A 72,089-nucleotide genomic window follows, 5' to 3' on the forward strand; every position below is an offset into this window, starting at 1 on the left:
AAGCGAAAAGATAAAAGTAACCAACAGGGACAACAATTATATGTTCGTGACAACGCCAAAATTCAAATTCCTTGATATTATGAATTTTTGTTGTTCCTGACATGAGCTACGACAGATGGTGCAAATCTCTCAAATGTAAGCTCGAAAAGCTCGTATTCCCATACGAATGGTTAACGAGTTACGACAAATTGAACCATGCTGGACCTGTCACTAACGATGATTTTTATAGCCGATTAAACGGTAAAAATATGCTATCACCCGAAGGTTACGAAGCTTTCTGTGCAGAGTTCTTTAATCAAAGTTGTGTGACGATGCTGGACTGGTTGCGCGAATACAACATGACAGACGTTGAACCCTTCATCAAAGCGCTTGATGAGACAAGATGGCAATATTATGGAGATGATATCGACATTTTTAAAGATGCAGTCAGTATTCCAGGCGTGTCGATGCGTTATGTGCTAAACAAAACTCTAAAACTAAACCGCAAGGTAGAGTTCTATGCACCAGGTGAACCTTGTAAGCATAAATGTGAAGAAGAGTGCTACAGCAAGACCTGCCAGGATTTTAAAAAGGTGCAGAAACATTGTACGAAATGTACAAAGAATGAGGCTTACGAGAGGTTACAAACAGGTATTGTAGAAGGTCCGGCGATCGTGTTCTCTCGGTATCGCGAGCGTGGTGTGACAGGGATCAGATCAAATGTATACAAAGACCCCAAAACGTGCATGACTATCTTGGGGCTAAATGCAAATATGACTTCCCTTCCGGTAAGGAAAAATTGATCAAAATTGCTGAGCCCAAATCGCCGGACAGCGTTGAGGAACTAACACAAGATGTGCAAGCAGGCTCAATATTTGGGTTTGCCCAAGTTGACATTGAAGTGCCTGTGAATTTGTATAAGAAATTCTCCGAGATGTCGCCTCTGTTTGTCGTAAAAGAGATACCAGATGAAGCAATACCTGAGCATATGCACGCATAACTGACATCGACTGGTCATAAACGTGTTCCTGGTACACGTAAGCTTGTTGGCTTGAGGAAAGCGGAAAAGATTCTGCTATATACGCCTGTTCTAAAATGGTACCTGGATCATTGATAGTGACAGTCATCCACCAACGCCTTGAGTATAAGCGAGGCAAACCCTTTGCTTGGTTTCCTAAAGAGATCGCGAAGGCTCGTAGGCAAGCTGATAAAGATAAAGATAAGCGTATTGTTGGCGATACATGCAAGCTGAAGGGTAACTTATTTTCTGGTAAGATGATAGAAGATGTCGCAGGGCATGTAAATACAATGTTCACGAGCAACGAAAGGAAGGTTGATTAAGTAATGAGATCTCCATATTTCGAAGACTTGGAGCCGATAGGCGATCCTTATGAAATAAGAGAATAAAAGCACAGGTGCGGCATTGACAGAGTCTACCAACACGGGATTGCAGTAGCCAAGTTACGTATGCTTGAAATTTACTACAATTTCCTGGATAAATGTGTAGATCGTCAAGACTTCGAGTATATCTATATAGACACAGATAGTGCTTTTGCCATTTCTGGAGAAGAATTGCGCAACGTCGTGCGTTGTGAGCTAGCTGAGGAGTACAAAAAAGATGTGGAAAACTGGCTGGTGACGAACGATTACTCCAAAAGGACAGGAGGTCTGAGTTTATCGGCACAACAATGGTTGCATTGACAGCAAAATGCTAATTCGTCGAAGGGAAAGAGAGGACAAAGTTCTCGTGCACAAGGGGATGTCTAAGAAACCAAATGAGATGACTTGGTCTAGGTATATGAATGCGTTGAAAGGAAGCTTAGACACTGCGAAAAACATAGGTTTCCGTGTACAAAATCAGGGGATGATAACCTATGAGCAAAATAAGCTAGGGCTCCCGGCGTTCTACGAGAAACCTCGCGCCTTAGAGGACGGTGTGCATATGGTGCCGTTGGAGTTGTAAGCGTCCAATTGATTTTGTGTCCACCGCTGAGGCATACACAAAATGTAAACCTTCGCAATATCTTTTCTTCAAAATAAAACATGAATGTATATCTATGTATTGCGATAATTATACCTTAAATGATTGTACTACTCTGTTTTTTACGTTTTTGAAATATAATAAGCAGAATGAGCGAGATTGCTAATATATTTGATGTTGTTAATACCCCAGCGGAAGCCCTATAACTAACAGCCGGAAAAAGTAGATAAACGTCAAGCTTTGAAAGATGCTATAAGTAAAGGCAAAGGGCATCTTTTATCAAAAAAATGTACTGAAGGCTTCGTAGAAAAGGCGCCAAAGGATGTGATCGAAAAAGTATATGCGAAATATGTTCAGCGAGAGACTCATGAGAAGGAAGAAAAGCTGCCAGGGCACTCTCTTCACATACCATTAGTATGTGAAGAGAGTGCATCAATGTTGTAGGAAATGTTGTTCAAATCGATAGAGCTAAGGGGTTTCAAGCGAGATATAGAGGAAGATCCAATTATCAAGGACAGTATGGCTGATTTGGGGATCCTTATCTACTCTGCCTTTAGTAAATTTCTAGTGCCCATTCTCGTCGATGCTCATACAATCAACCACACTCAGCTGTCCAAAAAATATAAACAGAGAAGATCAAAAAATAGAAGAAGAAAATGGGGGACAATATGTCAAAAGTAGTTGTAGGGTTACATGAAGTATATGATCGAGGCCATGCACACGTCAAGTCTAGGACTCGATGTGGGGTTATGCCAAGTTTTGACACATTGCTCAGTTATGGCTTAGCTGGTAAACGAAAAATTATAATCACGCCGCCTGAGCATAGGTTTCCAGCCCATTTCTGTTAGTTAGAGCTAGGTGAACAGTATTCGAAATGTCTATATAAGGAAAAGGGTTTGAATTTATCAAAATTTTTCAAAAGCTTTTGTTGTTGCTAAGAATAAATAAAGGACGAAACACAAGTTATTACGAAAAAAACGAGATGGGGTTGCTGCTGGTAAGAAACTTGCAGAATGAACCGCAAAAACAAGAACTTGAACAAAAGTTGTCAAGTACATGAGAGTAGTACTTTAGTAAGTACATCAAGTACATCAGCAAGTACCTCATCAAGTTCTAACGCTATGTTAGGAGCAGCAGAAGTAACGGTTATTGTGATAGTGGGCGTTGGTATTTGGTACAAATTTTTTTAAACTACAAAAACAACAGCAGTAGCCTGAAAAATCATCAAAGCAGCCACCTCCTGTTGAAAAAAAAGTTAAAACCCAAAAAATAGACATTTTTAGAATGCGTTGAATATATAATAAATGGGCTTTAAATAACACCGTACGAAGAAAGAAATAATTGATATGTTATACGAAATCTTGGTAGATCTTGGATTTACTTTCGGTTATGCCCTGGCAGGGAAAAAATTTTAGGGATCACATGACCTTCTGCAAAAATGGACATGAGCAATGTGTTAAAAATGACAGGGTATTTTGTAGCAGGGCGCGCAAGTCGGGAATTTCTCGTCAAAAAAGGATGGATTCCAGCGAGTATTGTGCCTAAAAAATGAATAAAATAAACAAACATGGCAACTATTGGAGTTCTTGTAGCTGGCGCAGCAATTAATGCATTAAGCTGAAGAGGCAAACCGGTGAGGATTTGAAAGAAATTGATGAAAGTATGCGAGAATATTATATTACTACGCTTAACAGGGCTTTCGGATTTCTGCGTACCTACTAAAGAACAAAAAATGGTGAAATCATGCTCATTGTGTCGTCCCTAACTCTTCTAGAATATGCACCGTAAAAATATTTCTAACAAAAAACACACACGTTTTTGACGCATAATAAAGCAGCATGTCAAAGCAACATATCGTCACAGAAAAAGATGATAAAAAACTAACCAGAATTTACTATCGGCCTGAACATCTTTGAAGTGGAAGGTAAGCCATAAAATTACTGGCCGAGGAGAGTGAACTATCCAAAAAGCAAGTCGGACATTGGTTGTCTCACCAGCACAGGCAGGAATACAAGATTGCCACGCTCGATATGGCTCCAAAGCTTTCGGATTTCTACGAGCCTTCCCAAGAGCAAAAGAATTATGAACTTGTCTTCATTGTCGTCGTCTTTTTTGTCGTTGTCTTTTTTGTCGTCGTCTTTTTCGTCGTTGTCTTTTTTGTCGTCTTCTTTTTTGTCGTCGTCTTTTTTGTCGTCGTCTTTATTGTTTCTATGGCTTGCTGCGTTTAAATATATATAGAAAAACACAAACATGTAATAAACATGCCAAAACATATCGTCACAGAAAAAGAGGCAGAAAAACTAACCAGCATTTACTACAACCTCGAGCATCTTTGGGTTGGACGAAAAGCCATCAAACTACTAGCTGATGAGAGTAAATTACCACGTAAAAGTGTCGTACATTGGTTATCTCGCCAGCTCCTATGGCTACGACATAAAATAAAAATAAAGGAGACGAATTTACATCTGAGGAAAATATTCCAGACCTTCCCCAGCCTGGCACTAGCTCTACGTTACCACTTGAAGAACACCGGATGAGTGAGAACACCAAACTAAGTCAGAGGGAACTGGTCAAACAATCGAAGATCGACGCTCATTATGACCATCTTAAGGGGATGCTGGGGGAGCCGGATGCAAGGCATTATGACAAATTCATATATACTAAAAAAGGTCGTCTTATCTTTAAGTATAGAGATGGAGATACAAATGATCTGGTGGATATAGATATAACAGACCTGATACATAAAAAGGGGGGATTCCTAGCAGTCAGTACAATAAGGACGAACCTAAAAGCAGACCTCAAAAAGCAGCTAGGTTTCCCGGATTATACTATTACGCCTAACAAAGGCAGCAAAGCAATGGCCAAGAAAGATCTTGATGGTCCTCGATGTTATCCTCGATGCGAATAATTCAGAGATATATCGATTACGTTTTGTCTGATTATCCTCAATTCACATATGGGCTGTATGTTGGTGTAGTGCAGTCTTGAAATTTGTTCTTCTTCGCTAGGATATACCCCGTTCTCTCTGCATTTTATCAGTATCTTGTGATCAAACTGCCACTGCCCTCGGTTTCCCCAGTTTATGCCGCCTCTAAACTGTGCTTGGATATGCTTCATAAATGTTACAATATCGCATCCAAAATATTCTGGAGAAGCTATCTCTGTATCATACTTTAGGCCATCGCGTATTCTGCACAGAATTAGCATATGTAGATAGGCAGAACGATCGCAGGTTGGACACTCTTGTCGTCGTTTTCCGTGTAGGCAGTTGGTACGCTCTCTTGACTCTTTTTTAAAATTCAAGCACCTGATGCACATTTTTGTCAGCTTTCTATTACGTGGGCTCACCCTGAAGTTGTCTAGTAGCAAAGAGAGTTTACATTTTGAGCATTGCTTTCCATGTCTTTTGTGTTGTGTTGTGATGTTGGTACTTTACAAAATTTGACCTCTTACCTGCAAGGAGGTATGGAAAACATGTGAAAAATGTACGAGGAATGAGGCCTACGACCTTTTGCGGACGGGGATGGTGGGTGGTCCCGCGATCGTATTCTGTAGATACCACGAACGAGACGTGACGGGTATCAGATCTCACGTGTACGGCGAACCCCGCAAGTGCAGGACCATTTTAGGGTACGACGCAAGTATGCTTTACCCAGGCACGTTGATGCAAGACTTTCCTTGTGGAAAGGAACAGCTGATCAAGGTAGCAAAAGCACATAACTTAGAGCTACTAACGCGGGGTGTGATGGATGGATCGTTGTTAGGGTCTGCCCAGGTTGATATCGAGGTGGCTGAAAATCTGTGTGACAAATTCAGCGAAATGGCTCCCCTGTTTATCGTCAAGGAAATACCTGACGATCAAATTCCGGGGCACATGCATGAATACTTAAGAACTACGCTGATGACACTGACACTATGCTGATGACACAGTGATTTATTTTTCACACAAATCGCTAACTGAGATCGAAAAATGTATAAACTCAGATGCTGAAAAAGTGTTCAGATGGATGCAAGATAACTGTCTTATCCTAAACCCAAAAAAAGGAAAAACAGAATTTGTAACATTTACATCTCGATCACGTAACAGCCAGATCAATATAACAATCAATAACAATGAAATCCACCAGCCTGCGTTCTACGAATATCTTGGTGTAATCATGGATAGCCATCTAAACATGAGCTCTCACCTTCAACGAATGTACAGGCGGGTTAGTTCAAGGCTCAAAATGCTCAAGAAAGTAAGACATAACATTTCACCAATTGTTGCTGAGAAGATATTCACGTCAATGATTCAACCTCTAATTTTCTACTGCTACCCTGTTTATGGTGGCATGAGCGATACATGGCGATTGAAATTCGAATCGTTATTTCTGAAAGCAAAATTCATTGTCAAAAATCGTAAAAAATGGCCAACTTTCACAATACGACTGAAAAGAAAAATTGTTATTGACGTCTTCAAATCGTTACATTTCGAAACTGATGGGAAATATGTTATGATCAACCACTCGATAAACACTCGAGGAAAGAACTGTTCACTTCGGCTCCCATCAATTAAATCTGAAGCTGGGAGGAAATTATCATATTATCAGGAAACAGTTATTTTTAACTCCCTACCTGTTAGTATTAGGAAAGAAACTAATTTTAATTTATTTAAAAAACTAGTAAACAATTATGTTTTTTAAACTTTTCTGGTTCATCCACGATGTGGGAGGGAACGGTTGACGCCAACGACACAAACAATACGTCCTCTCACTGCCAAATGTATGGATTGTGTGATGACGTCATCCGTCGTTTCTTACATCGTGTTTCTTGATATACTTGAAAATTTTTTGCACAAAGTCTTTCACAATATTTTTAATTTTCTCATATATGGTTCTCAATGTTCATTCTCTTAAATTTTTCAAAATCCGCGAATTTTTTATTTCTCTCCGTTTAAATCTTACTTCGAAAATTTTATATTTTTGTTATTTTTGTTTTACACAGGTCTCTCATTGATAACAGTAACATTTACATATATCTTGTATATATTATACTGACGTAGATAAACCTGTATAAAGATGAATAATAATAATAATAATAATAATAATAATAATAATAACGGGCCGCAACCGTTTTCTGGGTACACGCAAGCTTTTGGGTTTGATGAGAGTTGAATAAATCCCACTGTCTACTCCTGTGCTAAAATGGTACCTTAACCATGGGGTAAAGGTTGCTGCCTTTCACCAGTTCCTCAAGTACGCCCGAGGTAAGCCCTTTGTCTGGTTTCCGGAGGAGATTGCCGATGCACGACGACAGGCTGATAAAGACAACTCGTTCTACGGCAAGATGATTGAAAATCTGGCAAGGCATGCAAATACTACATTTACGAGGGATGAAAAGGACGTTGACGCTGATCTCCGTACCTTGAGGACCCTGAAGAGATTGGGAATGCGTATGAGGTAAGAAGGGGCAAGCACAAATGTACTATCGATAGAGCCTACCAGTGCAGTATCGTGGTATATCAACTCGCGAAGTTGCGCTTGCTCGAATTTTGCTACAATTTTCTAGACAAGTACTTGGATCTTCGAAACTTATATTTACATGGACACCGACAGTGCGTATTTTGCCATCTCCGGGGAAGAGTTACGAGATGTCATTCGCCCCAAACTACTTCACGAGTATCATGAGGATGTAAAAAACTGGCTTGTCACCGATAAGTACTTGAGTCGAACAGGAGGGTTATTTAAGGCAGAATTCATAGGGTTTCAGATGATTGCCTTGACAACCAAGTGTTACTTCATCGAGGGTAAAGAAGGTACTAAATTCTCATGTAAGGGCATTTCAAAAAGGCAAAATGCTGTGACCTGGGGTAGATACCTGAGTGCGCAGTAGGGTGGTTTAGACATGGCTTGGGTTACGTGCGAACAAAACAAGCTCGAGCTCTCGGCCTTTTACGACAAAAGAGTTGTACATGACGATGGGGTACATACTTCCCCGCTTGTGTTGTAAGCATTTTGCCATATTGGTAATAGGCGTCGGGGTTTGGTATATGTTTAGCAGGGGTAAAAATGAATCCAAAAAACCCTAAAACACCAATACGGAGCCTCATCATGGCAAAACTCAGCCCATCCCCAGCATGCAATGAATGTTTGCTAAAAATGACACTAATAAATGGGTCCAAAGAAAACCATGATTATTGTTGCTTCATGGGAGTCCGTCAGACTTGTCTCATACACGATACTAATCGCCATGGGCGGAAAAAAGGCCTTGGGGGTTTCCAGGCCCGGTTCCTAGATGGAAATGGAAGACGGTTTAAAACTAGCCGGTTACATGACTGCGGCGATTCTATTCGACGAATACGCGATTAAGCAAGGATAATACAAAAAATCGTTAATAGCTCTGATATAGACCACATGGTAAGATTTCTATCTCCTATAGAGGATAAAGAAAGATGAAAGAGGCCAAAAAATGTCTTATGTGTTCAAAATCCCTCCCCTTGATAAAAACATGCATCAAATGCCTTGATTTCGGGAGGATTACAAGGGGCCATGCCAAACGTCGTAATTATATGCAACCGTTATATGAGTTAATAATCCTTCTAGGATCATGTTCAGGCCCAGTTTAAAGGTGTACACGTGGGAAAACTTCGACAGGCATGTAAATAACAAAGTACGATTCAGATATAATGAAACGTTTAACACGCCGACGCTTGCCGACGTTGCTATTGCATTACAGCGGGTACAGGACGCCATAGTAAATGGATGTGTTATGTTGTAGAACGTGCAGAGAGATATTGCCATTTCATAGGTTGAAAATAAGGGGTAATGGCCGGACCAAGACCTGTATAGGTTGCCTGGCTAAGGCCAAGGAGAGGCGGGCTGTAGCAAATAGAGATATCGAAGATGTTGAACACGAGTTGGATCCCATTGCTATTGACAAAGAAATTCGAGGTGTTCAACAGGATGAAAACTATCTAATTCTGTATGACCTAGTCACATGCAACATCATACCTCAGTATACCGTAGTAGTTCGAATAAGAGTTTGAGACTACCCGGAAATATAACATCATTCTGAGGTATAGTGGGTATGTCAATGAATAGGTCCACGTTCGGGTTGATGGTTGAAGGGGTATGTGAGATTTGGACCCTATGTCTCCTACCTTTTATGCCCAGAAGCTGCTTGGTCTCCGTATACGGATCTAAAATGGTCCCGAATGCATTCATTTGTTTATTATATGGGGGAACAATGTTGTAAATAAAAGGCTGATAATCCAGGATATGATTTTAGGGACGAGAAAGACATAGGTAGGCACGATGAGGATGATAAGGAGGATAACACATCAACACAGCAACTCCCTGAAACATCGGGGACTTCAACGCCAGGTCAGCAGCAGGGAGGTGCGCGTAGGCGATTGAAGTTGGGCACGGAGTTGGCTGAGACGGTGGTAACTAATTCGAAAGTTGATACCCTATACACCAATCTTAGGGATGGGCTGGGAATGACGCCCAATGCGATGCATTACAATAGGTTCCGAATGGGTGTGAATGGTGAACTTATATTTAAAAAGGTTGAGACGGGAAAAAAATCCTTACCTGAAGTAGTACTAACGTTGCAAGATGGTAATTTTCCAACTATTGAACAGCTCGAAAAGAGGCTGGGTAGTGCGCATATGAAGGCCATAGGCTTTGATAAATATCAAACACCCAACAGGGGTAGCAAGGCAGAGGCCGAGAATTAAATCAAGAATGTTAATGTACTTGTAAATAAGGATGAAGAGAAGGCCCCTTTGATGGGGGTGAGGCTATGGAAATAGAAACAATTGATGGTATGGAAAATTTTGTGCGCGACGTAGATGGCTATATAGATACTTCATTTGTAGGCTTCGACCATGATGCCCCCAAGGTTGATATGAGGAAAATAAAGCTCGAAATTTAAAACTTGCGGAACAAAATCAAGGAGGTGAAGGATAAAATCATGAAATATGATAGCAAGATCAAGACGAAGGAGGGTAAATTGAAAGAACCGGGGTCCGATGGCTTCAGGATATTGCCGATCTTGAGAAGGATATTAATCTCTTGAAGAAGGATAAAAATGTTGCACTGGGTAGACATGGTCTACTTTCCTCCGAGGTTTTTAAGCATCTGGGTAATATTAAGTCCGAGTTGATGAAAATCGCTGGAGATGACATGCCTTTGCTTGAAAAGCTTAAAACACTCTTTAGGGAGCAGCATAGTCTCCGCTGTGGGTCTGCTGGTTTCCACCATTGTTCTTGCCGTTACAGGAGAGGGTGGTGCAGCAGCAGGTGCTGCAGGGGGAAGTGCCGCGGGAGGCGGTGAAAAAGGGTTCTTGCAGAAGCAACTCGACAGGCTCGGAAATTTCCTAAAATATCTGGCAGGCAAGGCAGGTGTTGCGTTACCCGGGATCATCGGTACAGTAGTCTCGTTCTTTCTGAGGGTAGCTGCCAAAGTTATCGAATATGTGGCCTAACATCTCTATCTCTATGTTGCCGGATTTTTCGTGCTTTATATCAGGTATTTTTTCAGCCATATATATGCAAGGATGAGGCTGACCCCTGTTATGATAATAACAGTCTTGGTATCCACGTGTTGATTTTGTGGGGGTTGTTCGTGTATTGGGGGCGTGACATGTTTGGGAGGTGTAGGACGTATAGATGGTATGGCCTGTATAGTATGATCAGGTGCGGCATGCCCCAGCAATAGGCCTGTTATTCAAGTCAAGCCTGATGCCAATCATCGCACTTGCAGGGGCAATTAAAATATTATTATTGTAGCCAACAATTTTGCCAATACGCAGATTCATATCGGAGGGTAACATGTACACGTGATGCATGACAGCGAAGTTCACCGGGGTCCTGGCATATTGCAGTACCTTCTGGAACTCGGTGATGTCATGGCTTACATTTTCTTGCCTTTGGACCATAGCCTCAAATTTCTGCAGTAAAGTTTGCCTTGCTGTATAATTGTCTGCATTAGATCCAATCAGGGATGCTTTGGCACCTGCTTGCAATCCCAGCAATACGATCACATAAACCCTGATACTCTCACTCAGCTTATTCAGGCCCTCTGACGTCAGACCTTGGCTTGTGGGCATAGTGAACTTGGCCCAATCACCGTCAACCTGCGGCCACCATCTGTCATCTGTCAAAGACGACATGACAACCTTGAATTTATACAGGGCATTAGCATCTGCACAATGGGTGGCGAAATTTACCTGAATATTCCAATAATTTGGTGCCTGTCATTTAGATGAAAATAGAGGAGATAGAACAATATCTCCGGGATAAAAAAAGGAGCGGAATAGACTTGGAAAAAAAATCAAACCCAACAGCCTTGTTGCATATGTCTTGCGTCATGATTTGATCCGGTACCTAGATTAGTGCATGGGGGTACATTTTAACGGCCCTGTTGCACATGTCCTGTGTCTTGAACTGGTTAGGCACATGCTTAAACATGTGGAGATATCTTTCAACGGTCCTGTTGCACATGTCCTGTGTCTTGAACCGATCCGGCACATGCTCGATCGTGTAGGGGTACATTTCAACGGCCCTGTTACACATGTCTTGTGTCTTGAACCGATCTAGTATGTTCAGGCACATACGAGGATAGTCCTCGACAGCCTCGATCCAATTTTCTTGGCTTGCGATATCGTCCTCCAATAGGGCAACCAATTCAGCCTTACGTAGTCTAAATTACCCTGTTAATTCACGGTTTTTTGCTCTGGCATTTGTCCAATTTTTTTGCCGAGCATGTTGGGAATTTCCCTACTCATTTTTTTATGGGACTTAACCTTGATATGCATGACTAAGCACTGCTTATTAGGGATTCTAATCCACTTGCGTATGGGTTCGCTATTGTGACCATGGACAATTAAGTGTAAATGTAATCACTACATGAATTGGAATTGGTGTATTAGCAACAGGCTTTGTAGCTCCTCTCGGCATTGCCATGGGAGGTATCGCGATAACTATGGGAATCGGGCAGGCTGGCCTGAGGCGTGCTTCGAAAAGATTAGGCGTGACATCACAGAAGCATGAAAGTATAAGACTACTTGCTGAATCAAAGTTAAATTCTGTCGTTGACTTTATATCAAAGACAATCAAAAATGCTGACTATGAGTTTAGCTTAATAATGCAGGAAAAACAGCGCTATATGGTGCTAAAGGAGCAAATACCCCACAGGTTAAGCGTATCGTAAATAACATCAATGAGCCGGAGCGTGCCTAGTTACTTGCAAAAGGAGGACAGGAAGGTAAATAGAAATTTTTTTAAAAAAGTTTAATCTGTACAGTATGTCACTGGTACTTACATTCCTCGCCTGCCTATTCGATATAGTCTATCGCCTAGCAGCTCCGCATAAGCAAAAGTTTTGTAGGAAAATATTCCTACAAAATTACATGCGTTGCTCATCGATGTCGCAGCCGATCACAACACCAGTATCACCATCAATCAGTAGGTCTGTATCATGTGCTATACATTGCGATTTTTTAGCGAGTTGTTGCAAACATTTGTCAAAATTTTTTCATATGCAATTTCAACACAGGGTTTGCAATAGGGACCATCTGTTTGCGTTGAAATGTCCATATACTTGACTTTGTGGATTACCTCAAGAAGATCTTCTTTATTCAGTGTAGAATAACGAGGAAAGTTCATTAATTTGGCTTCTTTTCGAAGTGCGTTCATTTTTTTCATGTATCTTATATCAACTATATAAAGGTGGTGCAAATAAAATTTACCTCAGTAAAACTCCCGCCGTTGAGATCATCATCAGATTCACTAAAATAGCAAGCGCCATACTTTTCAACCGTGTTGTATTTACATTCTTCCAAGTAAGCCTGTGCGTAATAGTTTGGACCTTGTCTATGGATGCTTCCTATTTTGATGATTGCTGTACATTCACAAGATTCCCGAGGTATCTTTTTCTTATGAAAGTTTGTTCTAATTTTACCTTCCCATTCCTAAGCTTGGAGTTGATATAACGATCTTTCTTCACACCTATGTTGGTGAAGTAAGCTCCACTTTCCCACTCCACTTTTCTCAATATCTCGTCATATTTACTCAACCACTCAGGATAGTCACCAAGATCAAACGACATGGTGAACGCTCAATTCTGACTATATTGAGAGACTCCCTGGGAGTAGATATTTTTAGGGTTTTTTATCAGGAACGGTGATAGGTTTTTGATTTAACAATTTTGTCTCCAAATTTCAACATGCTCCTTTTATTTATATGAAAAATTTTATAAACAAATTTTATTTTTTAGTGAAACATGTACGAAAACCACTGTTGTATAAAGTGTATTTCTGATAACAACGCCAACATAAAATTTTTTCTTTCACCACAAGTTTCCTTCCGCATTTACACCTATCATACTCCATTAAGTATACATTCACAATCATCGCATTGTTGTTTCATCGTTTTATCTTATATTTCTTTAAAAGAGAAGATATAAGAACTGAACCAAATTCATGATGAACAGAACCGACCTGGAATATATTGGATTATACAGGGATCACACATGGCATTATTACACATCTCTTTGGTTTTGAAGCAATTCGGAACATACTCGAGCAAAAAGCGCTTTTTTCAACTGCTTTGTTACACGTCCTAGGACATAAAGCAATATGGAACAAACCCGGTCATCTTGGGATCTCTATCAACCGATTTATTGTACATTTCCTGTGTTTTTAGATGATTAGGAACATATTTTATCACATAGGGCTCCCACTCAACTACCCTGTTGCACATTTCCTGAGTCTTAAAGTGATCTGGGACATGGCTGAACATCGCTGGATTTTCTTTAATTATTTTGTTATACATGTCCTGAGCATTGGGATGTTCTTGGGTATACTATTCTTTAACTGTGGACATTTCTGAGACAGTCATTTATTTACAGAAAAATATTTATCAATAAACTTTTTAGATGGACAGAAAATTATTTTACTCCACTTGCGCATGATGTCGTCGGCCTGCCGTTGGATTTGTTTTGCACATGCGCAGATGTTCTTGCTGATGTCAGTAGAATTCATCATTTATTATCATTTATGTTGATGACGTCATAGTTTTTTCGTGCGGATATTACATGAAGTCATATTTTTTGCGGGGTTTCGGGGGATCTATGGAGAAGCGGGAGGTTTTCAGTTCCTTGGTATAACTCAACGCGTAGCAAACGTGCTCCAAAATTTCGCTTCGCAACCAATATAGAAAGTGTTGCGGAGAGGTTGCCAAAGCAAAGGCATTAAGCACGGCAAGGAAAGGGCACGGCAAAGGCAGGCAAGGAAACAGGAAGAGGAATCAGCAAGGCAGGGGTAGGCAAAAATGGTGGTCCGCGCTACAAAAGTTAAATACGAAAAAACTTAAATTAATTCTTAACAACGTTATGCAAAACATCCTTTGGAAAATTTCGCAAAACATCTAAAATTTAATGCAAGCACTGTTGATTGCACCAACAAACGCAAGCTTAAAAAGGGAATTACAAACGTTTACGAAACAATTAAATGCTGTGAGGAAGTTGGCAACGATCCTTCAACTGAAAAAGAGAGAAGCAAGAACTGGCTGGCTTTCTGTAGTTTTTGGACCTATTTTCTGTTCGCAGTTTGGGAGGTAACCCTTTTTTATGCAAGGCCTGGGATATGCTGCAAAAACAAGCTTACCAAGAAATGGATTGGAAATAAGGGGTCAGATTGAGAGGCTGGGCAGTGGAAAAAAGGATAAAATCTCTTATGATTGTCTCGTGCACCAAATATCAGAAGCAAAATCTAGTGGGTACGATGAGGAGGATATTGTGAAAAGTGTAATTGAAGCTATGGTACCTGCTAGTCTTACATTAAAAAACGTCCTAGGAGTCTATGTGAAAACTTAACTATAGATTATAATAGGCTGTTACAGAATCTTTTAGCTTATTATGACAAATAAAATGCAACTGACTTATGTAGTCAGCTGACGTCTATGTTTCAGACCATCATTGAGACTGCTTATTCCTTTGCACTGTATGAGATGCCATAAAAAGCTCTTCTGGCATCTGAAAAGTATGACATAAAAGTATGACACAACCAAGATCTAGTACAGATATTTTATAATTGTGCCTTTGAAAGAGGTTTAGGAACCCAATACCTTATTCAGGAAATATGAAAGCTGATTAAATATATTCCTTCTAAAGTGCCAATTGCTGCCATCACTAAGGTTTCTGATGTGGAAAAAGAATGCACATAGCTGTACAAAGTACGGCCTGGAACAGGTCAACTAATGTTTTAAAAGTTAAATCTGCTAAAGCGACGATGTAAACAAACTAACTTCTACAGTTGAAACCATGTGTGTGCAATTAACTAGCTTGCAGAAAGAGTGAACTGAGGTGAAAGGCAAGAAGATATAGTGGCAGAAAGTTTGGAGGAAGCTTACAGTGTGATACCTAGGAACTGAATTTTAAATGCTATTATTCCCCTCGAATAAGTGCCCAGGTAATTTCCTCACAGTTCAATAAGTGCCCAGCACTTATTAAGCGCGCTCCTGGAATAAGCGCCCACCTGATAAAAGAAGGCGCTTAATCGAAAACTACCTTGAGAAACTGGGCGCTTTATATTGAGAGCCTTAGAAAGAATAAAGTTTATTTTGTTACATCTTTTCTTCAGTTTTATTTTTCAGGAAAAAAAACAAAATTGAAAATTACCGTTGCTTTTAATTTGTACAAAGTTAGAAAAAATTTTTTAAGCTCCCAGCATTTTTTAAGCACCCCCCTCGATTAAGCGCCCATGCAAAAAGTCCAAAAATTTAATAAGCGCCCAGGGCGGTTGTTCGGAGCATTACGGTGTATATATATATTGAAAAAAGATAATTAAGAATTTTAATGTCAATGCAAAGTTTTATGCCAATCAATATCAATATCAGAAGCAATGGAAAGACAAGAAATATAGCTATAATAACATTAGCATTAAAAAGAAAAAGCAAGTAGCTGATTTAGTTGAAAGTCAATATTTGATCAATTACGTGTTAAGTCATCAACCTACAACAGTCCTGGTAGATTCTGGTGCCCAAGTTTCTCTGGTTAGTAGATCATAATGCCAGGAGCAATCTAGAAATGCTAGCTACATGTACGCTGTTATCGTCCATATTGGATAAACACGATTCTTAACATGTCCAACAAGGAAACAGCACTGATATTCCCTTTCAATGCTGTATGTATTATTGGACCCGATTATACAATATAAAGATGAGCTGTGTTTGGTTGAAGTACTATTTGAAGTACTATTTGAATTCTTTACCTGAGGACACAGTGTCATGTAACACAGTGAATCAATTTAAAATGAAGCTAGACAAATTATGGTCTGATAAAGACCAATTATATTATTATGATCTGGATATTACTAATTTCATATATTAGATAGGGAGGAGTGTCTTTGTGAATGGGGTGTTTGTGAGATTAACCTCACTAATTTCATTATTATCATACTCTTTTCTTGTTTGTTTGTGTTTGTTTGATTGTTTTGCGATCATTATTTTTTTTTAATTGCCTCTTTTTCAAATTTTATTTATAATCTAAAGCAAAGTTAAATATTTTACCAATTACATTTTAAAAAGTATTAAAAATTCAAAATCATAGTATTTCATGCCTGGTACACAGATGTATTCGAAATCGCAGTGTAAATGTATTTACTCAATTGACTGAGAAGCCTCCTTGTTCAATTGCTTTTAGGTAGCTGCTATAAGGTTTATTCAAATCTTATTCATGTTCTTTACCGAGCTTCCATTCTTGTCCAGGGAGTTTATTATTTAATTATTTTTTTTTTATTTATTTTTTTTTTTTCTATTTATTATGAGCTGACCCTAGAGGTTGTTGTAACCTGAAATTATTGTCAGAATACACTATACTATACTATACTATTTGAGGACAAAGCAACACTGAAGCAGCAGAAGCCGTACAATGCAACAATGTATTTGTACTGCATTTTCATTATTAATAGTTATGTATTTCTTTTATTTTGCACAAAAACTGGTGAACTGACAGTAGAAGATGATGTTTATCACTTAAAATTTGGCAAAAGAGCAAACATCACCACGGTAAACCACAATTACAATGATATATACCCTTTTAAAGTGGGGGAGGATGTCCTATGCGACTGGGCTCTTTTTCTTTTTCGAGTGAAGAACACGAGACTTGACAGAAGGGTTCTGACGTTCAAACGTATTGATGTATATAAATAACTTTACGAACAATTTATATCAACATCTACAGTGATACCTCGCGGCACCAACGTAATATTTTTTAAATTTTATTACTTATTTCCCAAAAAAAATTAATGAATGCTTCATTTAGTTGCTACCGTGTTGAAAATACCAACTTGATCTCTGTATTGCTTTTGTCAGCCATCTATTTATTAACAAAGATATTAATATTTTGTTCTTCTTTGGTCGAATATTTTCAGTGCAGTAAAAAAGTATTCCAGCTATGTTATTGCGTCTTTGGGTTCTCTTCTCGTTCTTCATTTGCGTGACATGCAGAACTGCACCAAGGTAATGACCAATAATCTTGATGATATAATTGTGTGTGGGGAGTGGGCTGATTTAGTAATTTTTTTAAATTAATATATATTTGGAAAGGGTATTAATAAATTGAAGTGGGAGGGCACAGCAATTACAGGGAGTAAAGGGTAGTTTGGTATCAGACGTTCTTTAATCCTACTAAAATTAAAACAGGTGTTATATTTTTTTTAGGATTTTATGTCCCCCTACAATTAGGTTACAAGTATACCAAGAACAAAGAATAAATATTTTCAATATACTGCAATAAAATAATATTTGTTGGAATTAAACAAGATCATACTCTTTGTTAGTGCTATGCCACATGCATTACAATTAACAAAGATTTTGCAGATGTTAAAAAACTTTGCTTAATGGAAGAAAATTTCTCTTGAGTTAATCCTTTCATCTCTTACATTCTGTTTTAGGTGTTATATAATTGTAGTTTTAACTGTTATGTTATTTTGTTGTAGTAATTCGACAGATTGGGATTTTCAAATGCTTGTGCAAAGATGGCCACTTTCCACTTGTCAAATTGTGAATGTGAGAAAAACTTTTATTTTCTTGTAGCAGCTACCTCACACTAGGTCTTTAAATTCTTCTTTCCACCTGTAGGCTTCAGGGCATGCATGTTTTATACCTCATCAGGTAAAAGGGTGGACAATCCATGGATTGTGGCCTTCAGGGTATGGCTCCTACCCTCAATATTGTCATGACTGGATTTTTAACATGTTGGAAGTAGTGGTAAGGTATCTGTTATTCTCATTAATTGTGCTTTAATGTTCGTCCTTTAACCTTCAATACCTGTGTTAGTTAAACCTAGTTAGAATAAAATAAAGTGGGGCAAGAGTTTTTGTATATGATAATCATAGCTACTTGTTTTAAAAATATTGCATTTTCCCAAACTGTCCACTATTCTAGAAACGTATTAGATCTTTTTAAAATCTAAATGAAATATACGACTGAAAATTTAAAAAAGGGTAAAATATCCTGAAAAATATTTTTTTGTTTGTTTGTTTTGTTGTTGTTGTTGTTGTTTTCGTTGTGTTTCTTTTATTCGTTTTTTAGCTATCAGACTATGAAAACTGTCCTTTTTCTTATTTCTCTTAAAATTCCTGTTTTTTTTGAACTACCAAACTCCTAGAAATTCCCCAAAACTTTTTTGAATTTATTTTCTTGACAGCTTGTTCTTATCCTGTTTTATGTCATCACAACTGAAGTGTTGATTATGGTTGTTAGTGTAAGTACTGTATCATTATTTTTATTCAATATGTATATACATTACTTGAGAACTGTTTTAGGATTTAGCTGTCCAGCTGTTAACATTTTGGCCTAACCTCTACATCAACAAACCCTTCGACAGCCTCTGGTAAATTTTTAATTTCCGTATATGATGCCAATTAACTAAATACTTTTTTTCATGAATATTTCGCGTACGACTAATTTTCGTGCATTCATTTGCGCGAAACTTAAACGCACGCAAGATATGTCTTTTACAGAAGGTGCGTGCAAAGCTGTATCAGGAAAAACTGGAATAAATTGTATATTGAGATTCAAATTCATAAAATAATCCTCAAACTTAAGATCATTGATAATTGCAATATTCTCAGTGTTGAATGTTGTAACTCTAAGGTTAGAGCTTCTGAGCTTTTCAGCCAAGCAAAACGGTCTGGCTATGCAAATGCGGAAGTTTTAATATTACATTTTTTATAAAGCTGTTTTGTATACATTACCTATAAGTAGTGCGTGAAAATTAAATGTGCACTAAACATGCGGGCGGAAAAATTAAACACCCTAAAAGAAGATTCGCAAATTTGAATTCGACTAGAAAATGTCAAAATAATGAATAAATAGTAGCTTCAGTGATAGTTTTGTAGGTCATGTTTGATTAAAGTTTTGTCTTTCCTAGGAAACATGAATATGAGAAACATGGTACCTGTTCTGCAAGTTTACACGGGTTCGAGACCGAGCACGATTATTTTGAACAGGGATTGGCTTTATCTGACAAATATGATGTGCAAAGGTGGATATTCTACTTAATGCTCATAAGTATAGTTGTTTCTCACCTGCTGTTTAACTCACGATATTGAACATATTTTAGAGTGTTAGAACAGAATGATATTTTCCCAAGAGAAGCAGGATATAAGGTAAAATTCTGTTTCTGTGACTGTTATCGTAGTTGTTGTCATCGTCGTTACTGTCGCTGTCGTTGTTGCTTTTGTTGTTGTTGTTGTTGCTGTCGTGGTTGTCATTGTTGTTGGCATCGCCGTCGTCTTTAATCATCGTTTTGCCGTTTTTGTCGTTCTTGCTGTTATTGTTTTTATCATCGCCTTTGCTGCTTTTGTCTTTGTCGTTGTTGTTGTTGTGGCTGTTTTTGCCGTTGTTTTTAGCGTCACAGTCATTGTAGCTGTTGTTTTTGTCGTTCTTGCTGTTATTGTTTTTATCATCGTCGTTACTGCTTTTGTCTTTGTCGTTGTTGTTGTTGTGGCTGTTGTTGTCGTTGTTTTTCGCGTCGTAGTCGCAGTCGTTGTAGCTGTTGTCGTTGTTGTTGTTGTGGCTGTTTTTGCCGTTGTTTTTAGCGTCGCAGTCGTTGTAGCTGTTGTTTTTGTCGTTCTTGCTGTTATTGTTTTTACCATCGCCGTTACTGCTTTTGTTGTTGTCGTTGTTGTTGTTGTGGCTGTTGTTGTCGTTGTTTTTCGCGTCGCAGTCGTTGTAGCTGTTGTTTTTGTCGTTCTTGCTGTTATTGTTTTTACCATCGCCGTTACTTCTTTTGTTGTTGTCGTTGTTGTTGCCGTTGTTTTTAGCGTCGGAGTTGTTTTAGCTGTTGTTTTTGTCGTTCTTGTTATGGCCGATGTTGTCGTTATTTTTTACGTCGTAGTCGTCGTTCAAACTTTTGTTGTCTTTCTTTCCCTTTAGGCATCAGTGATACGAAACGCAATTCAGTCAGGCTATAACAAAACAGTATGTCCTGGATGTGGTTATGTGAAGGTGATATTTTTATTTTTTATTTTTGACACACGATTGTTTTCACAGATCTCAAGGGGATAATCTTCAAAGTGTTGTTTAGCGGGACATTAGACTTATTGATTTTTCTTTATCTGGCATGCGAAAACTTTAGAATTTTTTAACTCGTGAAAATATACAACTGGAAAAAATCCCCGTGACGTTGAAATTATCGTAATGCTTCGAGTAAACACCCCTTAGAATAAACGTCCCTTTTTGTTTTTTGTTTTAATAAACGCCTGTTCTAATAGAAGCCCTGGGCGTTTATTTGAAGCATCACGGTAGTCTAATACGCCCCTTCTAAATTCTTCTCCAAATGTGTTTTGGTTAGTTCTTAATTGGTTTCTTTTAGGGTATCGGACAAGTGTTATCGCAAAGTTATGTTTGTATTGATAAAAAGATGGAATTGATCGACTGTCCAGATTGTCAAAAAGTGTGTGTTGACGATTATCCCGTGTTATATCAACCGTTACATTTTTGAAATATGTTTATCAAATCAGAATATTTCACAAACTTTACAGTGTATGTATTTTCTTAAAATTTCGTAATTCAATTGATTTTTATATTTTGATGATGTTGATTTTTTCTATTTCGAATTGAAAGGGACTTAAAATTTTATTCCAAATGTAAAAAGGGTTTAAGGAGTGAAAAACCGGTAAGGGACAGAATATTTGTTTAGATAGGAGGAAGTTTAAGGTAGTGCTTGAGATAAACAGAAGCCACTACATCCTGCAAAGTCAACACCACCCTTTTTTCAGTGAAATTTTTCCATTTTAAATTATTTTTTAAGTCAGTTTCTATACCAAAAGACTACAGGTTATAAGACAAGTAACGAAACAACTGAAATATATCTTTTTTTGCAATTAAAACATTCTTATGACAAAATAACACGGAATAAAAATTTTACACTTTTGCATTTTTGGCGGTGTGGAAACTCGCATGTTTAAGAAAAGATTAATTTTTTTTATCTAATTTGGTTTTAGAACAACTAATATGTTTCCCAGTTTAAAAAAAGTTCATCTTATTCTGTTTTTACTACATATATTTTTATAAGCATCTGTAGGCTTAAATTTGATCATTTCTTAAGCATATCCTAAGCAAAGAGAATGTTGTGAAGTTTTCACGTTTTTTGTTTCGTGAGCAGTTTTTCTTTTTATTCTTTATGTCTGAATTAACCAGTATGTAGTTAGATTTAAGTTGTAATTACTGATTTTTAAATTTGAATGCAATATTATTTTTTTTAATAAGATAATAGTATTATAGCTATAAAATCGTGACAAATGTGTTATAACAGAAAAAATATGGATATATAGTCTGAAAATAACCTTTCGTAACTAATTATGTAAAAAAAAAAATTTCGATTTTTAAAAGGGTTACTGCCGCCTTAAAAGATATTTATCAAGTTGTTTTTCAGAGAAAAAAAGAAAATCGATAAATTTTCAGCCTTGCCATTGTTCTTATTTTGTTTTTATTGTTCATCAATTTTCAGGTTTATTGTTTTAAAAATTGTTCTTATGAAGTTTTTGTAAGTTAAATTAGCTATGATTTACAGTTACAATAATAATCAAGAATTGAATTTTATAATTTTAGAATATTAAATAATTTTGTTCCTCTATATTACTCAGTCCACTTCAAAGTTCAGTGCTTTGTCAGATTATTGCTATTGGCAGAAATCTTTAAACCGAAGGGCTTCTTGTCTTGTGTTTACAACATGCTTCCTCGTCGAAATGGTAATTTCATTTGTGATTTATTATTATAATAATAATAATAATAATAATATTAATAATAATAATAATAATAATAATAATAATAATAATAATAATAATAATAATAATAATAATAATAATAATAATAATAATAATAATAATAATAATAATAATAATAATAATAATAATAATAATAAAAACTGTTATACTTTAGCTCCGTAATTGTACAAAATGGCTCTTCTGCTGAAATAATATATGATATTCGTATGTGCATGAAGGTTAATATAAAAAAACAAAAACAAAAAACAGTTCATAATATAGTATTAGGAAGAGAATTATAGAAGAGGTCGAGTAGTGGTTTGATGGATAATTTTGTGAAACATGCTAGCTCTATGTTCTAAAACAAGTTTTTAAAAATTAAACTAAGATGATTAACTGCCAAAACATGTTTTAACTTTTTACCAGACGTTTTGATCAACGCTGTTAGCAGGTCCGTGGCAGTTCTTAACCTCAGGCCACCTGTTCTTTGCGTTTGAGCATAGACCCTGCGCAAATTATGGTATAGGTGCGCGCTCATCGTTTTTACATTGCGCTCTGCCTTCTATTATACCCTTTTTTATAATATGAAATATATAACCAGGGTGGTCCTTATTTTTATTATTTGTTTATTATTCTCTATTGTGCTAAACTATATATCTATTGTCTCACATTAAATCCCAGTCTGATATTCTATTATATTAAAAAGCATTTATTGGTACAATCCAGGAATTTGAGGCTATTTTATGCTGAACCTATAATCGTGTACCTTTATTGTATCAAAAAATCGAATTTTTTTTATTAGCCATTTTTACTAAAGAAGCGACGATCTTCCCAATGGTGAAACTATTTATTTATTTTTCGAAGGGGAATATTGACTTTATCCAAATAACTATTTTTTTTTCTGATCGGTCTTTCACACCTGAAATTGAATAAGAGTTAATAGTGAATGTTTTAACACTTATCATCCTCTTGAGTATAACTTTTAAAAATAAATTATATTTCCTTTCCGAAAAGAAATCTGAAAAAAACACTTTCGTTTCTAAAAATGTATGCCGTCCTGTTCTGTTTCTACAAGTCACAGAAAAATGTTAAACAACTTAGGAAGTTCTATTTCCATGGTATTCTCAGTCACGCCTTTGCGCATAATAAAATTAAAAAGGACAACCTTCTGAATATTCATCGCCTCAGAAGTGTGAAAGTATTACCATCATTATGAGTATGCTGGAAAGGTGTGATATTTTAAAAAATCTTCAAAACACTTTTTCGTAGTGTTTTTTTTCGTATACCATCTATTACATTTCAAATCTCTTTTACAAAACTAAAGAAGCTCTATAAGGGAGAGTGCTACTGTGCTGTAGCCAACGTGTTTATCTAAAAGCTTTTTTTGTTTTTAAAAATCAACGATTTTCTAGGTATAACATCTTAAAGACAAAAGTGTTAGTGTTCTGCATCAGAAGCTTTCGCTAATAAAACAGGTTTTACGTAACCAGCGCGTATGTAAGCGTTTTAAATTGCTTAGGCCTCAGGTATGACGGAAAAGGAATATTTTCGAAAACGCCGCTGCACCGCAAAAAATAAGACTGTGTCGCCCAATTGCAGGGCTCGTCAGCATGCCTAGGACAAATGGAAAATATATTGAAAATATAACCAGACATGGACAATCATACTGCCACTCCGGAAACCATGTACTATCGGCCGAATCATGCCGAGGCCGGTATATAGGAAAAGAAACATAGAGAAGTAAAGAGAGGGGCTCTGTCATCTTATCGCACAGGTATTTAATGACTCAAACGCTAAGAATTAGTGTATTTATCCCTGAAATAATATTATTATCATTACACAGCTACCTGTTTTGTTACATTACCATACAACAGTGTAAAAAGAAAAGAAAAGGAAGGTATGTGATTGATGGTGATTGCTATGATAGCAATCACCATCTTGTAATTTAAGAAAAGAAAAGAAAAAACTTAGTTACTTTACCCAGGTACTGTCACCGGAGCTACTGAGCTCGGGAAAATTTTGAAGTCAAGCAGGTTTGTCATCACCAAAGAAGGCGGGGGAGGGGAGGGGTATTACTTATTATATAATTACTTAAAGATGTCTTACGTTTAGAGGTTAAAAAATAACAACTATTTTAGAATACCTTACTATTGTGAAATTAATTTACTAAACAAATAGTTACGACAATTTCGACATGATTTAGACTTGACTTAGGTTGTTTAAAAATACTTATGTTTGCCTGAGGAAAATGTATATGTTAGTTCACTTAAATGGAGTTTTAACACTAAATTTTGATGCAGAGTACATCTTATTTAAAATCTAATCTCTTGCTCTTAACAGCAAACTTATCGCTGACAGCTGAGATAGATGGTATAAACTATTTGTTTATATGTAACAAAGCTAAACCATTCAATCTATCAGCCACTTGTACTGCGATTGTAGTTCTTTATCCTTCTCAAAGAAAAAGGGTGTTCACATTCGCAGGACGTCACAGGCAATGTTGCAAGGATTGTTAATGCTACAGTCAAATTGTCAAATTGAAGTGATCGAATTGCTTTAAAAGTGTCTGGAATTTATCAGCATATCCTGCATATCAAAGTATTAATGCCAAAGATCTAGCTCTCCATCAAGAGCTAAATAGTTTGACATATCATCAGAATAAAACTTACAAAAAGCAGTAAACTTCCTTTCAAAAAGTCCATGCTTACCAATTAAAGACATCGTCTTAGATGGAATAATCGACAAGCCCTGCTAAGAAGTTACTGCAGATATATCAAAACGTAACTTCAGTTCAGAATTTAAATGGTCTAACATTGGAATAGTTGTTGTCCGTTTGAAAAATTCTGAAATTTTCTCCGCAGGAATGTTAGACCTACTTCTTAGACGGCCACAAGTCCTTGGATTTGCAGGAGTAACACACACTTTTTGAGCTAGAAATACAGCTTTCTCATACCACATTTGATGGTGTAGGCATCAACAGCATTTCGTGTAACCATGGCTACACTTTTTCAACAGCATCAATCATATGAATTCCTTAAAAGATGTCATTGGACTTGTTGTCGTGTCACAGGAAGCGTAATATTAAGTACAGATCGAGGAATCACTTTTGTCATGATAAACTCGAAACTGGTAATTTTAATTTATGACAAGACAAGACTTTTGAGGATGTTTTAACATTGCATTGTCTTTGAACAAACATCTCCTCAAGAGTAAAAACAAGATGGACATAGGTTCTTGAAAAGTATCCACACGTTCAACCCATCTTGTGCGGCAAACACCCTTTAGCTTATTCGTTAATGAATCAAGAGCATACAATTCAACATTTTTTGCAAACATGTCTTGTCTTACTTTGAGAGAAATTGAAAAAATAAGAAATGTCTTTTATACTATTAAGTACATTCCTAATTGTTTGAATGGAACAAGAGGCTGATGTTGAGGCGATGACTGTGGCAGCGGGTATAAGTAGCCTTCCTATTGATTCTCAAAATATAAGGGGTAGCACCCCTCTAAGGCTTTACGTAATTATTAAATGGTCCCTCTATAAGAACAAAATAAGAACAGATCAGACAAAAAAATGTTGCAAATAAGAACTGACAACCTCAAGTTAGATTTTATTGGTTCTTACTGGCATGTACGTCTCATGGTATTACAATCAATGTCATTACTTCTATAAGATCAAAAAACGTTAGTAACAATTGCCGTGACGTCACACCAGCAATAACAAGTTTCCGGCCTGGTGCAATACATGTCTACTTTTTATTTGGTTTTTGCCATCTTGCCTTGTTACAAACATCAGGTAATTTTAGAGTTTAATAATGAGTACTAATACTTTTAATTTCGCAACGTAAGACATGGCGCTGTGGCTTAGCGGTTAAAGCGCCTGTCTAGTAAACAGGAGATCCCCGGTTCAAATCCGGGCAGTGCCTTTTTATAAAAATTCTTTGTTTCATAAATTGTAATTTTTACTTCAGATAGCTGAAGCCTTTAAGTAGTCTGCAGTTTTATTATTTAATTTTAAGAGGTAAACAATGATTCTGCTTTTTGTCACAAATATATAAATTTCGGACTTCGGATTCGGATAAATTTCGGATTCCACATTTCCATTTCCCACGAGCAAATCAGAATTGCAAAATGGCACCCAAAGCTGTGCACATTTGTAAACACGAGTGCACGGACAGTTGTTGTTGTCCTAAAAATAAGTTAATAACACTATCTACAGAACAGTGCCAATGCTTTTAAATATAATAATTTTAAAAAACCTGTTAACTCTTCTTATACTTGTTGTAGCAGAAGCTCTGCTAAGCTAATTAGGCTATAAATATGCGTGTACTGCTAATACACCTTTACGATAATTTGGAAAACTAACACATATTTTGCGATCGGAGGAGGTATGCCAGCTATAGCCCAGCTAGCTAAAAGCATTCTGAGTATTAAAAACAGCATACAGCAGAAAGATTGAGCATTAGTACGATGGCCCCTATGGCTTACTTCTCTTTTTAGTCAAAGCACTTTCCTTCTTTCCTCCCAAATCTTTTCTTCCATTTAAAATACTTCTAGCTAACTCTTTTTTTTTCAATAAGCGACCAATTACTCTCGTTCTCAGGGTGTTTTGCCTTTTCAATATATAAGAGGTGATGAGGAAAATTCCTGGAGACGAGGGTGAATAAATCATATAGCTATATATCGGCTTCACAGCCTTGAAAAAGATCAAATGTTCTTAGTAAGGCCACAGTCGAAAATATGTTTGGTTAGCGTCATTTCTAATTACAAAAGTGAGTCGGTCGGTCGGTCGGATAAAAATTTTTCCCAAAAAATTACAAGAATACTATATTTCGCAGCTATATTTTGTTAAGGGGGATTTTCACGAAGCGAATTGAACCGCGAATTTGACTGCGAATTCGATGCCTCCGTTTCAAGTTTGATTTTTGTCAGTCAACGTCGTTCCAATGGTTTCGCTTGTATTGCTGTATAAATGCGAAGCAGGAAAATATAGCACTGAGTAGCGCAGCGCAGTCCCCTATCGAAATAACATTGGGACGTAACAACCGTAATTCGGAGGACCGCTGAAAGGGGAAAAGGTTGATTTTGTTGCATGTCGAAGATTGTTTGTGGATTGTTTTCGTTATTTTTTACAAATATACCGACTCCCCAACTCGACTTTCGCCTTTCGAAGTGAGTCGGTTGGGTGACGCTGCTAACCAATTATATCTTTGAGGGTGGCCTAAGGGGCCGTTGACAAACAGTTTTCGTCTTAATAACTCTCCAAAAATTTATGAGTAGTAGATCATATATATACTTAACATTGTGGTATTTCGATAAAGGCATTCCTTTATCTTTTTCCATACACACTTTCTTAATAAGGATACAAAATTCTAACCTTGCTGATCATTATTCTTTTTTGATAAAATACATTTTGTATAAAGTAAAAGCATGTTGCAGTTTGGTTGGTGGACACTACCATGATTTTGAGGATTTTGGGCAGCCATTTCTTTTCCCATTTATTGTGTCTATTGATAAGAAAATTAACAACTCTGCTACTGATCGGAATTGATTCATGACATCATTTTATGCAGATGTTGGTAAATTGAGCACGTGTTAGTCTAGTCTACTTCTTCCTGAAAAGTAAAAAAAATACACAGGCCATGGGTGTAAAATTGTGGACGAGATTTTTAAATTTAGTTGTGAAGAGAAAGTTTCAGAGCACATGCAGAGAAGTGTTAAGTCCAGAAGAGAAGTGTTAAAATACAAAAAAAAAAGGTTTGAATCAAAGAAGAGAAGTGTATAATTTTAATTCGGAAGAGAAGTGACCGTAGGGGCCATCGTACATTAATCCTATCTTTATTTTTCATAAATGTTTTGTGACTTTTGCCCACTATTTTGAAGACTGTCAAGCATATAAGTTTTACATTTGTACTACTGGAAAACTTTTTTGAAAAAAAGAAATATATTCATACATACAACTTTTATTGCGTTGAATTCTGAGTTAAAGACACTGTTTTGTCTATAGTAGGTAATGTTATGCAATATTATGATACAATTGTACATTTCAGATAATCTGTAAACTAATACATTATGGGTGCAACCGTTGTTTACGTGTTTGGACTAATAGATTCTACAGTTCTGTTGTTCATGGCTGTTTTCTATGTATCTTTTCACACTTATATATTTATATATACTGTTGAAGTTTGGTTTTGCTGTTATTGTATATACTTCATAAGCGTGCAAAATAATGTTATAATGATGCAAAATATCGTTAAATTGTCAGAGTAAAATGTCAATATTATAATAAATAATAAAGAAATGTCAATTTCTAGGATTAATTCCCTTGTTAGATCTCTTAAAATTTTGTTCTCTGCTTGAAAATACAATTTTCTTAACCAGTTCTTGTAGATAGTGACACTTTCTGATCTTGAATGCGATCACATCAATGCTGCTACATGCTGTGGTCGCTTAAACAAGGTAAAAACAAAACGCATTTTCATCCCTAATGTTGTCAATCGCATTGTATTAATTTTTGCAATGTATTAAGCACTAGAGCAAAATTGTGTTTTCATTATCACGACCGCGCAATGTCATAAGCTTACCCACAAAACTATACTAGGTCGTTGAGCCATATGTACTATACAACACATTAATGATAGTTAGTATTGTTTTGAAGCCTTGTATAGTTTATACTGTGTTTTATTGTTGTGTTTTTTTTTTGCAGATTATCATTCCAGAAGCAGCGCTTTTAGGCTTGTTAAATATAGCTCTAATTTTTAATGGAAGTTTTGCTTTATTGGCATTCTCACTACCCATGTTTGTTTGGTTAATCTACAGGTACAGCGCTTTTTTAAATTTTGAGTTTTTATTACAAAAATTGGATAAAAACGAAATAGCATGCCTTAACACCTGGCTATACGCAAGATAAAGTTTCATGAAACGTTTTGCTAAAGAAGAAGAGATCTTATGGTTTCCAATGCTTCTTGAAATATTCTAACCTGTTTGTTGATTTTTTATATTTCTTCTTTTTTGGCAGATGTATGTTCGCCAGGATAGTTTTCTTGCACGGTCGGGTGTGTCCGAAGATGTTTTTTTCTCTCAAAACCAGATATTTTTAAATAAACTTCTGTGGGTCAAACATTTTCTTCAGAATTGCGGCGAAACCTAAGGGCAATATAGCGTATTTCGATCCCGCCGAAATTTATAATCGACAACAAGTGAAAACATTTACAAACGAGGCTATTGTGAAACTGATGTATCATTTATTTGGATTCTTTGTCTTCTTATATTGGTATGTATTGTTTGATATCTGTTTTTTATTTGTTTATTTACGTATAAAAGTAATAAAGGAGCTTCTTGCTTACTTCAGTAGCTAGAATTCTGTGTTAGACAATGCCTGTTACCGACGGTAACAACGACCACTGCGGAATTCCTTTCAAATTAACAAAATGGTACATGAGACATGAGAAAAACGAATTTCGTTTTTAAAAAAATGAAGAAAAGCATTTTTAAAGCGTAAATAAGGGGTCGAATTCCTTGTGAATTTTTTTCTCAACTTAATGATTTTCGCGCGTCCTCCGCGTATTCAAATCCTGGCAAAATATCTAAATTTTGCCGACCCGCAAAATAAAACTGTTCAAACAACAACAAATAAAATAACGGATTAATTTTATTGTTGTAAGCTACTTTGTATTCTTCCTTTTAAATGTCAATGCACCATCGTTTTCTCCGACGACTTACAGACCTGGGGACGAGGTTGGGCTGTGATGTACGTCTTCCATATTTTTTCTCTTAATTTAATTCGCGTCGTGTGAAAAAATCTAAATTTTCGTCCAACGCTATATCAAATCCTTGCCAGAAAAATCAAACTAAGTTCATCCGCGTAAAAAATATCAAAATTGTCTTTCAAAATACACTCCCAAGAAATTTAATTCGGGATCATGTTTATTTTTTTCAAAGATGTAACAGATGTATGATAATATCACTAATAAAAATATTGCACGGTAATAGCGTTTGATTTCTAGCATTTTTAAATTCCTCTTTTTTTTTCAGTATGATTATGGAGCTTGTATCAGATGATGATAATTCGATGCACCCTTTTCCACCTCTGCCACACGAAGGAATGTGAAACAAATCTGCTCCGTCTAATAGCAATGTGTACGCACATCAACTTTCTAGAACGTCACTTAAACAATACACTTCTTGCAGTTATTGGTGTGAAGACATGAAGGTCATGTGATGGTCCAGTGAACAGATCTATTTACTGACATTGTTTTTCTCGTTTATTTTTTTTTTAGTATAAATATCTAATATTGATTTCTTGTCCTAGATATATTTATACACCAGCCAAATTTAGTATATCTTTTTTTATTTGTATATTTTAATACGTTCATTTATTAAAAAGAACATTTTTGTATACCTTACAAGCCAATAGATCTTGCTTTAAGAAAAGTGAATTTTTTATGCATTATTTGTGTGTCTGAAATATGCAAAAAATAATTTTTCAGAAATTTTTGTCCCGCCCTTAAGGTATTTTAGCCACTTGCCGTGACAAACCGTTGAAGGGAACGTACGTTGAAACGATAATTCGTGCGAAGATCTAGTCAGTCAATCCGGAGGTTTGTTACCTCCTCAAATTTTTATTTTCTAAAAAACTTGGAAATCCTGCAAAAAGATACCTTGAGGGAATTTATTTTCGCGAAAAAAAATTAGAAAATAAGATTTAATTTTTGCGTTGAGGATTTACGGTATGTGTAGTACTTGAGGTAAATCCGAAGAAAAACTATTGTAAATCTTTTTCAAACAGAAACAACAAACCCTGCGGCTTTAAGATTTCCGTCATTAGCCTAAAAGGTTTTAAAATTTAAAGTAGACCTTGAATACGGAGAATTATGGGGTAAACAAATCACGAGTATCACGATTCTTAATTTTTTTTGTAACTAACCTGTATAATGTTAAAATACAACTCAATAAATAAAAAATAAAAATTTTACATAGCTATATGAAGTATTCTAAAATGACAGTAAAAACTTTTACTGGATGTTTTTAAAAGTGAACAGGAAAATTCTGGAAATTCCAGAATACAAATCTTGCTATGTAGAAACTTGACGATTCGAATATAATAACTTCTAAACGAGCTCAATTTGAATGATGAAGTAGTTCATTGTTTATTTAATTCAGCAATAAATACATATTAGCATTTCAGTATTTAGGCCTGCAAAATTTACTCTCTTGTTGAAAATTTTTTCAAAATGGTGAAGGTGCATGATTTGATAACAGCTGATCTAAAAAGGAAAGTACGTTTTAAAAATAAGAAACAAGAATACAATTTTACCATAAACTGCAATAAAACCAGGTTGTTTAAATATTCTCTTTTTTAACCTCTCTTTGCCTCTTTGATTTAAAAAGGGAATTTAATACAAAGATACAAATCCATGTGATGTGATGCACAGGTATATTTCGTGAGACTTTTAAAAATCAAATCATTTCTAAGAAATCTTAGAAAAATATTTTGTGATACTTTGGGTTGATCTCAAGAAAGATTTTTAAGGAAATAAGGCACAAGGAGAACTGATAATTAGGCAGTAACAGAATAGTTACCTGTTTTCAATGGTGCCATAACTTGGTGGTTATAACTCTGGCACTTTGTGCGGGAGAACGGGGTTCGATTCCACTTGGCGGTAATTCAATATTATGCTACCATAGCCCTGGACTAGCTCCCTATCCAAGCTATAACCTTTCCTGGAAATATAGTGTAATATAGTATAATTAGCCGCTAATACGATATATATCTTTTTACTTAAATTTTCACTTTTCTTCGTTATCGATCTCCCCATAGCCATCTATATTTATATAGTTCAACATAAAGTTGTGCTTCAATTAAAACCAAGAAAAAGAACAAGAAACGATTTTGCAAAAAAGATATAATTTTACTGTAGCTAGCAGTACATATGTTGTCTATATTATTAAACAACAAAACTATTCTGATTTCAAGAAAAAGCATAGAAAAGACGCAGTTAGCCGTAAAGAACGCAAAGAAGTTTTTAACAGCTAATTATACTAGGCGTAGCATCTAATTATCCTGCATCGGCTAACTATATACTTTTACAGGTTAATTACCAGTTCACCGACTGCTCAGTGCAAGCAACAATAAACTTTTGTCACGTTTCGACAACTTTTTTGCAAAAAATTTAAAAAAAATCCTGTGCAAATATATTTATCTTTTTATCTGATAGAAGTAGTGCCACAAAGTGTCATTTGGAAGTTATTTTTAGGCCCCCTTTTTCCCATAAGAACAGGAGTTGAGTGTCCAGTCATGGAAGAACTACGCAAGACAGGATAAAGGTTTTTTGTTGCTTGCTCTTTAAGAAAAAAGGCACTCTAATCAATTTTGTGTAGCTAGTTTCATAGCTAGCTAGCAAGTAAGTAATTTCATGAAAGGGTATGCCAGCACCAATAAGGAGATCCAAGTCAGCACCAAAAATTGAGATAGCTAGCTAGCCAGCACACCTTTCTCACTTAGCTATTTATAAAATAATTCTTACCTGATAAAATACACGAATTTAAAAAATAGTGCTTAGCTCCCCATCAATAAAGCTACTACGACCAAACCAAAGAGACCGGCAAGGGGCGACCAACAAAATGTAAGCACTTTTAGTCATGGCCGCACACGGAATGTTCTGACCACACGAAGAGTAACAGTGTCCGGGCTTTGTGCTGTCTGTCTCTATCTATCTCCCATCAGGCGATTTTAAAGATTCCGCCCCGCATAGCGGCGACGGAAATCAAAAATTATTTAATTCTTGCAGGAATCAATTTTCGCGATGGTATTTTATATATTAGATGAAAAGATTACCGTGGTATTTTTGTTTCGTTCAAGGACAGCGTTTTTGTATTCCACTGGCAAATAGTAATTACCATTTCTCGCGAAAAAATATTTTTGCTAAGCTACAATTTCGCTATTTAATTTTACTTCGGGCTTTTTATTGAAATAAGGGGACCCTTGAAGTTGCTTAGATCAGTGACAATCAGTTTTAGACGACTTTTAGTGAATGTAACAAAATAACACTGTCGTACCCGGAGCTATTTTTGAGATAAAACCTCGTTCTCCCAAAGAGCTCTAAAGACAAAAGTGGGCCGTTGGATGTTGCAGAGAGTTGTCGGATAGTGCGCAGACCCTAATTGGGTCGGAGTAGCTCAAAATGAGCATTAATTACTCCCCATGTAAGCCATGACCCCTGGGGCTAGCCATGTAAAAAATGCACCATCTGGGTACCAATGAAGTGGAGCAGCAGGATTTAGACCGACATATTTTTCATTTGTTTTTTTAATGAAATTAAAGAAATGAACGGTTAATTGTTATTATAAAAACTCAACACGGTTTATATTTTGATGTTATCGACGCCACCTTGGTAAGTGTTGGTCGAAGAAAATAAAATAGGGGATTGGTCTATAGATTTCAATATTCCGAAGAAAATATCAAAATAACATATCTTTCTAAAAAATCTTGATAATCCTTTTTAGTTGTAATAAAATGTAACGAAAGAAATAATAGTTAAAAAAAGTACAACCCAAAATGGTGCAACGTTGACATGAAACAGCTCATACCTTCATATTGCTCTATTTTACACCATAACTAAACTTCTCCGAACTTGTGTCTTTATGCTGCTTTCAGAAAACACAGATAAGTTTTCGCGAATTTCGGTAATTTTTGGTAAATTATTCTTTAACGCGTAATTTTGTGAAAAATGAAAGAGCTCTGAGAAGTGAACAGATAAATATAAGAATAAAAAAATCTGATACCAAAACCCAAAAATACCCAGCCTGGCAGCAATATATACATAAAATAAATCTATAAACAAAAATAACTCGAATGTCAGCGGAAGTTCGGTTCAGAAATAAAATAATGTTTGCAAACAAAGCACAGTGGAATCTCCTCCCGCTATAAGCAGAAATATAAATAACTTTCATAAAGATAACTATGCCTGACCGCGCTTAACACAGATTCTTTGAACCAACCACAATCACGAGCTTCTATACACCAATCACAAGGAGGCATAACACCGGTTAAATCGGTTTCAAATCAAGATGGCTGCTCTTTGAAGATTTGCGTGCACCAATTTCGATGTTGTGGTGTTTCGCAATGTAGGTACAAACCACGTGGATGGCGACATTGTACACTGCAAACCGGACATACAACTGAAGTGTTGAAGGGAATTAACGATCTGAAGAAAAACAGGACTTGTGTGCACTATTCATCATCATAACATTTCACGCAAAAAAATAAAATAAAAAAATAAATAAAAAGAAATCAATAAAAAAAATTATTATATATTTCGCAGAATTTAACTTGACGAATTTCACAAAAAAAAACCTCGCATAAAAACAACAAAGTTTAACACACTAAAGTAGCAGTTTTTACGCCCGTAAATTGGTGATGCTGTGGTTTTGAGAACGCGATTGAAATGACGCAAGCGAACTGTAAAACAAATGCACGAGAAAACTTCAGTCATTATAAAAAATTATTCCTACTTGAACACCATCAAAAAATGTTGTCTCGTTCGTTGAAAAAAGTTTTGTACCAAAAAAACATATAGGCTTACTTTCCAGCAAGTTTATGAAGCTCGTTGAGTTGTTCTCGCTGTTGAACAATGCGCGGATCGACAACTTCTTTGGTGTTTTCTTGGAAGAATATACCTTTGTGATACGCATACAAATGTGTTGCTTCCTCCTGGTAGCCGCACTCCAACACAGACTCTGGATTTAGCTAAAAGTTGAAGTCGTTCGTTAAAAAAACTACAGATTAACTGTCTAAGCATTGTATTTTCAATCATTAAGGCAACAATAAAATGCATAAAAATTCCTGTTCTTAAATCAGAATTTTTCACTGTAACGAGAACAATGTGTTTATGTTACATTCATGTAACAGTGTCGAGATGCGACCATATGTTAGCATAGACGTTAGCTGCAAGTTGTAAGAAACTGGAGATAATACTGCTTACCTGATTCCACCGATATTCGTTTCGATAATGAACCACTTCCATGTCTTCTCGATGAGTATTTATTAACCTGGTAGATAAATAAGAACCCTACATCACTACAAAGACACAAGAAGTTCATTTTATATACATGTTTTTGTGAAAAAAAATCAATAGCTCATTTGAAGTGCGAATGTGAAGGTTAACGCATTGACTTCAAACCTTATTGTCAGAAAATTTAGCGGGAAGTAAATTTGCCCAATTTTCGCGTTTTTTTCTCTAAATGTGGCGACATTAAGTTTCTGTTAACCGCAAATTGAAACTCCGTAAAGCTCTGAAATGTTAAATACAGTCATAAAATTCACTTTTTAATAGTCTCTCAAAATGTCTGTTTTGTTATAAATATTAACAAGTTTCTTCATCAGCTGCAAAATTAATTCTCGAAAATTAGATACTTCCACCAACCGCGACATTTTCTGACAATACAGTATAACCTGGATCTCACTCAGGATGGCTATAGGTTAGAAATCTTACTAATCAAGCCTTCCCTGACACACATACATACCAACTTGTTGACCATTTTTATATAACTAAAATTACTACGTTAAAAAATGCAACACAGGATAAGTAATTTTAGATTTTAGGAGAAATTAATATTTCTGGTCCAAATTTCAACTTAGTTTTTCGGAGATTTTTGAAAATATGGCCACCATGTCACTTTGTATTAGTATGAAACCTACTCTAACAGCTTGTCACGTGCATATTTTTGCACGTCTGCAATTTTATGAGCAGGTAGATCGATTCTTTCTTCTTTTATACCAATAGCGTAATTGATAAGGTAACGCACTCCATTGATCTAAAATAGGATTACAGCAAGAAAAATTACTTCATTTATCATATTTAAATTTGAACACATTATCGACGCTTAAGGGGGGTCATTTATCTATTTCTATTTATCTCAGTTTGACCGCTAAAATTAAAAATAACACCATAAGAGTTGGCGTGAAAAAGGGGCGGCGTGGCGTTAATTAGGAGCGGCGTTAAATAGGGCCGACGAAATAAGGATCAACAAAGTTGCTCGCAAAAATATATGCAGGTGGGAACAATTACAGTGCGTCTACAATACAAAAAGTTCTTGTAATGAATTACCATCCCGAAATCCTTTTCAGCAAATTTAACGTCAAAAGCAATTTCAATATCGTGATCAGGAAGAATGGGTGCGCCCATGTCATCACATCCCAACCCGCATATTGCACCTGTAATAAACGTCTCTTCTTTGTCGCACCTGCAAACAAAACCATTTGTTTATAAAATGGAATATTTAAATTCATATAACTCAAGGCGGTAATACACGATTTAACCGTTTTTTTAATAAATCTTTCTTGCTTCACATTATAGCTATCATACCTACTAAATTTTCAAATTTATCTATTAGACATCTGCATGCCAAATATTTAGGTCGTATACCTCTCTGAGCTTTAAATTTTAGCCATACTCGAAACCATCCATTCAATTTCTATAAAACCTCCTAATCGGGAAAATTACCTTTCGTTAGGATTATCCTTAGAACTTGAAACTATCGGGAAACTCGAATTTTCGGTCGATTTTTGCCATTTTTATATGCCAGTTATGTAGTAACCAAAAAAATATGTTAAATAACGTTATTACAATTGCGGTAGTATGTTATCAACCGCTAAGAATTCAACAGTAACCTTTAACATTCTCCCTTCCTTCATCAATTTATTGAAGAACAATGTTGAAAACTACTTTTTTTCGTTAAAGACAATGTTTTTTAAGCGTCGTAAAGTTTCTTTGTTTTGTCATGTTTTACTGCACGTACATCCGAGGTACAAAAATTGTTTGATTAGTTAAAACATGGACGTAGAAGTTAAAATATCTGCTATTTCTACCTCCATGCTTAGAATATTTCAAATTATTCAAAAAACTTAAATCTAAACCCTTCAGATTAATTGAATAACCTGAACCGTTCTAACTATTAAAAATCGCAGTCGACAATCTGACCATAATTGCCCACATTTGACAGATTGAATTCAATTAATCGAATCGTGTATCACTGTCTTCAGCATGAATATGGCTTTACCTGAATTCCGCCACAGGTGCAAAAAGCAAAGGAAGCATCGATGTCAGCCCGTGTATGTTGGGTAGATAAGTAGTTTCCCTACAACATTAAAAAACAATTCTCTAACAAGATTTTAAAGTCATTGTTGTTGCTTCGCCTGGCCTAATGTGTAATAATATTGTATGTTTCTATGCAAAATTTTGAGGAATATAGCTAGCTAGCTGGTTTAAAAAGGTTTGAAGTTTATTTCAACAGATAACTTGATTTAATGGCATGGTTTGTGCTCATATTGCATAAATAATGGATATCAAATACACGTAGGGAACTTTTCTGTCATTTTTAGTTATATTTATATATCCAAGGTGGTATTCAAGATGATTTTAGATGTTGTTTTTATTCTCAGTGCTCATAAATTTATTCACCGCCATTAACTCGACTTAAGTGTTACTAAAGTCAGAAATCAACAGCCCGTTTTGTAGCCCCTTTGAGATTCACGAAGTAAACAAACATTTGCAAACTCTTTTTAAGCTTTTGTTTTTGAATACGCCATCAATTTTAAAACACTTCATTTTTGTCAGTGAGACAAGATGGTTGGGCGGGTAAATTGCCGTGGATCTGTTGGGCGGGTGAATGGCTGTGGATTTGTTGGGCGGGTGAATTGCCGTGAACTTCCACGGGCTAACAACTATTTCACAATAATAAATGCTGGTGAAAAAAAACGTACAATGATCGATTTGGGAAAATTAATGCCTTCAAAATACAACTTATTGAAAAAATTAATCCCCAATTAATTTCTTCCATTAACATACCTTGCAATTATGGTGTTACCGGATGGGTTGATGTTGACACTTGCAGCTACTAACAAACGTGGATGTTTATCTTGTGGTTCTTCACACATAACAACACTATTTACTGAGTCCTGTTCAACACGGCTTGCTCTAGAAGAAAGGTGTGATAGAGCATGAAGTTAGATAAATGTTGGACAGTAACAAGAATATGACATAAAGCATCAAACGAATTCATTCATTCAACATTGAACTTTTATACTGGACTCTGTCTGACTGGTGCGTGAGAAAACAGATTTCTTTTGGAGCTTTCAGTAAAAATCACTTGCGAATCATCCTAAATGATTCGAACGATTATTCGAATCACATTACTTTAAGCAAATCAAAATTTCTTTTAGACGCATAAACATCGAATGAAATATTCTCTGTATGTCCCAGATTGTAGAAAAAATATATTTGTACCTTAGTCTAGCTGAAGCAGTTAGGCCAAAGAAGCTCACTTCAAATGGACTGAATGGACCACGCAATGAAATCTAAATTAAACAGCCAATTACTTAATTGAGTAGCTAGGAAGGAGGACTACAAAGTTATTCATCAAGAACGTACCTTTAAGACCTCCTCTCCACGTTCAATACGTGAACCTTCTGCAACGTTTTTTGTGTCAGATGATGCTTTCTTTAATGAAGCTCCTTGAAAATTTACCATCTCTCCGTGACGTTGCTACGACACAAAAAAAAAATGCAAACGAAACCTTCGGTAACCACTATGGGTATCGAAGGATTTGATATCTACCAGACTTACGAAAACACAAATATGTCACCTTTGATGAAAGTGGTTCCTCACAATACATAGCGTGGCCCTCTTCAATAAGTAGTCTGTTGATGCTTTTATCGTTGTTAAATATTTCCAACCGATAGGTCCCATGTATTAGTGAATAAACCTAAAAAAGGTTTGAACGCGTTAATCGCAAGCATCAAGATTATCGCTTTCGTTTAGATTGACCATAACATATACTATAGGTATACTTTGGGAAATTCATAAACAATATAATTTTTCACCTCTACAACGCGTGATTACAGTTATTACTCCAGTAAGGTCAACGACTAAACTGGACCCAAGAGAGAAACTGCTAAGTATATTAGAGGATGATCTGTCAAATTTACCTTTCCAATTAACTGAATAGATCCTGGACTGGCCACCTCATTAAACCGTAATGCTGCTTCTTCCGTCCATGTTCCACGTATTGGCCGAATTTCACACAAGTAGCATTCGAATGCCTACAAATTAAAATAAGAAGGACAATGTGTAGCGAAATATAAAATATAAAATACGGAGCATCCGCGGGAAACAAAAGCTCGGTGTTAGTATCTACCTGAAACGGGATATTCAGTAAAGCTTCTTGGCAAATGCGAATTTGCTTTAGATCAGAAATTGTGGATGTGTTGCCATAATCGAGAAAAAACACCTGAAATAAAAACGCATTTTACAAGGTTATTACATAGATAGTCTCCTCAATCACTTCAACGAAGCTGTTACTTAATTTAAATGAATCGCTATTAAACCTGCTTTTAAGGTTGCAGTTGAAAGATTGTGTGCCACGCCATATGCAAAATAATTTTGTTTTATATCCCAACTAATCAGTATAGTTAAAAACATATCAAACCAAAAATATACCTTCACATGTCGATCTGAACATTGGATTATCTCAGCACGAAAGAATTCATCTTCGAAGGGAGCTAAGCAGTAGGAACCAACTCTAATATCCTCAGTTCTCATTGGCTTTAAATTTCTGCCGCTGAGTTCGTTTAATTTGATATGCAACTGAAGCATTCGTTTTTGTGTCTCCTGATCGGAATATGTCGCCCAAAAATGACCAGGGTTAATGCACTAAATAAATATTAGCCATTAATAAAAATAACACATCCGATGGAGAGATGTACTCACCAACGGTAGCTAAATAGCAAGTTGGCTTTATTCTTATGCTAAAAATAAAGTTTTCCCTAAGAGTTTCCATACTATACATTCTTCAATTCTCTGTTAAGTGATGTTTCATAACTTTAATCAAAATGGACGTGCCACATGAACTTCTTTTAAACTTTTAGTGTTGTTACTGTTCTTACAGAAGAATACAAATGTACAATTATCTCACCTAACGTTAACGTTTTATGAAATTTTAAATTAACTACAAAATGTTTATACGACGAAGAGATACCAACTTAAGGAAGGTGTATACTGTGCATTTCTGGTCCCCAAAGCCAACCATAAAAATGCTATATTTAAAATTTCTTCGTCTTTACCATAGAAAACATAAAACACAAACCTCTTGTATAATGAGATTAATGTAACCAGTCTCTTGCAGTTCAACCTGATATCAAAAAGAAAATATGATAAAAGAATGTGAACACAGCATAAAACACTACGTACTGTGACATAGCCAACGTAATGAAGTTGTTGGTTACCGAGAAGAAAAAAACATCCTTAGTCTATGGGCAGTTTTGCAGTATTATAAACCTACCAACACTTTAAGCCTGAAAAACAAAATAGGACATTTGAGTTTTGCGAAATAACAATAGTTTACAGTTTATCCAGACTCCCAGCTGAGTTTATTATTACCCTTACAACGCTAAATTCAAGTCTTAAAACCTCCCCTGGGCATCAAAAAGTTTTTATATAAAAATTACATTCCATCCATTACCTGACGAGGGTTGCCTTGCAATGTAACGCTTAGTGTTCCTTCTTTACCAAGTCCAGTATTAACTCTGAAATGAAAAAAGGTGTTACCTCAGGAACAATTCTGACATCATATGAACAAATAGTGTTTTTAGTAGAAAAACTACAACCCTATCGAAAATTAATTTCTACAGTCGATTACAAAAAAAATTATTTTGATATTCACCTGTTAGTTAGTAGACCTGTTTCTGGATTGTGAGAAAGCAATGGCTTATTAAGCAATGTCTGTCGGAATTTCTCGTCGTTTTTCTTTGACACGAGTATATTGAGTGGCACACGCAGGTGTCTAAATGTAATAACTGAAACACTAAAGCCTCAAACAATGACTTAACATACGTTATTACAGTGACAAACATACCCAAATAAACAAACTAACAAATTATCTACCTTAGTTTGATTGCCTTGTATACAGCAACAGTGACTGGTGATTCTCCCGATAGTTCATTTTCAAACTCAATAAAAGCTCTGTAAAAGAAAAAAAAGTTAGTTTAGAAATATAAATTACACAGTCTCTTTGAATCCTGGACAAACCAGATTACCTAGAATTTTCAAAGTATAGTCTCTTTCCACGTCCACATTGGCGAAACAAATTTGCAACACTTGAACGATAATGACACAAGGTTGGAGGTGCACCATGTACCTACAATAAATATTCTAGCTATTCTATTAACATGTACCTGCACTAAATATTTTTGATAACGTACCTGCACTGAGTATAATACACAACAAGAGCCAATTGCCTTATACTGAAGTTTATTTGAGGCAAAAATCACTCGCTGGTAGCTACAATAGGGGTTAACAAATTTATTTTTCAATGTATATGTCGTTATTTTTCAAAATTATTTATCCACCTGCCATGATGTTTATTTTAGACGAGAACTGAAAATAACAGAGGAACACTATGACAATAAAGTATCTTTTTTATGAGCAATGGGCCGCAGTTAGGAGGAAGAAATTAAGAGCATAAAAATTCTAATATGTATGTCATAATAATTATTTTAAAGCTCAAATTTATAGTTGTCCAAGAAGATATGCCGTAGCATGCTAAACCTGATCCAGCTAACAAAACAGATTGAGCAGAATATTTCAAACTCAAGTGTTGATGTTTTGTGCTTGAAACAATTTTTCTGGCGCATATGCTCAAGGGAACTAAGAAACCTATGTATTCTCTACAATATCTGTTCTGCCTTAAATGGTACCAATTTTTTGTGGGTATTAATTTTAGAGCATTTGGCATATTTTAGCATAATTCGCAAAATTAAATATCTGAAAAATATTCTTTAAGATAACATTTATAAAAATTCATTAACATTAAGAGTTCGTAAACGAATTCTAAAGATAATCAGAGAGCAATTTTATTTATATATATTTACTTTATTAAAGTGTATAGTACAGCTATGACAAAGGGTGATTAAAAGCATAGTACTGTGAATGTTTTAAAATATCTGATAACATTTCTACGCCATACGCGGAAATGTTTTCGAACGATCATTTTAAAGAACTAATAGCTGCAAAATGAAGTACCTGCTAAAATATTTTTAATCCATAAACAAGTCCATAAAGTAGGTGATACTAATATACTGACAACTAAAGGATATTGAACTTATAACTTTAGTCAACTGGGAACATTTTTTAAATATTTTCCTACTAACAAAAGTAACACCAGGAACCGTACCACCACAGTTGTAAATGGGTTATGTCCAGATAATGTTTTTGTTGCTTCTGCTTCCTCAATCTCTTGTGTATGGAAATAACTTGGATAATAAGCACCAGCTATAACAATCTAAAAAAATAAATAAATAAATATAACAAACAAAATCAAAATATATAGTGCACACACTCTCTTAAATAAGACTCCTTTTCCTTAAATTCCCAAAAGCAAACATAATTGTCTCTTACCTTTAAAACAAACTCATTTTCTTTGTCTAGTTCATCTCTACATTGTAAATAAAAAACTTGTTACAAGACATCCAAGCAAACAAAAGTACAGTTTGTGAAATAACTAGTTTTATTTACCTTTTGTAAATGTTACGATGGGTAAAAATGTTAAAACTTTTTAAACGTTCTTCTAGTTCTTTTACAAGTAAGTCAACCTGAAAGTAGAAGAAGCGTTTATATTCAGCAAGGCACCCAGTGGGTACGTTTATATTCAGTAATGCACCCAGTGGGTAATCAATACAAATAATAGTAGATTGCCTAAAATTTGGTGCTCAAAAAAAATAATATTTCCTAATTTACTTTATCTTATATTTATGAGAGCATACTGATTACAAGTATTGAAAACTACACTGTAATGAATTTTTTAACATTCCAGTGGGCAGCTTTAGTAACAAATGTAACCAAACCAATGTTCAACACTAAATTCACATTAAACAATCGAAACTTTAATGGACCTACGTCAATTTAAAACATCAGAAAAAAATCAAAGTTTGAAAATCCGTATTTTTTAATTGAGTATAAATCTGCCATTTTTGAGCTGATAAGATTTTTTTTTAAAACCGACTTCGTCACATTCAAGTGTGTATTGTTCTCCTTTTTTTGCAAAAAATAATGATCTAATTCTAATAATCCAAAGCTGGTAACGGAAAAAAGGACACAGGTCTTTCTATAGGACTTCACATGTACCAGGTGTCACTACTTTTCTTTATATATTTTAGATTAAAATGCATGGTTTATGCCCTTAACTAATAGAGTGGTTGAATTTGGACCTTTTACATTCTGATAGCAGATTTTTGTTAAAGTTTCTTGTTGCATAGTAGACTGCCTCAGTTTTCCAAGATGGCGATTTCGACGCTTGGATGTATGATATAAAGGTATGGGAAGTTGTTATGGATTTAGATAAAAAGTTCGAGACATTTTAACGTTTTAAGGTTGAGCTTTCATTAGCTGTTTTAGCTTACCAGTTGTACAAAAGTGCTAATTTGACAAAATCTCGTGATCTCACTAAAGCTACTGTTTCTTCTCTGACATATGATGACACGAGAAAGCAGATCAAGGCAATATACAATCAATGTAAGTGATCAGTCGCCCAGCAATGATTTAAGGATACAGATAAAAGGAAATCTTGTAAGAGAAGAATTCCGATAGGAGACAAACCTATGCACGTGAACATGGACGAGGATCAAAATCCTATTGATTCTAACGGACCCCGACTGCAATGCCATATTTACAAACCAATAATGCATTTCATGAACGATTGTCCAGACAGAAATATAAAAACAACTAGAACAAGTACATGTTTAACTATTCACAAAAGTGTGGAGCAGTGCTTTATGTAACAAGTTATGTCAGAATCTCTCAACTGCTGATTGATCATCTACTGTGCGTGGCAAGAACTGGTTAAACTGTTACTGTGATACTCTACAAGAGGGTGCAAGTTTGCAAAAAAATGCAAGCTCAAAGTCATTACAGTCCAGGTATGAATTATTAATCGTTTAAGCAAGTTTTTATCCCAGTAAACATTTCTGGTATAGCCACCAACATCCTCACTAATGTGGTTGATTGGTTCCACTTCTACTTTCCAGAAAAAGTATGAATAAAGGGAAATTAAGCTCATCTAAGGAGCAAGTTGCTGTTTAGTAAAAAGTACATCGTTCAGTGAGAACCTTACTACAATTATTTGCACCGCTATGTGATTGCAGCTCTATTTTTACCTACATTCACGCTGCCTTCTTTAGACATTTAAAAAAAAAACTGACATCTTTGGATGTTCAAGTTCTGTTTATCATTTTGTTTTCTACTGTCAGTTATATATTATTAATTTACATCAGGTATAGTTCCAAAAAACGTTCAGTGTCATGGCGTGTTTTCGTAATTTTATTGTAGCCACAAGCTAATGTATTTTTCAGTGAGGGTTTAGCCTTAAGATCACAAGAGTTAAAACCACATTAAAAAAATCACGATGCCTTACTGGTTGTAAACTTTTTCATTAAAATATTTGCTAGCAATCAGAATTTATAATTTAAAAATTAGCATTTGTGGAAGAGCTTGTTATGGTTTACAAAGATAAAATAATTGTCTCATTATTAGCTAATAAATTTACCTCTTTAAGTCTTTTGTATTCCAATAAATTGCGATGGGCCCACCTGCTTTCTGGCTATCATAAAATTGAAATAAGAAGTCAAGGGGTATGCCATAAATATAAAAAAACATTAAAATCACTTTTGATGCTTTTTTTAAGAAAAGCTAAAAAAGGCAAAGAGAACGTTTTTACTTGATAGCGAATTTAAAAATTATTAAATTTGTAATGTTTACCTCATTAAAACCGATGTGTTCCTTACGAAATTTCCAACTCTGTAAAAAATTGTTTGTAAATGTTGAAATAGTAAGCCTTTATGTGAAGTCATGTGCATTACATACACTGTTGGGAATGAAAACCAGCAAAACTTACCACAAATGCATTGAGTGATGCAATTAAGTCACTTGATGAAAATTTTGCCCAGTGCATTTTATTTCTATGAAAAAAACATAAAAATCATCCAAAGAACACAGTAATAACACAAAAATGCCATAAATTACATTCTCACTGAAAACACAGTAGGTCGCAGCATGACCTTCACACTTTTTTGTTCATATTAAATTTTAAAATACTTTGCGTTTACATACAATAAAAAAAACATGTAGTTCTAAGAAAAAATAGAAGTGTCATTTTGCCAAAAGTGAGTATACATCATTTCGAGGCTATTATATATGGGCAAAACGCACCACAACGCAAAGTGTAAACTTGGAATTAGATATAAAATTTGCAAACTTACGTATACGCTTTCATTTCTTGTCGAAATGGTTTTGAAAAAACACTTTTAAGGGACAGGCAAGCTCCTAAAATTAGCAGGCAAAATAGATTGAAGATTACATAAGCAAAAAATACACTCATTATTGAAAAAAGACTACCTACCTATTACAAGACATTCTTCTAACACACCAAAAGTATAACCTATCAGCAACAACTTTCCAATATGAACATCTACTGGTAAAGCACCCAACACACGACCAACAAACGTCAGATCTCCATCCAGAGGATTAATATGATTATTTTGACGAACGGTTAAAGCTCCCACCTTCAAAGGAAAAGCTGTTACAAAGCACTACAAACATCAAGATAAAACTCAATTAAATTTTAAAGGAAAGCGATGATTTGTACAAAGGAAGGAAATGTGATTAAAATACTAAAAGAATCTATCAAATATATATAAACTAAAAATTTGGGGCCTAAGTTACTTGAATGCACATAATAAATGTAAAGGTTTACTTGTTTATGTGGAGGACAAATGCTTGACATTTTAATTCTTTAAGAGATGCCTTGTTTAAGAGAAGTTTTAATTAGAGTGTCGATAGGAAATATAATCTTTTTTACTGTATTATGTTGATGCTGACAACAATTCCAAAAACCAGTGCAAATTTACTTTCAAGGGATTACATTAAAGGTTCAAACTGTCATCAATTTTTTTTTTTTAATTTTTTTTTGTAAAAACTAAAACATTACAGCTCTTCTACTTACATATGAATATTTTTATGTACATTTTTTTTTTACCTCATAACATTTTTAGTTAACTATTGATTTAAAAAACTACCTCTTTCAGCATAAGAACAGTTCTTTTGATGTATGTAATGTCAGGTGGTTGGAGAGCGAGCCCTAGTACTTGCGCTGGTGGTCCAAGCTCAAGTAGCTTGACTTTTAATAGAACTTGTTCCAATGGCGATCTCTAAATAATTTAAACAACAAATACTTCTCTATTGAGTTAAAGGTGAGATGTTATTTAATAATTTTTAGATTATTATAGGTCAGTTACCAATAGGTATCAACTGGCATCAACCACTATATCTGTATACCGTATTTTCCAGGATTAACCCGTGGGTTATAAGTTGATTTTTAAAACTTTTACTGTTGGAGCGGGTTATAATGTAAGTGCCAGTTATTTGCAAAGTTTTATTATTTTTGTCATTTATTGTGAAATTCAAAGTATATAGACTTACTAATTAAGGTTGTTTTTTTTTAACATAAATAACATAAACATCACATTGTTTTTCATTCATTTTAAAAGTTTTTTTAGATACATTCATCTGGTAACAAGATGCGGATAACTAAAAACACACTGATTGAAATTTTATATACAATGTACATAGAAAGGGGTAGGGTACCTAATGGGTACTGGAAAACATGGCACTAAAAACCTCAAATACAGGTAGATCTGTAAAATACTCTTTCCCGTTCATACTGGAAGCATTTACTGGCAAAATGTATTTATTTTTTCATTACGATGTACTTAAAGTATCAGAATATGTAGGAATATTTTTGCTTCCCTATATCTCAACACAAGCACTAAATAGCCACCTTATAAAATATCCATTGATTTCAATATTGGTTTCTCACAGCAGTTTAAACGCGGTGGGATTTAAATCCAGAACTACTTATGCTTAAGTGATAAAACTTGGTATATTTGTAGAAAATCTTGTATACTTATGGAAAATGGAGAGGTCAAAAATATCGGTTCGAGCAAACAACCTGATGGCAAATAATATAACAAGAAGCTCAAACATTATTAAAATGAAGTTGCCATTATTATTATTTTTTATTTACTATAAAATAGAGAGTAAAATAAAAACAGGTAAAAAAATCAAGTAAAAAATTAATTTACATTGTTTTAGTAGGGTTAAATCTAGATTTTATTGTTCTTCAATTTTTGCATAGTAGTTTTTAATTAATTATTAAAAAATTCTAGTATATGTCAGTTGAAAAAACTCATTCTTACCAGCATTTCAGGAACACAGTAATCCTGAAATTGTTTCACAAACTTGGAGGAGATCAAACGAAAACAATGGCCTTCAGAAACACGACCAGCACGGCCTGTAACAACAAAAGTATATCAGTCTCAGTCAAAAAAAACTTCACCGCTAACAACAGGATTATAAAAGAAATTTCTTACCTTTTCTTTGAGTAAGAGATGCTTTTGATGCCCACTGTAAAACCAACTGTTGATAGTTTGTATCTGGGTCAGTTTCATTACTTTTTGTCAGACAAAAATCTATCACTAAAAAGAATGCACACTTTTGCCAAGGCATTGAACTTTAACAAAAACACAGCAAAGCAATTAGATCGGGTTTATGTTAAATGAAATGCATGCAAATATAAACTAAATTGATCAGGGTTAAATATATCTAACAACGATATATCAACATCACCTCTAAAACGAACTGATGACGCTTACCATATTTAATATCAGGTACGGTGATTGAGCTCTCAGCGATATTCGTTGCCAAAATAACTTTACGATAATAAGACGGAGCCTTTACAAACACAAGGCTTTGATCTGTGCTACTGATCTGTGAGTGCAAAGGAATGACTTTTAACCTGTAAGCAAATTGGCAAGACTATTTCAATTTATTAACTTGAAAAATGTACTGAATCTTGTCATAATGGCTTACTTTCTAATTTCCTCAATATCATCCAAATATTTCATCATTTCCGTAATCTCAGGTACCCCTACATTTAAAAAGGATAATAGATTAAATAAATTATACATAAATTTCAGAAGTTTAGTATTACAAATAGTATAAAAGTTTTAGTATTGATTATAAATAATTATACCAGGTAAAAAACATAAAACTGTTCCTCTATCTTCTCCAACCATATTCTGCTTGTATTTTTCCTTGAGTTCATCCTTATCGAGTTGAAGGATTATCTCTCTGCAAAGTTGGTAACACTTTTCACTTATTTCTGGTTCATATATGCTTTGTTGAGGCACCTAAATTTAAGAAATAAAAAGTAATATTTAATGTTTTTTTTCCAAACTTTTAAGTAATGATCAAGTACAATGTAAAAAGACAACAAATCGAATGAAATGACAGCATTGGAAACTTTAGTAAAGCCTTAGATAAGAAAAATCTTTCAATTTTAAGTAAGTTTTGTGCCGTAAACCGACCCATTCTGACAAAAAAAACTGCTGACTCAAAATCTATACATCAAAAAAATAGTAAAAGTAGAAAAATGTATTTTTTATCTATGATACTGCTCCACATTTGACTAAAGAATGGCTGTCTTTGACTTCATACTTCACTTTTTCGTAATTTCAAATTACTTTAAGTTTACAGCAAACAAATAATTACTTAGGAAGCCTCATGTAAAATAGTTAACAGTATTTTTAATCATATTAAAACAATAAGTAAATAATAAGTAGGAATACCTCAGATAAACCTTCTACATCTTCAAAGTAATATTTGCTTATAGGGTATAGTTTACCATCCACTGAAATTACAGGACAACCTTCTGGTTTACCATTTATTAAGATTGAAAAATAATTTGAAAACAAACTACTTTCTACGGTTGCAGACATTAGCACAACCTAGTAAGGAAAAAAGTCTCCAACAGTGTTGTTTTCCACATTAAACAACATGGTAACCAAAAGACAAATACCTTACTTTCACATGTCTTGACACAGTGCGGAGATATTTGCGTACAACTAGCAATGCAAAGTCAATATCTTGGTCTCGCTCATGAACCTATACAATACAAAACCTTGTCATAACTTTGTTTCTTTATTCATTACATGTATTTAAAAATAAATTATACCTCATCAAGAATAATATGTGTGTATTCCCCAAGACTTTTTTCTTTTATTAGTTTTTGCAGTAAGACACCAGTAGTCATGTATGTAATTCGTGTATCCTCTGAAACTTTACGATCTCTTGCAATTTGGTAACCAACAAGTGTTCCTAGATCCCATTTTCTTTCTTCTGCAACACGTTTAGCAACACTTAACGCTGCTATTCTTCTAGGTTGCGTGACAAGAATGTTACAGTATTTTCCTTTCTGTTTGAAGTCATCCAAAATATATTGAGGTACCTGGGTAGTCTTTCCACTACCAGTGCTGCCTAGAAGAAAATGTACACATTGACATTTTTTATCTTCATAGAGCTGTGCAAAAGCAAAGATTTATGCCTTAAATGTGGAAAAGATTATTTGATCTCTTAACATAGAACTATTGTGTTTCATTTTCATTTAATTTATATGCCAAGATTTTAGCTGCTGACAAACGAAGGAACTAATCTTTGCGCACTGTACCGAATCTGCATGCAAAAATTACATTTGCTGCCAACTGCATATTATATATTATATATTTCAAAAAAATGGTTTTTTTAGGAATCACCAAGCAATTTACAAAATGAAGGAAAACAAAAATATCAAATAAATGAAGGAAAAATTTCACAATGTTTCCGCCATATATCATTGGCTTGTACACATCTATTCTGCTCATCTTGTTTTCATTTAATTTTAATCCCTCTTTATTTCATATAGTTTTATAAGAAAAATTTAAAAATGCGTATCATCAGGGCTTGAAATCCAAAAAGAGTCTCATTGGCACTGAGTCTCGGGATATTATGGCCATGTAAGTCCTTTTAGATTAAGACCAAAAGTTCAAATTTGCTTTGCTCAAACTAAGCTGAAAAAATAACAAAGGAAAAATATCTAGACTGTAGTTAAATTGCCTCTTATGCAATGGACAAAGTATTTAGTATTTAAAAGCTCAAGAGAAAAAACCATTGCTAAATATTGTATGCTTTACTTTGCTTTGCTTTTGTTTCAGGAGTAGGGTTGCTAAAACATAAAAACTTGCATTTTAAGAACAAAGTTAAACATCACTTACACCAAACATATATCTCTTTAACTGAGTTGATTATTTTTTAAATTATAAAGTAGATTTTTAAACAGACCTTGAAGTTCAACACATTCCACACATTGCAAGTTAAAAAAACAATATTGACATATGCAAATCTTTCTAGACTTAGCGGAACCGCATAACATAATTGACAAGAGTCTAAGAAGAGTGGTCCAAAATATTTTGAATTTCAAGCCCTGATCATACATCAACAGCTTTACTTCTTTGTGTCATTGCTATAACATGACTTTTCCTTTCTGTTTACATATGTGGCTTGTTAGAAGGTGATACGTTTAGATTGAAAAAGAAATATTATATTATTTTTGAGACAGTATATGGAATCCAGGGTTTGAAAACAACAAGAAATTATAAAAGATCTTCATTCGCCACAAAATAAAACTTTATCAAAACAGAAACAAAACATTTTAAACTTTTCACAGTAATGGAAATAATTACAGTAAACATACCGAGGAGGATTGAGGTGTCAGCAAAAACAACATTAAAAATCATCTTGGATATCATTTTGGACACCCATATAGAATTGAAAACGATAAAAGTCCCTTATGCTGTCTTTGCTTCCTTATTAAAACAAACTTTTAATTTTACAATTATGAATCAGGTTTCACAGACCATAACTTGTTTTACCTCTAATTACTGAAAGATAACAATAATATGTTCAAAAAATAGCAAAATCATAAATAGTAATTATTACTCAGGTTGTATAAGTTGTTTCGATAAAGTGTGTATGACTTCTTGGACTGCAATCTTCTGAGTGGTCTGGTTAATACACAATCTTATTTAGAATGTATAAAGAGCTTTAGTCTAGCCCTTGTAATTACATACCTTGAATAACAGTAGCTCTATTTGCATCAATTGTTTGAACAATAAGTTCCCTACTATCTGTTATTGGAAGTGTGTTATCATATTTATGGTCGAATGAGAAATTGTCATAAACCTCAATACCAATGTTTTGATCTTTTGGATATATAACTTCAGATTCTGGTTCTGGTAATAACAACTCATTGATTGGTTGTTGAAGGGTCTGATTAAATGAGACATTTCTAAAAAAAACATCACTGTTATGTAAGTATAGGCTAAAAGCTAGTTAAATTGTAGTCAAGTAAAAAGAACTTGCATATCAATGACAATGGATGCTTTAAGAACAATGCAATATGAATAGGCATTTATTACCTATTTTAAAGGTATACACTCTTACAGGGAGATGTAAATTGAAAAAACAGCGAATACAAGCATAAACAATAAAACAATGAAATTTTTAGATAAACATGAATCCTTATTTACGTTTAATGCTGCAATTATAAATTTTTTTGTGGAAATCCAATAATGTCACTTTCTAGCATTTGTTGATGAGTGACTTTGTGCGAAAACCAAATAAATCTAATGTGCAAACCTAGAGAAAAGCTGTGACAAACATAGATGAAAATGTGAGAAAAACATATTTTTAGCTAATTTTATGCTGTTCTAGACTAAATATCAGACAAAATAAATTTTGTTGATAATAGTCTGTATTAACATTTTGGACCATTTATAGAAAAAGTAGTGATAATTTTGAGAGAAAATAATCTATGGTATAACTTGGGCAGAGTTTGAACCCTCAGCCATTTAATCGGAAACAAAGGTTCTGCCACAAGGGTACCAGTTGGGTTAAAAAGAGCAGTGTAGAGTTGTTCACTTAATTAAACTGTCTATATTTAATTATGCAATAATTGTGTTTGTAAGTGTTTTATGTCTGAGTTACTCCTTTTTTTCATTTTTTAAATTTCCTGGCAAGTTTCTACAATAATAAAGGAATTCCTTCTGGTTTCTTTTGTAACAACATGATCATTTAGGTTGACATTCTTTTCATATAGACTGACAGAGTAAAATGTCTACTAAAATTCTTTAAAAAAATTAATTCACTTTACCCATACATCAAATTTACTTTCACTCTTAAGTAAAATATAATTTTTTGGACATATAACAGTACGAATAGATTGAAAACTTTACTCTAGTTCATACACTAGAGCCACTGATAGTTTTGGCCTCCTTCACTACAACTTCTTTTATTCAACGCTTACAAAATTCTCCCATATATATTCCTAATCCCTTAGATACAGAATGTTCATCCAAGAATGATTGTTAAACAAAGCATTAAAAAAAATTGAAAAAATCGAGGATAATAAAAAAACTAATACAAGAAAAACATCACAAAAGGATGTGAATTATCATGATACACCTAACACAGATAATACTCAAAGACAATCAGTTATCCTCACACACTATTCCAAGGACTCCACTACAATCAAAAATATTATTAACAAACATTGGCATCTTATAGTTAACCAACCCTAGCGATTTTGTTAATACAACATTTGTTATTCCATCCTCCTCCCATGCCCACTCCTTATGTTTTCATTCAAATTTTTAGTCTTAGAATTACCCCAACTTTTTTTTAGGCCCTTTGTTTGGACATTTGGCCCTGTACAAGCTCTGGTATCGGGTGTACTCATGCTATATTTTATTTTATACTTTATTCAACAGGTGTTCTGCGTAACCTTTGCATGTTTGTGTTATTTATGCCAATGCAGGCGCAAGATCGCTTCAACTTATACAGCTAACTTTCACACCTTTTTTGGTATATCTTTTACTCCCGCATGGTCAACCTTGGTGGGCCGTCGTTGGAATCTGTGTACACAGAGACTTTTATCACCTTTACCTGGGCCTTTACCATTTCAAACGCAGCTTTGTGTACATATTTTACTGACTGTTTGCACTGTCCATGTCTGCTAGCTCTGTTGTTATCCTAATTTAGATTAGATTCCTTGCTAATCACAAACTTGGTGGTCCTCTCAATCAATCAATATCTCACCATTACCGATTATAATTACCCATACAGTGACGTGGCTTAGTCTCTTTCAGCAAGGAAGAAACATGTTTTCTTCTTTTTCCTAATTAACCTCACTAATCACTGCAGGTATTTTGTTATATAGGTTTGTTTGGCCAACAAAAAAATCAAGAAAGTATTATTATAGAGGTATATGTTATAAACATACTAGCCATAATGACCCACTGCTAACCAGGTTTCTCTACAGCTGGGTCTAAAACAAAGTATAATTACACATCTGTTTTGTTTTCTTCAATTACTCAACTTTTTGAGTGTTTTTCATAATTTTACACTATAGTTCACTGTTTGCCAATCTCTCCATGAAAAATTTGTCAATTTTTCACTTAAATTGTTTATTTGAATTTGTTATTTTTTATTGTTTATAGTGCCCATTTAACCTTTTTTAGTTATATCTAAATTATTTTTCAAAGGATTTTTTCTACTCTGATTTAAAAAAAATAATTTTTGGTTCAGATTTTCAGTTCACAAAATGCAGCGCAATTATTAGGGGGGATAAAACGCACTGCGCATTTTGTTTACATACATATAGTTATCAATGTAAAAGAAATGTATAATCAACCTTCCTTAAAATTAACTAACAGTACATACCCAGTATTACTTGGAATTGTCTGTTGGTGATCAATATATTGTCTTTTTTCATTTACCAAATGTGGTGTCACTGTCCCACTGTTTGTTCTAGATACATATTGACTGGACCCTATATGATGTTTGATAAACTTTTTTTCAGTGTTTTTAGATTTAGGTTTTATTTGAAAGAAATCGTTTGTTAAATCTGGCGTAATATTCAGTCCAAGTCCACTATTCATATTAATCTAAATAAAAAAACATAAACAATAATATATATATAACTCGCACAGCCAAGAATTAGTGATGACAAAGTTGGATGGGGCTAGGAACTTTTATTTGGCCAACTATCCTGAAAGTATGTATTCATTTGACTTTGATACAAAAGTGTTACAACAAAATATGAATTTCCAGGGAGTGGAGAAAAAAATATTTGCACACAGCAACAAACAGTGAAGGGCAGAATCATAAGTCAAAATAGAAAAAAAAATTGGCATGAGTGCAACGAGTCATTCAAGATATCAAATTCTTGTTTTGCAGTCCTTTACAAGTTGAAATTTGGTGTTTGACACTTCTTGGGAAATGTTCTCATCTAGGCTTCTTACAATCACCTTCAGCCAATAACAAAATGGTGATGCATCCAATCATGGAATGAGACAAAACATCTTTTTAAAATTCACCTGGTTATATATATACATCTTTTTTTCCCAATTGATTTGCATGCCTATATTACTTTTGTCAAAAGACTGCATTAAACATGTTACATACTTATAAGATCATAGCTCCATATCACAAGCAGAGTGGGTATAAATAAAGAGTAGAACATAGTAAGTCTCTTGCTCTTAAAGAGTTCTGGCATTTAACTGTTCGCCCTCCGTGATTACTGTATTATTAGGTTTCGCATGAAGGCGATGGCATGAAGACAATAAGGACCTGGTATGATAAATTTCACGTATTCATTGTAAACATGCAAATACGACATTGTGATGGCTGGAAGAGAAGAACAACCTGGCATGATGTTTGACTTAGCTACAATGGGGCTACGTTTCATTTGGCTTGTAGACTCTGCCAAAGTTTTAGTCCAAAGGCAGAATCAACCATTCCTGCACCATTTTCTTTTTTGTAATTCAGCTAACCCTAGTTGAGGTGCTGGCCTTCCTTTGTTAGCCGGTTCAGGTGCAGATGTGTACACAGTTCATGGCAGTCTGTTCTAATAAGACACGCGTTTAATTGTCACAAGTCTGTTAACAAATTGTCTTAAAAGAAGCAGTATGCCATATTATGCAGTAGAAAGAAGCAGTAATTTGTCAATTGTCTTGTCTAGTTCAATGTCAGTAATTTATTTCAGTACAAAGCCGCAAGTTTGAAGCTAAAGTAAAGCTAGCCGTACCTAACAGCCGTACCTTAGCCGGCTAATTAGCAGCTCTGTGTAAGACCACTTGCTTCTAAGCTTAAAATTATTCGTTAATGTATAGCTACCAAATTAAATTGTCAACTTTTATTTCGTCTTTTAGGTGAATATCTATGCCGATAAAAATGATGCAAAATGGAGCACTCCATCCCCTAACCCCCAGGGAATCCTCAATGATGACATACCGATAATAATGTATCTTACATGTTTATAATTTTTATAAAATGATTTTAATAGAAATACAAAAGAGATTTTTAAAATCGAATGTATGAAAAACATTAGTAAAGTAAGATTGAACATTATTACGCTGCGGACAATATTAGGTTATGTTCCCGTAATAGCTGTACAGCTAGCGCTAAAAGTGACAACAGCCGGCTAAATTTAAATACGGTTGCCAAGGTACGGCTAGATAATATTGAGGTACGGCTGGACCATATTAAGGTACAGCTGGATCTTATCACATAAGAAACAATTTCAAATGCTAAAAACGTTCAATAAAAACAAAATTAAGTTAGGTACGGCTAACCAAAATAAGGTACGGCTAGGTCCTATCGTATAAGAAACATCTTCAAATGCTAAAAACGTTCAATGAAAACGAAATTATGTTAGGCACGACTAACCAAAATAAGGTACAATTAACGTTCTCGCCAGTTGAAGAACACACGCGTTTTTATTCGTTGGATGTTATAGTTAATGGAAGAGATGTAAACTTTTTATATAAAACAAAAGAACTTTTAAAAAATTTTAATATTCGTTATTGTTTATGAGTGCACCTTATTTTGATGATGGAAAACGATAAGAAAAAGGAAGAACCTAATAAAGCCGCGAAACAATGTGTGAGTAAAGGTTTTTTATTTTTAATTTTGATTGTGTTAACTGTGTCCCGATTTAATTCAGCATATACACTTTTTATAAAAAACAATTTTTTATAAGTACAATAAGGTTAAGGGCAAGGGCAAAATTTTACTGATTTTTCTAAAAACAACAACAAACATAAAGAAATATTTCTTGACAGAATTAAAATGAGCATGCGCTAACACATTAACAAATAAGATGAAAAATAATAACCAAAAGAATCCAAGTCTAGGTGTTTCTTACAAAAAAAACTGTCACTTCATTCCTCACACACTCTTTTTTTTCTATTACGAAAGCAAAATATACACTAATATTTTCTATTTTCAACACCTAAAAAATATTTTATGCTCAGATGAAGTACACTTTTTGGCATACTAGTTTAAACATGCGAAATCACGCCTGGTATTTTCGGTATGTTGTCAAATGGTTCATTCATTATACAACCCAGACCGATAAAGAACTATTGTCGCGACTGGCACTCTCCCACGCTGTGTTTTTATGTTTTATCCCGCGGAAAACTGGAACCCAGAACTTTAAAGAGGACTTAAGTTGAATGTGATTAAATGAAGGCTAGTAATTAATATTTTATCTATGTTAGATGCTAAGTTAGAGTCTCGATTACTATTGAATAAATCTTTTGGAATTAACGTAAAATTTCGGGAATATTTTGAACCCAAATATTCCCGATTGTAGTACAGTAAACACACTTATTTCCCTGATTAAAAAATAGCTTTTAGAAAATTGCGGTTAAAGAATCAATAAAACGTGCCAGTTGTTTACAGTTGTTAGCGTTCCGGTATATTGCATCAAGATCAGATAGATCTATTACAGATTTGATCCTAGAAATGGAAACGTTAGAGAATGTAAGCAATCAATCTGACACTGATAGTGATATTTATTAAAATATAGTCATATATTATCCTGTTTGTATTTGTTAAAACATCTCGTTTCTTAGGTAATATTTTTTTATATTTTCAGCTATACAATTTATTTTACTATGAATAGATGTGCAGCCGTACTTTCATTTTGATCAATGGTAGCCATACATAACCTAATTTCGTTTTTATTGAACATTTTTAGCATTTGAAGTTGTTTCTTAAATGATAGGACCCAGCCGTACCTTAATATGGTCCAGCCGTACCTTAGTTTACCTAGCCGTACCCAACCTAATTTCGTTTTTATTGAACATTTGTAGCATTTGAAGATGTTTCTTATACGATAAGGACCTAGCCGTACCTTAATATTATCCAGCCGTACTTTATTTTAGCTAGCCGTACTTAACTTAATCTCGTTTTTATTGTACATATTTTAGCCTTTAAAGTTGTTTCTTATATGATAGGACCCAACCGCAAAATATATGTTGTCTTATAATTTTCATATTTTTCCTCTCTTTTCCTAACTTATCCACTTTATTTTACTTTACTTGATAAGTCGCATTGAGATTCACCGCTCGTACTAACCACCTTTTTATTGCCAGCCGTACTTAAGTTGTCGATTTGGGAATCACCTTCTCGAGCTCTCCCCCGTTTGGTTTCATAAGAGCAAGATGTTTCGTTAACATTTTTCGTATCTTGCGGGTTCATTGGCGATTGAGAAACAGAAATTCAGTGACATAACAAATTTACCACTACGATTAGCTCAGTTTTTTCCATTAAAATCTCACCTTAAAAAGAGAAGTGTAGTTACGTACGGCTAAGGTACGGCTTAGGTACGGCTGTTAGGTACGGCTAGCTTTACCTAAGCAGTTTAAATGGTATAAAATCCTTTGCCACAAGTCCCTTGTCAGGAGTTCCTCAGAAGTCAGCTGCAGCATTGTGAGTCATTTATAGTACCCAAGCAAAAAGTTTACACTGTGAGCATACACATTAATAATTTCTAAATAAGGCTCAACCCATACCAAAACATAACTGCAAACTACTTAAGAATAAATTTATCCTCTAGAGAGATATATATGGTGCGTTCAAGCGCATTTTCACCTAAAAACGCGAAAATGCGCTTGAACGCACCACGCATTTTCCGAAAATGCGCCAGAAATTTTGTCACGTCACGATGTCATCCCTCAAATGAGTTAACCGCATTATCGAGGGAATTCCCCGGTTCCACAAATCATGTAACCATCACACTAAAATATGCTGACATCAACAAAAACCCACGCATGCGCAATAGCGACTAAAGGGAATATTGCTGACATCAACAAAAATAAAAATTGCGCAATCGAGTAGGGAAAAGTCCATAGAGTTGTGACTGCTAGTTGAGTCCAGGATAAAATAAACATGAGTCGACATCATGAGAATCCCTTCTCAGGAAATGTACAACAGGGCAGTTCAAGCGGCGCCCTTGATGCTCGAGTTTGTTCCGGACCATTTCAAGACCAAGGAAATGTGTAACAAAGCAGTCGAGGGGGCGCCCCGAATGCTGCAATATGTTACGTACTATTTCAAGACCGAGCAAATGTGTACCAGAGCAGCTGGGCAGTACCCGCATCTGCTCGAGCATGTTCCGGATCATCTCAGGACCCAGGAAATGTGTGCCGATGCGGTTGGGCTGTATCCGCATCTGCTCAAGGATATTCCGGACCATTTCAAGACCCTGGAAATGTGCGCCGAGGCTGTTTGGCGCATGCCTTTGATGCTCGAGTATGTCCCGAGGAATTTCAGATCCCAGGACGTGGCACCCTGGGGGTCCTCGTGGGACTTACCATAAGGTATGGAGATCGCTGACTATCTATCCCGGGTTGTAAGATAAATGGAGCAATGCGATGAGTGTGAACGGGTGCTCGATGGGTACCACAGATGCTCCTGTGGACGGAGATTCTTCATAAAAAGTAAGATGCTATGCTGGTACTGCTGGCATGAGTACATCACGTATAATGGTGGAAGCTGTCCTTGTATTAAACCCTAGTTGAAATCTAATATCCACAAAATAAAAGGATGTTCAAATTCGGTAACGAGAATGTTAACTCAAGAGACTTTTATGCCAAAGCGACTCCACTAAATATCGAATATGTAAGCATTGAAAATATCGTTTTAAGCGACCCTATTCCAGCAAACAAGGGCAAAGATGAACGCTTCGTCATTGGCTATAATAAGCACAACAAGCTATCCCCTCTATTGATCAAGACACCCAAAAAGCTCTATTCCAATGCTGCCTCGCGTTACGATGAGGGCTGCTCTTTTACCATGTCATTTGACATCTATAACCACCCCGAGTGGTTAGAGAAGTATGAGAGTATCCTGACCAAGGTAGAGTCCTTGGAGGGTCATTGCTTCACCATTCCCCCTGTGAAAAAAGGTAAATACATCACCACCAAGGTGAAGAAGTGGGAGGGCAAAATCAGAACCGACTTCCATTCCAAAAAAGTACCACTAAAACAAAGCTGCGAGTGCAAGGCCATCATCAAGCTATATGGCATCTACAGGCAAGGTTCAAATTACTACATGCAAACCTACCTGGAGGAGTGTAAGTATAAGTTTGTCGAGCTTTATGGCTCCCGCTACCTTAGCGATTCCGACGACGATGACGAATCCTTCGTCGTACTAGACTAGATGTGAGAGGTTTTGGTATGTTGGTTGATCCAGCATACCAAAACAAACATAAACGACGTTAAAGCACTGAAAAAAGAAGCGAAAGCACTAAAGGTTCCTAACTACTCAACTATGAATAAGGCCTACCTACTCGAAGAGATCCGTAAGGTCAAGTACAAGGACGCTTCGACGCAGACAGACGATCCCTATTGCGAACCTTGTTGTACTATTGTTTGGCAGAAAAATCTCGAGCAATACTCGAGACAGCTCTCCGAAAAGCAGCGACGTGTTGCATATGATGCTGAGATCGATCGAGACACCGGAGAAGTACTCGAGATCGAGTAAGCGGACATCTAGTGTTTTGTTTAACACATTAGACCTATGAATAAGCTGGCGGCTCCTCTACGTACCGCTGACATACTGTACAGACTGCAAGTTTTTATCAGCTCCTGTTTACCCTCTTCACGCCCTTGCGCGATCAGCTGCTGTCGTTCCCGTTCATTGATCGAGTCCACGCTTTTGCGTGTTCGTTGTCGGGCTTGCTCCTTCAGCTTCATATAATTTTGCTTCTCCTGTATGATTAATTTGAACTCGTGGTCGCTAATCACACCATCATCCACGGCTTTCGAGATCAAGGGCGCGATGGAGTTCAACTTGGTCTCCACTAGTAGTCTGATGCTCTCATGCTTCTTAGTCTTGACACCTAGCCTCTTCCCAGCGTTTCGCACACCAGCTTGTCCCAACCCTACGGCAATCGTAATTCCACCCATAGCCACGGCTAATGGTACACCGATCCCAGATAGCATGCTACCAACGCCAACGCCGGAAGTTATCACACTTACCGATAGTAACCCGCGATCCGTGTATCTAACCCACGTATCATGCAGCTTAAACTTTTTAGCGAGCTTGTCCCGCTCTTTAATCTCAGCTCGCAAATATTGTTCCGCTTCTTCGATCTTATTCAGTCTGCGGACTTGTGAACTATCCTCCTCCATACCCTTCGGGGGTGCACTCGGTAAGCTCGGATAAAGCTTAGCAATGTCTGTCATTTTTTCTATTCTATCAGTAGGTGCATAGTAATTCCCACAAACGAAGCATTCTTATCATGGTGATGCTCATCCGTCAACATGAAATCGAGACGATCGGTGGAGCCCTTCAAGGGAAGATATAGGAGTGTCAAAACTCCACGTAAGCATGTCTCCCCATGTGTTTAGCTCTTTGGTGGGGAGCATAGCCAGTATCTTGGATTTTTTACCATCCAGCAGGCAGTCATCTTCATCTAACTGGGGACAAACAAGCCTCAGTCGCTGGTATACATCAGTCCTATAGAATGAATCGTGATTACCCTTCCCATAGTATTTTTTACTGGGATCATAGGGTAGACCCAACAGCTCCGGCAGTTGTCGATTAATCACCAACGTGTACCCGTCATTGACACGAAGCCTGCAGAGTCCATTCCTGAGTACGAAGAGCTCGATCTTGCCTTCCGCCCGCTCGTTGACAATGGCTGCCAAATCCTCTATCTTGTACAAACCGTTCATGATCTCAATTCGAGTAACTGTCTGATCGGGTCCGTTGTTACTGAAGAGGTTCAGCCACGTAGGGAGGATACTGATCGATTTCAGGGCTATCCTTGTGTCCTGGCCTAGGTAGTCCTCAAATATGGTAGGGTTCTCTATATCTGTGACATACAGCTGCTTCATGTTTCTTTAAAGAAAAGATGAGTATTTACTCGTATAACCCCAAGGCAAAGTATGCCCCTACACATGGGCGCTATCTCGAGAGACTCAAGGGCCAGGATCTCTCAATACAAGACATCGTTATTGATGCGAAGGGGTCCTTGTTCAACGTGAAATTCCCTCAACATCTTTGTCGACTACGAATTTCACTCTGGTGCGGTGTTGAATACATGGCAAAACCACCCTTTCAGCCCCTGGTCCACTCAGCTCAATTTTGCTACCTACTGCGCAACTTCAGCTTGTGGTATTTCCATGCAGCATCTGACCGCGTCTTTACCTCTTGTCCGCAGTGTCTACAGATTCCACGTGTACTCCCAGATTCGTAAAGTACTTCAAGATCTCGAAGTGTCTCTACCGGGTTCCGATGGGTTCCGCCGTCTTAACAACCCTTTCAACAACCAAAAATTCCAGCAATTACTACGTGAATTTGGAGTAAGCGAGAGCGAGAGCGAGAGCGAGTGGAGGAACGAGACCTTTTTCAGTAGCTGGCAAGCTATTCGCAAAGACTATCCCGGCAGCGGGTCTAGTTATTTCGATGAAGATTCATGGAGTCGATGGATCCTTGAAACCTCTCACGGTCTCACACGCATAGGTATAGAGAGACTATCCCAAAGCCGAAGATTTTACGCTTACCTTATACTTCAGAGCCAAGCTAACGTGAGGTCCAACATCCTCGGCAATCAAGGTAGTTCGATCGATGCGCAGCGCCTCTACTTGACGAATTTGATCCTCCGGCCTAGTGACACGGGTGAGGAAATAAGGCGATTCCAAAATGTGCTCAAGTATGCACGTAGCAAGGTCGATTTCTCGGTGGCGCATGGAGTATACATGATTCCTAGCGATATGGGCCTTCATATAGAGAGTGTCATGAATTTCACGAACAAAATCCTTATCACCCGCAGATTGAGGAAAAGGGGTGGTTAGTAACCACCCCCTTGGCAAGGCTAGCGAGTCGACGAAACATCAAGTACCACCCCCACCCCGATTAGGTCTGCGGATGTCCATGGCCACTGTGATAACGTTGGACACTGTGATAACGTTGGGAGTAGGGCTAATCTTCGCTATCATCTGGATAAAGAAATAGGTTTAATGTGTTTATCAACATACTAGACACTCATCGATTCCTTCCCTTATTCCTCCTCTTACCGACATACGCAACAACAATAACCACAGCAGCAGCCAAGGTCATGTACAAGTGCTTTGCCGCGAACTCGACAACTCTCGCTGCAACTTGAAAAAAACGCGACACTACGCTGCCAATGATGCCAGGAAAAGCTGCACCCGCTTTTCCTGTTAGGTACTTCAAGAACTTTCCGAGTCTTTCAAGCTGTTTCCGTACAAACCCCTTGTCATCGGCACTTCCTCCTGCAGCAGCTCCTCCGGCAGCACCTGTACTTCCTCCTGTAATGGCGAGCACGATGGTTGAAATCAGGGGACCAACAGCGGAGACTATGCCGGCTATGGTTAAGCCTTGTTCCTTGAAAAGGATCTCAAGCTTTTCGATCAAGGTTTTATCATCCCCCGCGATCTTGATCAAGGTGTCTTTGATGCTCCTCACCTGAGTATGGATGCTGGATGATAATAAGCCGCGTGCTTCTACTGTGGCATCTTTTTGACCTTGGAGTTGTTCTAGCTCTTTCTTAGCCTCAGCTATATCCGCGTCCAATATAGCTAGCTGTTCGTTGGATACTCCGGGCGTGTTAGCCTTCTTTTCTTCAAGCCCTTCGAGCTTCCCTTCTATTTTTGTGATTTCATTCTCGTACAAGATGATCTTGCTTGTTAGAATTTTCAGATTACCTCGTAGTGTTTAAAGTTCAAGGTCAAGCTCCCTTCTCTCGCGATCGCTGAAGCTATCAAACTTATGCATTTAGACTCTTCGTGGCATCGACGACGTTCCTGATCTCCCCCAACGATTGCATCGAAATATTTTCAGTGTTTTCAACCTTCTCGTACCTGTTAATGAGGCCTCTCGCCCAGCCCCTTTTTGGCTTGGTATACTCAGCAAAACCCAGGTCTTGCAGGCGGCCCGCACCTAGATCCTTCTCTATCGCGGAAGCTTTCTCAGTTCACCATTGTTTTTCGTGAGCTTTATTCCATCCTAAAGAAGCTGGTTTCCTCGTGCTTCAAATTTGTCGTAGTGCCTCGCTGTTGGCTTTATCTGCAGCTCCGCCTCAAGAACTTCGTAAAGGCTATCAACTTTTGATTTCAGTAGCTCTCCCCGTGACGTTAGCGTAGTGTCTAGTTCCGAGCGGTACTGGACCCCTGAATATCCTCGGATCGAAGGCTCTCGCTACTGAACTCCTTGGGCTCGTCTTGAATATCTTGCTCTGATGTAATCTTCGTATATTGGATTAATCGGCATTTATTCCACTCTCATAACGCTATAAATAAATATATACGGAACGAAGTTAGATCCTCACAAGGAATTAAAGGCTATGTTGCCATGAAAGGCAAGAAACAGCGTGTCAAAGTCTCCCACAACCCTAGTACGATTAACCAAAACGAAGACTTGTACGTGGACGTACCCAATTTGGGTAAAGATGAAGTAATGTTCCCCGGCTCTCTCAAACTCCTATTCGACTTGGAGCTTACTGGCACCAACACCAAGCGCACCATCGTCAGCAACATAGGCAAAGTCCTGGTTCAAGACCTTCGCATAAGCCTGAACGGCCACAAAGTGCAAAACATCAGCGATTTCAATGTGTTCGCGGTGTATAGGGACTTGTGCCTCCCCCAAGTTTGAACGCGAGAACAATGTAATTCTAGAAGGCATCAACCCCAATGATGGGAAGATCAGGGCTCTGCAAGTAAAAGCTAGTGAAAACGCAGACAATAATGAACAAAGGGCGGACGTGGCAGCCTATGGAAACACCTTTTGGATCCCTATCGGCAGATTTTTCGAGTTGACGAGGGATCTACTCTTCTACCAAGCAAGCTTACACGATAGGCTCAAGCTTGCCATACATTTTGCACCCTATGACCAAGTCATAAAAGATGAAGGCACGGCAGCTTCTGGAAGCACGGCAGCTAAGCCCGCTGATGGCACTTATAAAATTACCAACATCGTGTTCGAATTCGATAAAGTGACAAACGAAGATCTCGCGAGTGCTATGATGTCTCGATACTCGAGGCTGGCCCTGCCCTATGAGCGTGTACTCCGCAGCAAGGTGGTCTTGCTACTATTCGTAGATCCCAGCGAAGTGAAAGCATATGCCGGCGCTAACGAGGTCTTCTACAACGCCAAGATCGAGAAAATCGCGATCACGGTGGAAGGTGAGCCGAATGAACTGTATAGCCACGCCATGGTCCCGAAAGATCATCTTGAACAAGTCGTTGTTCCTTTGGGAGCCACGACTTGGGAGTGACCATCGGTCAGTTCATGGCTAAGCGCTATGCGCTGTTCATCGACATCCGTGCGACACCCGATCACAGCTTGCACGGTAGTGGCAGGCCATTACAGAGGTTGTCAGATGGCATCACTCTGCGTATGACCAAGAAAGCTGTCGGAACTGGGGATATACGTTGAACATCTTCGACGGGCGGTTTCATAGCGTGGAATATTAAATAAAGATGGCTACCTTAGCAGTAATGGCAGGAGGTGCGTTGATTAACGCGCTCGCGTTCAGCAGATCAAATTTTCTATTCAGCAAACTGTCAGGGCATGGTGAGAAGGAGTGCAAAAGACATGATAAAGCGATCGAACAACTCCAGGCTGCCCAAGCATAGTGGGTGCGAGATCGTGAAGCGAAAATCAATTAGTACAACAAGCAACGAGAGGAACAGCGTGCTGCAGGACAGAGTCCTAAAGAGCTCGATGAGGGGATGCGAGAGTACTATATCGCGACGATCGAGAAGGTCCCTAAGTTATCCGTCTTCTACACACCAAGCAAACAGCAACAAGACGGTGAGCTGACGTTCATGAAAAGCTAAGTCAAATCTATTACCAAGCCGAACATCTCTGGACTGGTCAAAAAGCCATTAAAGTACTCTCCGAGCAGAGCGGCCTTTCTAAAAAGAAAGTAACCCATTGGCTGACGAGACAGCTGCTCTGTCTTAGACATATCAAAGGCCCTAAACGTATCGACTACCCTCATTTCACCATCACGAATCCCAACGAAATGCACCAATTTGACTTGCTCTATATGCCCCACGATAAAGTGTATAGCAACACGTATAAATATATACTCACGGGCATTGATGTGGCTTCGAGGTACAAGGTAGCGAGACCATTGAGAACCAAAAAGGCCAGCGAGGTTGCGGACATGCTCAGGATATACAAGGCCGGATCTTTACGATATCCGAGTATATTTCAATGCGACAACGGCTCCGAGTTCAAGTCTGCCGTGAGCAAGCTGTTAGAAAGCAAAGGTGTCGAGATAAAGCGTGCAACCACCAAATACCACCACACTTTCACGGCATTCGTCGAATCGTATAACAAGATGCTCGCCAAGAGACTCTTCAAACCTCAAGATGCTCAAGAGTTGGTCACTGACGAACAGAGTAGTACATGGTTTAAACACTTGTATACTATCGTCAAGGGGTTGAACAACACCAAGACCGCGATGATTGGTATGAAACCTTCGAAAGCGATCAAGCTAGACGAGGTCCCGCTTACGAAAAGTCTTGTTCCAGCGAATTGTTGGGCAGAGTATGATGATGTTGTAAAAATGGTGCTTGTACTCGTTTTCGAGCAAGTCCAAGACTCGCTGGGTCTTTCCACACGAGGTAGGCCCTGTGAAGATTGCCGTATGCGGGTCTTTTACTATCTCCAGCATTTATGGCAGATAGAACCTTGTGGGGTGCTTACTTAGGAGGCATCATGGAACGCTTATACCAACCTTGTTTTATCGCGTAATCATCGAATAATATCGCTCCTGTCATATATCCAGCGAGCTTTAACCCGTCCTCCATGTCCATCTTGGCCCCTGGTCTGGAAACTCCCAGCGCCTTTTTTGCTCCTAATGCCAAGACAATAGTATAGGATACTAGTCTGACATATTCCCACAGGGAATCGACGACTTCTTTCTGATGCTCTTTGCTGCTCATTTATTATGGGGCTTATCACATGTGAAAAAGTCATTATCAAACGGCTGGGGAGCTGTGTGTACTCCTGTGGAGCCGTCAGGCGATGGCTCTGGTGTGGTGGGCTGCTTACGGAAAATATAGAATCCAACTCCTACACAGGTGAGTATGGCAACAAGGCTTCCACCAAGGTATGCACTGCCTGACTGTACAGAACTCACCCCAGAAGAGGTTTTGACTGTAGATTCTACTGTGCCCTCTTGTTGCTTCAGTTTCATCTTTTTCTTCTTCAGTGCCGCCAATTTGTGACCCCACGCGACGCTCCCTGGGTGCTTTACTGGCTTTGTGATGACTGTTACTTCTTGTGGTTGTTGTTCGCTCATTTCTTGTAAGTCGTGAGACTTACAAAATCACTTCCAAACCCGTAACCTTGATCATCAAAAAATACTTATCCACCCCTTCAAACCAAATCTTCCCTCGTACTCTAGTGAATTCTTATAAGGTCTCGTCTCTAAAACACAGACGTGTGGCGGGAAGCGAGCCGCTGGGGGTGTTATGATGAAGGTATCATGTACACCCAAATCAGCAGATGTACTACACCAATCCGAATAACGCATGGATGGTAACTTGTATAAACTCGTGTCATGCTCTTTAAACGCTCGTAACGTTCACGATTGTCCATGTGTATCTTTGATAGACTATTTCCTATTGTTTTCTTGATCTTCATCAACCTTCTCTTCAACCACCTTGAACGTTGAGAGTTGGGTGTGATTAATCGTATGCGCAGCGACTAAAAGAGGTGTAAAAAAAGTTTCCAAAAGCTGAATAAACTAGTATCCCCAAGTCAACCATAGAATCCTTGATGATAGGGTGCTCTTCCAGATCTTGACGTAGCTTATCAGGACGATCGAGAGACACCACGTTGCTGACAGCTTTGGTATACATGCTAATGGCGTGATGGGAGAGTGACTTTGCAGTCTTCTCTCCCTTCTCCTGAATCTCACGCTGAATGTACTCGGCAAGTATCTTGTCGATAACCTCGGGTGAAGGAAGGCTTCTGTGCACTTCTTTGGCAGGAGGTGTGCCTTACCTTTACGTGCATCTTTCAAAGCCTGGCGCTTGTCAATAGGTTTTTCACGTTGCTCAAAGGCTTCTGCTGCGGTATCATCAAAAATTTGCGCGATATCAGACATTCTATTTATTAGACGTCGATATCGGAAGAATACGTAAGCCAGCAGAGCGTACGGTAGTAGCACGGCGATTAGTAACTAGAGTTCCACCATTTATTGACACCCTGTGCGCAAAAGTATAGCCGCACTACACCTTTGACAACTATTGCTTACGCTATGTACCCTCAAGCAAACGTGTTAACCCCATCTTCCGCGATGATCCGCTTGTCATCGTCTCTGTTTAGTGCTATTTTGCTTTTGTTGACCGTATAGATCTCGTGCTTCTTATGCTCAAATAAGACCTGCTCTCTATACATCGTTTTACCACTGAACAAGCACTCCTTATAATCCTCGAAGCTTATACCCTCTGACACCACGCACCTTATAGTGCCTTTGCAGCGCTTGCCTTCACTCTCATCCAGCTTGCGGTACGCGTACATCTTCGAAATAAGCGCGATAAACTCTGTCATGATCTTACTGTTAAGCTCGTCCTTTATAAGGCTTATGACTTTCTTGTTCTTGCCAAGAGGTAGCGGCCGTTGTTCAACATACCCACTGGTATTAAACCTTGGCTCTACATCTCCCGCGACATCCTTATAGAAGTCTTGGGTCTCGAGCTCATACACGGGGGAGTCAGTGTCCGTATAGCACAGCTGGACTCTCTCTTCGTACTTCGGCTTCATATACTCGTAGTGGAACTCGTATATCACGATCTTGCTCATGTCCATTTTGGCTTGGCCAAGATACACAGGCTTGTTCATGGTGATCTTTAGTTTCCCCATCTCCACTTTGAAGTGGGTTTTTGGACATATTTCTTGTACTGCTGCTCATCGGTAATCAGCTTCATGTCTCGGTGATTCCGTAAATTCTACATGGTTTTACCGAACACACTGTTGTTCATGACTGTTCTGCTCGGACTTACTCTTCGCTTTGGTACGGAGCTGGGTATTCTTATCTATATACGGCTTCAACCACGACTCTTGATCAAACTTGGTCACGCGGTGTACTTTCGTCAACACCAAGCCATGCTTCAGCGCCTGGTTCAAGGTTCTGATATGCACCACATACCTTTGCTTGTTATATAGGTTAGGTACTAACTTCCGCACCTTCCCAATCGTCATAGTCTCTGGCAGGAAGGGGAAATCGTTATGGGTCTTGTGCAAAACCTGCGAATACTCAACGTTAACTTCGAGGATGTTGTCTTTCTTCACCAATTTCTCGATGAACTCGGGTGTGAACTTCTCGGGGTCCTTGATCCATCTAAAGCCCTTCGTTGGAAGGTTCTGAACCATCGCCCGCCCATATAAATTGTTGGCATCTAGATACTGGAGAAAAGTGCTGGCTTCGTCGGGATTGTAGTCCTGCATATATGAGTTGTTGGCTTTGGCATATTTTCTCACGGCTTGTGTTATCCCTCCCCGTAAACCTTTTTCAAACATCAGGAGCATGTCGATATCTGTGAGGAGCTCTAGCTTAACTTTGGTTTCTTTGAGGGCAGCCCTAACCCTAACCCTAAACCGGGAGCGGTGTAGAAGTGTGCAAGATCAAAGCCATAGTGCTCTTGTCAGGTATCGCGGAAAGTTTCAAACACATCAGCTAGCAGCAGGACATTGGTGTTCAAATACACATCGTGGTAATCACCAAGAGTCACACATTTAATTTCATTCCATACCTTTTGTGCATGCTCATAATCCTCATCGCTAATGCCTTCATAATCAACTTACTCTAGAATGCTTCTTTCGGGGGTAGCATCCGCTCTTTGAATCTCCCCCACCTATCAACGTACTCATACGGGTACACACCCTTCCGCCGCATGAGCTTGAATAGCTCATCATTGTCTTCAACACTGCGTCTTAGATGTTTGCATTGCTTATCTTTTAAACTACATGCTAAGGCATCCAGGCTATATCCCATGAAGCGGTAGCTGTCGATAAACCGGAGCTCCACCATTTTCTCCACAGGTTTTCCATTCCTATCAGTCAGACCTGCCAGCGTAACCGGGATTGATACACTGAAAGAGATGTACTTCTCCTTGTTCTCAGCAATAACCCTGATATTATCCTTGTTGAATTTACGCCCGAGTTCTCTGATGAACAAGTGCGCGTCATATCCACTTAAATTGTGAAAGGCTATCGGCACAAAGCTCGGGATACTGTACATCAAGTTGCAGAGATCGTGCGCTGCACCTCAATACAACCTCGTATAGTGGCAGTGGTCTCTGACTTTGCGGTTCTCGGGGTCACCAAATGGTTTCAGGCATATGTGACAACTTTCTGCCGCTTCGTGCTCTCTCTTCAACACATCCGTTAGCTCTGTCATGGGCTGCTGTGGATAAAGCGAGTACAACCCCTTTACTTCAACTTCCAGCGTATCCACAAACGTCTCCACGCAGTCCTTCCCGCGGTAGGGCCTCAGTGGATCGGGTACATCCCCATATGCAAACGTACTATATAAGCACCAGCCACATGGTACATGATGTGCGAGCTTCTCCGTGTATGGACCCCCACCTTTCTCAGCCTTCGGTTGCTCTGGTTGATCTACAGGGAGTAGGAGGCTTTCAAAGTCCGCATATAGCATAAAAGGTACCTTGAACTGGCACTGACCGTCCTGGAATTGCAACCATTTTTCCTTCTCGGTTGGCATCTTGATGTTGACCTGGCCGTGGTTTGAACAGTATTCGTAATTACTTTTTAAACCAGATCACACTTAGTATTATACTCGGACCTGCGACCGATATAGATAGTCTTCTCCAAGACGAAGAGCACGTTACCCGCAACCTCGGGGTTCTGCTCTTCAAACTTACCGATCTTGTTGAGGGCTAATGGAAACTCGAGTCCCTCCAAGTTATATTGATCTACAAAGGGTCGCAACTTACTAATGCGCTGAGGATCTCTTGCAATCTCTTCATGATGAAGCGCCGCGATCAGGGCCCACTTGAAACACTCTTCATCCTTGGTATTTGGATTAATCACAGCTTTTTTCAAACCAATCCATGAAAGCAACACAATGTACGAGGACCCGCGCGTCAGCTGGAGCTTGTGAAAGTCGACGTCCAGGTGCATAATGTGATTGATGGCAAAACCAGACTTTGGTAACGCGGGGTGCTCCACTTGTGTCTTGAGGTGTGCGAAAATAGCCTGTAGCAGTTCTTCGATGTCGCTGCCCTGGAACACTTCTACCATCTTGCTGTTGAATACCTTTTCAACTTTCACTTCGTGAGTAGCTCTGGCATCATCCCCACCGTCCAACGCTAGCACCACCTCTTCTTGCTTCTTCCACATTACCCATAGATGCATCTGAATTTTAGCGGAATTTAACGTACCTACCTGCTCTTCAATAAGGTTCTCCACTTGTGCGTCAAATGGAAAGCTCTTGTAAGCTCCATTCATCGCCTCTTTGAGTTCAACTGGCTCAGTGCTTTCCTCGGTGCTATGCCCTTCTCGTGCCTCCTCCTGAATGTCATCATAAAGCGTTCGCGAAATTTGCTCCCTTGCCCTGTTGTAATAGTATGCAGCGGTATCCCTCACGCTCTGTAATCCATCAGCAAGAGCTTCGCGAGTTGCTGATAGTGGAGCTGATACGGTGTTATAAATTTTACTGATTGCATTTTTGAACCAACTCATCTTTATTATTATTGAATTTCCGCGCCCGAAGGCGTAGGAAATTCTTTAAAACCGTCGTTTTTTTCTTTTGGAGCATTTTTTGAGAAAAAATCGACCCTGGGATTACACGTTCCTCCGTCACAGATGTAAACTTCGTACCCAAGCTCCCTAACTACTGTGAACTTATCTAAATGACGTTTCAGGACAAAATTAGTATTTGTTTTCGACAAAATTTGGCACAGTTAACAAAAAAAGTATGCTGAACATAATGGTGACATAATAATTTTGATTTTTTGCCACCTTAAATGTCATTGTAAGACAAAATTGGTCCAAAAATTAAAACTAATTCATTTTCAACAAAAATTGGCAGAGTTAACAAAAAAAGTATGCTGAACATAATGGTGACATCGAAATTTTGATTTTTGTCACCCAAATGCCATTTTAGGCCAAAATTGATCCAAAAATTAAAACCACTTTATTTTCGGCTAAATCTGGCACAGTTAACAAATAAAGTATGCTGAAAATGATGATCGTACAAAAGTTTGAATTTTTCTCACCTAAATGTCATTTTAGGCCAAAATTTAACCAAAAGTTAAAACTGCTTTATTTTCGACAAAAATTGGCACAGTTAATAAAAAAAGTATGCTGAAAATGATGGTCACAGCAAAATTTTGATTTTTTGTCAACTAAATGCCGTTTAAGACCATAAACGTTTCAATCGCAAGACTTTCAACCATGAATGATAGGCTGTATTTTTTGTTAGCAATTTATTTTAAAATGTGAGTTTATTATGACACGTTTCGTTTTGTTTGCGTTTGTTGTAAGATATAATGTCACTTGTGTGCTTTATCTTCAGAGGTTCATGCACCAAACCT

At 36.9% G+C, this 72,089-nt stretch overlaps 4 protein-coding genes across 5 annotated transcripts; 2 read left to right on the top strand and 2 right to left on the bottom strand.

The window, feature by feature from the left end:
- The first annotated feature begins 13,787 nt into the window (after positions 1–13,787).
- Positions 13,788–21,167, top strand: LOC130657941 (ribonuclease Oy-like). The gene is made up of 10 exons (XM_057460939.1): positions 13,788–16,193; positions 16,839–17,204; positions 17,375–17,462; positions 17,942–18,011; positions 18,084–18,212; positions 18,770–18,837; positions 19,378–19,491; positions 19,570–19,615; positions 20,385–20,456; positions 20,824–21,167. Exons 3-10 carry the CDS (start codon positions 17,398–17,400, stop codon positions 20,950–20,952), a joined length of 693 nt encoding a protein of 230 aa, XP_057316922.1. The 5' UTR covers positions 13,788–16,193; positions 16,839–17,204; positions 17,375–17,397; the 3' UTR covers positions 20,953–21,167.
- A 4,492-nt stretch (positions 21,168–25,659) lies between these two features.
- LOC130657943 (uncharacterized) lies at positions 25,660–29,914 on the bottom strand. Of its 2 annotated transcripts, XM_057460942.1 has the most exons (3): positions 29,197–29,914; positions 27,594–27,831; positions 25,660–26,405 (listed from the first exon to the last, which is right to left on the bottom strand). In XM_057460942.1, the coding sequence occupies exons 2-3, from the start codon at positions 27,675–27,677 to the stop codon at positions 26,184–26,186; spliced, it is 306 nt and encodes a 101-aa protein (XP_057316925.1). In that variant the 5' UTR covers positions 27,678–27,831; positions 29,197–29,914; the 3' UTR covers positions 25,660–26,183. The 2 variants fall into 2 exon arrangements, with proteins under 2 accessions (XP_057316925.1, XP_057316924.1); XM_057460941.1 differs by lacking the exon at positions 29,197–29,914 and having other exon boundaries at positions 27,594–28,787.
- On the top strand, positions 28,261–30,654 carry LOC130657942 (protein cornichon homolog 4-like). Its single transcript, XM_057460940.1, has 5 exons — positions 28,261–28,360; positions 28,607–28,675; positions 28,923–29,035; positions 29,349–29,489; positions 30,251–30,654. Exons 1-5 carry the CDS (start codon positions 28,289–28,291, stop codon positions 30,324–30,326), a joined length of 471 nt encoding a protein of 156 aa, XP_057316923.1. The 5' UTR covers positions 28,261–28,288; the 3' UTR covers positions 30,327–30,654.
- A 2,988-nt stretch (positions 30,655–33,642) lies between these two features.
- LOC130657940 (ATP-dependent RNA helicase TDRD9-like) lies at positions 33,643–55,306 on the bottom strand. Its single transcript, XM_057460938.1, has 38 exons — positions 55,283–55,306; positions 53,917–54,140; positions 51,267–51,484; positions 49,337–49,638; positions 49,186–49,266; positions 48,951–49,109; positions 48,356–48,512; positions 48,193–48,250; positions 47,976–48,118; positions 47,694–47,798; positions 47,520–47,614; positions 46,341–46,472; positions 45,665–45,827; positions 45,525–45,588; positions 45,161–45,224; positions 45,025–45,063; positions 44,813–44,866; positions 42,787–42,863; positions 42,670–42,706; positions 42,446–42,553; positions 41,310–41,410; positions 41,158–41,235; positions 40,937–41,056; positions 40,736–40,799; positions 40,361–40,405; positions 39,715–39,927; positions 39,413–39,505; positions 39,204–39,317; positions 38,861–38,980; positions 38,647–38,760; positions 38,503–38,573; positions 38,065–38,193; positions 37,277–37,354; positions 36,325–36,460; positions 35,916–36,031; positions 35,200–35,266; positions 34,801–34,964; positions 33,643–34,422 (listed from the first exon to the last, which is right to left on the bottom strand). Exons 2-38 carry the CDS (start codon positions 54,132–54,134, stop codon positions 34,281–34,283), a joined length of 4,239 nt encoding a protein of 1,412 aa, XP_057316921.1. The 5' UTR covers positions 54,135–54,140; positions 55,283–55,306; the 3' UTR covers positions 33,643–34,280.
- Positions 55,307–72,089: the final 16,783 nt, after the last annotated feature.

Source organism: Hydractinia symbiolongicarpus, chromosome 9 (assembly GCF_029227915.1).
Source record: "Hydractinia symbiolongicarpus strain clone_291-10 chromosome 9, HSymV2.1, whole genome shotgun sequence".
NCBI lineage: Eukaryota > Metazoa > Cnidaria > Hydrozoa > Anthoathecata > Hydractiniidae > Hydractinia > Hydractinia symbiolongicarpus.

What these genes read in the sequence shown, in the direction of transcription:
- LOC130657941 (XM_057460939.1), top strand. Translation starts at nt 17,398, where the DNA reads ATGTTATTGCGTCTTTGGGTTCTCTTCTCGTTCTTCATTTGCGTGACA. An exon ending in ACATGCAGAACTGCACCAAG is followed by an intron (nt 17,463 to 17,941) that starts GTAATGACCAAT and finishes ATTTTGTTGTAG; the next exon opens with TAATTCGACAGATTGGGATT. An exon ending in TTAACATGTTGGAAGTAGTG is followed by an intron (nt 18,213 to 18,769) that starts GTAAGGTATCTG and finishes GAACTGTTTTAG; the next exon opens with GATTTAGCTGTCCAGCTGTT.
- LOC130657943 (XM_057460942.1), bottom strand. Translation starts at nt 27,677, where the DNA reads ATGGTAGTGTCCACCAACCAAACTGCAACATGCTTTTACTTTATACAA. An exon ending in AAAGAATAATGATCAGCAAG is followed by an intron (nt 26,406 to 27,593) that starts GTTAGAATTTTG and finishes ACTTATTTTTAG; the next exon opens with GACAACAACAACTGTCCGTG.
- LOC130657942 (XM_057460940.1), top strand. Translation starts at nt 28,289, where the DNA reads ATGGGTGCAACCGTTGTTTACGTGTTTGGACTAATAGATTCTACAGTT. An exon ending in GCTGTGGTCGCTTAAACAAG is followed by an intron (nt 28,676 to 28,922) that starts GTAAAAACAAAA and finishes TTTTTTTTGCAG; the next exon opens with ATTATCATTCCAGAAGCAGC. An exon ending in TTCTTTGTCTTCTTATATTG is followed by an intron (nt 29,490 to 30,250) that starts GTATGTATTGTT and finishes TTTTTTTTTCAG; the next exon opens with TATGATTATGGAGCTTGTAT.
- LOC130657940 (XM_057460938.1), bottom strand. Translation starts at nt 54,134, where the DNA reads ATGAATAGTGGACTTGGACTGAATATTACGCCAGATTTAACAAACGAT. An exon ending in CAAGAAATGAAAGCGTATAC is followed by an intron (nt 45,225 to 45,524) that starts GTAAGTTTGCAA and finishes TTTTTTTCATAG; the next exon opens with AAATAAAATGCACTGGGCAA. An exon ending in GGTAACACCATAATTGCAAG is followed by an intron (nt 37,355 to 38,064) that starts GTATGTTAATGG and finishes TTAATGTTGTAG; the next exon opens with GGAAACTACTTATCTACCCA.